This window comes from Amphiura filiformis, chromosome 2, assembly GCF_039555335.1.
Source record: "Amphiura filiformis chromosome 2, Afil_fr2py, whole genome shotgun sequence".
Lineage (NCBI taxonomy): Eukaryota > Metazoa > Echinodermata > Ophiuroidea > Amphilepidida > Amphiuridae > Amphiura > Amphiura filiformis.
Genome location: NC_092629.1, coordinates 12,729,633 through 12,801,721, shown reverse-complemented (window position 1 = coordinate 12,801,721; position 72,089 = coordinate 12,729,633). Strand labels below are relative to the sequence as shown.

The following is a 72,089-nucleotide window of genomic DNA, read 5'->3' as shown; positions in this document are numbered from 1 at the left end:
ACTACAACATGATGGGACTGTTTTTTACGTTTTGGCCCCACTGCGACCTTCGATCCCTCTTGTAGTAGGAACCACAAGGGGCATAAAAAATGGAACCAATCAAATTGTATCCTTTCAGGTTTAAGGATACCAAAAACATTAGCCAATCCACTAATGTAGCAAAAGAAAATCCCAAACCCATAGCGCCCTGTACTAACACATCATCAGTCATCAAGCTTTCTCCAACTGTTGCGATCTTGGGCAAGCGAAACCATTTTGTTTGGCTGCAGCATCCCTTCAGTATCTCCCAGGAGGTGCTGTACATACTGTAAGTACAGTGTCCGCAGCCGTCCCGGTTTCCTCTTCTCATGTAATTGGAATATAAAGGCATATTCTTTCTGCAGCTCGTCATCTCAAGACGCACTAACACACTGAATAGCTTCGTATCCATTTATGGTAATTTATAGGCCTATTAGTCACAGCAGTAATTGTGGTTTTGCATCTTCTAACAGGCCCATGTTAATTTCGGACGTAGTTCGTATAATGTTGCCACTCTCTTTAAGAGGAGTTTCTACTACCAAAAAACCCTTCAATATCCCGACACCAAATGGGAAATGGCCCGTTTTCAAATGAACTACCCAACTAGCAGTGACCTTTAATTTGTGCAGCCTGCTACCCAATCTTGTACCCATGCCCAATGACCCCTATTTTACAGTCTTCTACCCAATAGGTTTTGTACCAAGATTAAGTCGATTTGACACCAGGTTGGTCGCACTCATTTGCACTTACTTTATTGAGTTGTTACAACTCAGAAAATGAAACTAGGTTAGTATAATTTTCTAGAGGTGTGCTATAGTATACAAAATTTTGCACTGATTACAAAAATAAATATTTGAATACTGCTAATTGTGCAGAAAATGTTCCAATTACGTGAATTAAGTAACAAAGTACCAAATTGGAATAACTCAAAACAATAAGTACCAGTAACTTAATATGAACGAGTTACATCAACTTACATGTTGAGTTACAATAACTCAACTAATTGGTTCTTTGAACCTTGTTTATTTTTCTAAGTTCCTGAACTTAAATTCAGAAGTTGGCATTACTTAAAGAGTTGACGCAACGACTTGAGATCAACTTTTTTAAGTAATGCCAACAAAAGTTGATTAGTTGACGGAACTTTTTGGGCTTTTTCAGCATTTTTTAAGTTCGGATAACTAAAATGAATTTTGTTTTGGCAACTTTTACACTATTTTTGAGTTGTCCAAACTTACTCCTTTGAATTGCGCTAACAAGGCGAACAAGTCTTGTTTTTATTCTTGTAAAGATTTTAAATTATATTTTGTACGCTCAAAACCCGAATTTTCCAGATAGGTCAAAGGGCAAAGTGTCCTAAAACTCCAAAAACTGTCCCACAATTCATTGCAAATGTTCAATGTTGATTTGGCTTATTTTCTTTACTTCACCCCTTGCTTAGTTCGCGAGATGCAAGCATCACACATATCATAGCTGGGATAGATCATGTATGATGTATCACATCACTGAATATATATTTAAATAAGGCAGACAATATGGAAAAACAAAAGTACACCCACAAAAAAGTTATAAAAATGTGTTCGACAGATCAGGACACGGTCAAATGTCATCCTTATAATCGGCGGACCTTATAACATTGTAGTTTAATATCAATATATTTTATTTCGAGAAATGTCTTGTGACATCTCGCCAGAAGTACCACAAATTATTATTTAAGCCCTATACTATGTCTATACTTTATTTAACACGCACAATATAGACCAGACAGGTTAATAATACCACCCTTAACATTGGGTCTACTTTTCGGTGTTGTGGTAAAAGCCTAACAATTCCCGCCGATAGGAGCCGATCAAACTATACTACTGTAACTTTGTTACACACCTGCGCCAATATAAATAATCTCACTGAATTAAAATTATTTAATGACTTTCTTGCCACTCAAATACACATTTATAGTCCAAATTGGGTGGTTCATGGATATAAATGGGGATTACTCAGGAATTGGTTTAGTGTTCACTAATTTTTGTGAACTTTACATGAAAAAAAAGGCTAATTTACCATTACGAAAATGTTAATAGTTTAGATTTGTTTCATTCATCAAGAAAAAGTGATTGTCTTGACCTGTGTAAAACGATGTCAAGTTTTATGGGACGCACTGTACTGACATCAATTTTGTTTTAAATGTTTAACGTTTAACGCTACTGGGATTAGTAGCATTTAACAAATAATCTCTACATCTACATCTTCCAGGATACTCAGTCAAGTTGCCAAAAGCAATATCTGACTGAAAACAATACTGACGCCGGTCATCAGACACGGATCAAAACTGAAAAATAATAAAATTACACTTAAAAGCTACTTAAACTTACAAAAGAACTGCACTACTTAATCAATACTTTTGTTTTAAGACCAGTTGTAAATGATTCCAGTTTGTTACAATTGGTAATGATGAGGGTAATGAATTCCAGTCAGTTTCGTGCGCGGGAAAGCTGAACTTATAAACATTTGTTTTTGGGAGCCAGGACACGGAATTTAATAGGATGATATTGGCGAGTATGTAATGCCCTTGGTGTTTGTATATAATCCGGTATGGGGACGGCAAAGTTTTGAGTTTGAATTTTGAACATGGTGATTAAACGTGTTGTTTCCCTTCGTTGTTGAAGTAAAAAAAGACACATGTACGAAGCTTCACTAGTGTCATATTTGACTTTTATCTTTATTGTTTGTAAAATGTGACACTTGTGTACCCTTTCATTTGGAACATATTTTCTCTGTTATTATACTTCAAAAGAAAAAAAACACCACCCAAATGTTATACATTTTACAGTATTTGATAGACTTTGCGATTGTACTCACTGATTCCGTTTCTGACCCAGATCCTGGACCAGTTGCAGTTGCAGATGTACACAGAGAAAACAAAAAAAAAAAAAAGTTATGTAAGGAGAATTGTGTAGAATAATAAATAATGTAAAATCAAATATGGAACATTCTTGTTCTTTTTGTTATCTAATACCGCTAGTTTATTTACCAAAGTTAGTTATTTTAGTTTTACACAATGTTTTAATTTTGAATGTAACGAACTGAGCTTTGAGATACTCGCTTTGCTTAAAACGCACATAACCCAGCAAACACACAACGTTTTACAGAAAAAGTTTAAATGTCGGGTTATATAAAGGGTATGAAAACGTTTTAATAACACTCATGAAACATGTTTAAAAACAGAATGTTATTTAACTGTTGACAAAATATTTTGCAAAATATTTGCGAAAAATATTATTACAATAACGTTTTAAAAACATATTCACGATCGTAAACACGAAATTAAAACGTTATTAAAACGTTTTAAATAAACATTTAAAGAACATTGTTGTGTTTGCTGGGAATAAATATGTAAATATTATTATTGAGATTAGTCATGCACATGCACTCCCCATACACTATGGATCATATGATGATGAAGTTTCAAATAATCGAAAATTTTAACAAAATGAGAGATTACGGTGGTCATGATAGAGGCTTTGCATGTTCTGTAATTGACATAATTTGTACTGGGACTACCAAACTTGGTTAAGGAATCAAAACATGAAAACAATCTGCTCGTGGAATGAGTAAATATTTCAAAATATTGTGTTTTAGCTTTATGAAGATTCTGACAGATAGCAAACAATTTCGAAGTATTTATACTTACCCGCTATCCTACACGTTGGTACATCGTTATCATACGTTCCGTCATTACACGTCAGAAAACTCTGTCCTTCAAGATATAGCCCGCATAGCAACTATAGGTAAGCGCTTCACCGTGGTTGTATATACCAGAGCGAGCACCCATTGACGGAGGACCAGGATCTATACAATTAGCTATGTGAAATTGAAAATGAAAAACAGAATGCTATTCATATGTATACAAATTTCGCAAGTATTCCAAAGTCTAAAATATTTTGTAAAATAAATAAACAAATAAATAAACCCTGACAAATCACAGAAATTAAAACATGATACAATTACAACTCAATAAGGATTAATACATTGGCTTTGGTTAGTACTATAATGTAGTATGTTTGATTGATCACATCACAAATATTGTTACAGATAAATTGGAAACTATAAACAAACATTGTAGAAAATTTTGCTACAAATGTTCAATTTCCAAAAAGTAAGGTAGTGTGATTCGTGTCAGTTATTTGACATAAACAGAATGGCTAAATGGAATGGTACAAAATAGACTAACCTCATGCATGTAACTCCATCTCCAGTGTAACCAGCGACACATGCATATGTGAAGGAGCCATCGGTATTGGTACAAGCAGCATTGGTGTGACAGTTATTAGTAGTACCCAGAATGCATTCATCAATGTCTGTGTGCAAAATAATGAAAGAAGATATTGAATTGAAGAACTAAACATTTCAGAAAGAAAACTACATAGAAAATAATGTATTACGTTTAACCCCTTCCAACCCTGCATTGCTGATTTTAGGGGTACAATACAGGTAAATTGTTATTTTTGTTTTTTCTGGTATGGTTAAGGTTAAAATGATTATTTTCTTATAATTTGAACATGAAACATGCAACAATTGAAACTCAAGTCAGGCTTGAATACATATGGCTTTACTCGGCACCACAATGTATCATTTTAGATTGATCGCATCACAAAAAATTGTTTTGAAAGCTTAAAACGATGATAGTAGCAAATGTCAATAGGAATTCACCATTTCTAAAAGGCAGTATGATTTGCATATAGGTGACTATTATTTGACATAAATATAATGGCGATGTGGTACGAAAGAGACCAATCTGTGCATGTTTGTCCATCTCCAGCCTTACATGCACATGTGAAGGAACCAACGGTATTGGTACAGACAGCATCTGTGTGACAGTCATCAGTATCCAAATCACATCCATCAAAATGGCGATATGATACAATTCGTCGGTCGCAACACATAGTGGCGTATAGCCAATTTTCAAATTTTCCGTTTCACATAGTGGCCTATAGGTTTAGAGCTAGCTAATATCCTATAATAGTTATTCCTTGTTAACTATTAAAGATACAGTTTTAATAGTTTGAACCTTAAACTTTAATTTTAAATGGAATCAGGCCACTGGAGGAGATAACAGCGAAGGAATATCGACTCCGTTACTAGTAGCATATCCTTCAAAAACGTTTTTGCTCGGAGACGTATTTTGTCCTTCACGTACGCCACTATGAGTTTGCGACCGACGAATTATACTAACATGTGCATGTTTTCCATCTCAATTGTAACCAGCCCTTACATTCACATGTGAAGGAACCAAAAGTATTGGCACAATCAGCATTTGCGTGACAGTTATTATCAATATCCCAATTACATTCATTAACATCTGTACAGAATTGTATGAAATAATATAATTATGTATAATATCAGTGTTAGTGGTTCTTGCGCTTCACCGCGCCTGCGGGTACAAGACCAAAGGGAGTAGCAAAAGCCTCAGGGCCCCATGGACAATGAGCAGTGCGTGGCCCTTAACATCCAGTTTATTAGCTATTTTCACTTTCCCTGATTTTGTTCGGGACTCCTGAACCCTCGAGCCCCTGGACTTCCTCCACCCTCTACATCCGTTTGCTGTGTAATCTTGCCATAACCATCCATTTGTCGCGCCGTTTATCATAATTTGCTTTACTGGTGCTCCAGCGTTTATCAATTTTATATAATTATGCTCTTTTCCTCTGTATATAATTATTTTCCTGCTTACTCTATAATTTTGCATTATCGTCTTTATGTTTTTAATTCTTGTTGTTCTTTTTTACAGCGCTTCGAGATACTTATTTCGCTTAAAACGCATATTCTATATGAACAGTTTATCCCTTACATACCCAGTGTCTTGAATAGCTAATATAGCCCACCAAGTGCAGTCCACCATTCAATGTGGCGAATGGACTAGAGTTTGTCGATTGATTTTGCTGGAGTAATTTCCTGTTAACCAGGTTGAAGTACTGCAAAGGTCGAATCATGTTTGCTGTGCACCATAACTGCACTATGATTTGCAAAAGTTCTACTATCTCGTCTGAACAAACACAGAAGCAGTCTTGTAAAGCTACCTGGTATTCTCCTGATGGGAAAACTTACAACATGATTGACCACATCTTGATCAACAAGCGCATCTAGTCAAGTATAAACTTAGCTCAAACAAAATCATTTGCAGGAGGAGACATTGGCAATGATCAAGTTGTTGATGACATCACTGATAGTAAAACTCTCAAGAGAATCAAGAAAAGGAAATCACGCAAAATCTTGGGAAATCTCAAGGATCCTGACATTAAGGCCGAATTTCAGCCACGATAGGATGAAAATCTGAGTGAGCAGTTCTTAGACACGGCAGATGAGGTCCTTGGAGGAGCAAGAGACAAGAAGCAGGCTTGGATGTCAGACAAAGAGCTCGAGATCAGTGACAGACGCAGAAATTCAAAGAAATGCGCTTCAACAGTGAATCAGAGCAGGCAGACTGTGGACAGATCAATAGAGAAATCAAAAGGGCAACAAAGATGGCCAAGGAAAAGTGCATACAAGACCAGTACTCCACAATTGACAAAAACATGGAATGCAACAATACCGCACAGTATTTAAGACCATCAAAGATCTCACAAGAAGAAGGCGACTAGAACAACAGTTATAGAGGACAAAGATGGCAATCTACTCACTGAGAGAACTGCTATTTCCAACAGATGGAAGGAGTATTGTGAAAAACTGTACAACTACCAGCTGACTTCTGACAATGAACTGTTAGAGAAGCTAAAAGTATTACCTCATTAAATGAGGTCATCCACCATCTTTAACATCTTTCTTGAATACATCATGATGAAAGCCTTAGATGGTTTTGAATGGTCAGTCAGCATTGGTCGAAGAACCGTTACAAATCTTCAATAGATCTGGTTGCAGGTCAGGCTGAAGAACTGACTACCCTGAAGAGTGCAAAGTCCTGACATACAGATCAGCGCAGAGAAGATGATGATGGATGAGAATGGGATACAATCATTAGATGTATCAATTAATGGTGAGAAACTAGAATCTTTAACTCAATTCAAATACCTTGAAGCTACCATTACAGAATATGCAATAAAGATTAGCATTGCTATTGCCACACCATTACATGCAAAGCCGAAGCCCATATGGTGGGACAAAAACATTTCCATGAAAACCAGGATGGGGTTACTTCGTGCATTCGTCACATCAGTTTTCCTATATGGGTGCGAAACCTGGACGCTAAATGCATGGGGAAAACGGATCAATGCTTTTGAGGTAAATTGCATGCACACTTGAATTTCACACTTTAACCAAGCAGATAAGGGAACTGATGTTAAGCTACATAACAGAATATTATCATCAGTTAACCATAGCTAGATTGGTTTGGGCATGGGAGTAGATGGAAGGGCAAGATGTAAAGACGTGGTTAAATAACATCAAAGACTGGACTGGCCTAGACTTTCATAAGCTCATAAGAGTGAAAGTGAAAAATTGAATACATTGGCTTTGCTTCCTAACATAATATAATTATGATAACAATACGAAAATTTGATAGAGAAAATATATTATTTTGAAAACTTTATACAATAAATTGGAATTTGGCCAGTCATCAAGTACTTCCTCCATCAATGCATCAGTTCCCGTTCCCCAAGGGTCAATATTGGGCCCACTTTTGTTCTCTGTCTTCATTGATGACCTGAGTGATGAGTGTGAAAACCAGCTATACCTCTACACAGATTACATCTAGAGATAACTCTGAAGCTGTTTCTGCTAGCCTAAACAGAGAACTGGAGAAAATGAGGATCTGGGCAGACAGATGGAAAGTTTCATTCGAGCCATCAAAATGTAAGGCAATGACAATATCAAGAAAGAGGAATCCAACCAAGCTTAATCTTCTTATTGGTATCACCAAACTGGCTGAGAAGGAGGAGCTGGAGATCCTAGGAGTCACAGTTGACAGCAAGCTGAACTGGACAGAGCACATCTCCAACGTCTCATTCAGAGCAGAACAGAGGCTGGGCGCTCTGAAGAGAGTTTCAAACAAACTTGATGTTAGAGGCAGAGCAACCGTTTACAACCGTTTCGCAGTGTGATGGAATATGCCTCACTGTCTTGGATGAGTGCCAGCGCCACCACTCAGAGAAAGGCCCTTCGAATCATAGGTGTGATCGAAGAGGAAGCGATTACAGAGCTGAACATCACATCTCACCATCAAATACGTCAAGTTGCTGTAGCAACAGTCCTCTACAAAATGCACACCAGCTTGTGCCCACCAGATCTGAAGGCACTGCTACCAGAGCCATATGTAGTCAGAAGAGCTCCAGCTTGTCCATGCCTTGCCATGCTCTCACATTACCAGTTTTTAGAACCATATTTACTGGCAGGACCTTCATCCACACTGCAGTTCACGTTTGGAATAGGCGCACCAGCAGAGTGCATAAGCATCTCATTTCATGTGTCTGATGCTAAGTTACTTTACCCCTTGTTGTTGTTGTTCCTAAGCTGCTGTGAACCACTGATTAGCCTATGTGGTTATCTTTTATAGTGCCTAGGTGCCTATATCGTCGGCAGAGTGCTACACTATCGTAAGTGCAGTTTGGAGAGTTTTACAGGAGGAGCATTTTTGTGTTTAGCGTAGCCGTTTGTTTCAAGTAGCCATAAAATGACATGGGAATGTAAAGCAATTTAATTTTAATAATATAAACTATATTAATGGTGTTAAAGTTAATAAATCGATGAATTATTTACTGATTTAGATGTCGTAAGTGCCACATACGATAGTGTTACACTCAAATTGAAATGAGTGTAGAGTGCAACACTATCGTATGTGCCACATACTGATAGTGTTGCAATCATTGCTAAATTAGGATATGCGTAATATAGGCTCAAATATCCAATATTTTGTCATTTTATGTTTCTTAACAAGTGTTAATTTATTTGGGCACATATAATGTTTACAATAGCAAGACACCTTTTGCCGTAATGTTATCTCTCAAGATTTATTACTGAATCTAAAACTAAAAACACCGGATTTATCGTCTCTATTACCAGTCATGGGAGCTATGAACTTAACCAGCATGATGACAACGCATACAGCCGCCAGCATCACAGCCAGGGATGTGTTAAAGACTGTTTTGCACTTACGATGGTGTAGCATTCCGTGATTTTTAGGCCCAATAAAGTAGCGTATGTGGCACATACGATGGTATTGCAGCAAATGAAAAACAAAATTAGCGTGCAAGACTATCGTAAGTGGCACATACGATAGTCTTGCATGCATTAATTACAATTGCATTGCACTTACGATATTTTATTTTGTTAATTAAAAAATAATTAAGCAATTTTGAAACTTAAAACCTGGTTTAAAATGTGCGTTTCTATATGGTCTTCCATAATTCGTCAAACTTACGATAGTGTAGCACTCTGGCGACGATATAAGTTCTTGGCTTGTGTTACTCCACATGGGCTATTGTTCACTCTAGCATTGTATATATGTATATAAAAACAAACAAACAAACAAACAAACAACAACAACAACAACAACAACAGCAACAACAACAACGAAATTGCTTTAAAACAATCAATCATGGCAGCAATGTTCTGATTTCCATTGATTTGCGTATAGGTGACATTTATTTGATATAATAGAATGGCGATATGATACAAAATAGACGCACCAAGCAAAAATTTGGATCTATTACCACGTAACCAGCATTACATTTACATAAGAAATGACTACGGATATTGATACAAGCAGCATTTGTGTCACAGTTATCAGTACCTAAAAAGTACATTCATCAATATCTGTACAAAAATGTATGAAATAAAGTAACATTTGTCTTAAATCACATATATTTAATTTCAGATCCGTGCCGAGTAGGTTAGATATGAGGGTCATTCAAAAGACCTTTTCCGTAATTGCTCACCTTTCGCCGTAGATGGGGTCAACATCTATGTCGCGTGACAACAAATATCGAAAGCGAGGGCAAATTTCCCCGTAGATGGGGTAAACACACAGAGGTCCGTATACACAAGAGCCGAACCACATGTTCACGTAACCGCCTCAACTCATTTGTATAATTTTGGAGGTGGGCTAATCGTATTCTGATTCGTCGAACATCTAATTTGCATAGTTTTGGAGATTACCTAATTAATTATTAATGACCCGGACGATGTTTACATCATGACGTCATAGAGCTTGTTACTCGTCCGATTCGAAACACGAAAAGCATTTGCACCTTTCTTTCCATTAATGTTATATCATAAAATACCATATAGCTGAGGTGTTAGTTTTTTTTATATAAGGTAAATATTTCTGGCGGTGACCCCATGTTGACAATGGCTAGATATGCTACATTTATTCAGGAAAGGTCCGACGATTTGTCCGCCATTTTTTTCCTTCAGATGTTGAGGTAATTTAGTAGACTTGCTTAAATTGGAAAGTGAACTTCGACGTTCGTGATGGGAAAAATCTTGCCGTACCTTTTGATTCATTTACATGCATGTTTCAGCCGAGACGGTTACGTTTGCGGCCACGCAGCGGTATAGAGATAAGCTCATCTTGTTTTACCAGAGATAAAACAGATTGGGATATGACAGCTCGATGATAAAAGTAATAAAGTATGGGAGCCGCTATTACCCTTCCATCGCGTAGGCCTGGAACACAACCGCGACTTCTACCGGCTGCATCGCGCCTCACGGTTGTTTGATGGGATCATTTATTAATTTTTCAAACAAAATATCATACACAGCCAAATTTTAGGCTTAAACAGCTAAAAGTGATATCATGCTATTGTATACAGATGATTTTGAGTCATTCTCAACTTGAATTTTCACTCTTTTACAATATTATTCACTTTTATAGCATTTTAAAAGCTTTTTCGGATATAAAATGTGTCTATTAATAACAAAATAGGTGGCGCTATTTAGTTACTGGAAATTACTCTTTCAAGCTTTTAATACAAATAATTCCTTTTATTGTTTGATCAAATATATTTATAAAATGTCCTTGTTGCTTGTTTCACCTATTCCAGGTGTTTTAATGGCAGTATTAATCACCTACCGCTTGCAAATAAAAAATATGATTTAGGATAAATAGCGCCATCTATAGTTTGCATTTAGTTAATAATGGAGCCAATTCTATATACATCAAACAACCGTGGCCTATGCTCCGCGCTCAAGTAATACATTTTCCTTAAAATCCCGGCTTGCTGCATCCACGGTTAGACTTTTCAAGCCTGCTACAGTGCATTTTTTTCAAATGTTGAACAGCTATTTTTAATATTTTGATGACATTTTTTTATTGATTAAATCCAACCGACCAACAATCCCGCTATTCTGGTCAAGATATACAAGAAAATACTGTTTCAAACACGACATTTTTAACCGTAAGTTACACGCCTACACGGAAGACTTGACTGGATGGACGAAGTTGCATTTTGAGGGCCCTATATCTTTTTAAGTAAAGGACTTACACGTTTGCTGATGCCAGATTTGAATTCTACCCAAAAAGGTACCACAGGATGCATATTTTTCAAAGTTTTATGGGTTCACTTTATACATTTATGGCCTTCCAAATACCGTCTTTCGCGTTGTGACGCGTTATTTACGCTGACCCCTAAATTTCAAATTGATGCCACTGGAAAACAAAATGGAGTATGATGCTCAAATCTTCAGGATTTTACTTTCTCACCAATATCTAACACCATACAGAAAAAGCACAAAATTGAAGATGTACTGCGGTGCACATCCCTAGAGTTGGCATGGATTGGCTCGAGCTTTATTTTGATAACAATAGTGGGTTTCCTTTTAAAGTTTCTCTTTAAAGTAAATTTATTATGTAAAAGATAAATTAAGAGGTATACGGTAAAAAAAAATTAAAATGTTTCTTGTAGTTTGGCCTTGCTTGGTACATTTTGATTCATCACATCAAAAATATTGTCGTTGAAACGGAATTGGTTTGAAACCTTAGAACAATCATTGTAGAAACTTTCGATAGGAATGCACCATTTCCTAAAGTTAGTTTGATTCGCGTATAGGTGACAATATTATTTGAAATAAATAGAATGGTGGTAAGTTACAAAATATACTAACATGTGCATGCTATTCCATCTCCACTGTAACCGACATTACACGCACATGTGAAGGAACCAACGGTATTGGTACAAGCAGCATTTGTGTCACAGTTATCAGTACCTAAAGTACATTCATCAATATCTATACAAAAATGTATGAAATAAAATATTTTGATAGGATTTAAATATGGTAACATTTGTCTTAAATCACAAATATTTAATGTCAGATTCATGCCGAGTAGGTGAACCATGGTACACTAAAAACTCAAGAAAGCTTGAATACTTTGGCTTTGTCTGGTAACATGTTGTATTATTTTAATTGACCACATTACAAATAATGTAAGAGAATCGAAATTGTTTTGAAAAGTTTAAACAAACATTGTAGAAAATCGCTTTCGGAATGCACTATTTCTAAAAGGTAGTGTAATCCGCGTAGGTGATAATTATTTGAAATAAATAGAATGGCGATATGATACAAAATAGACTAACCTGTGCATGTTTCTCCGTCTGCCATGTAACCAGCCTTACATGCACATGTGTAGGAACCATCAGTATTGGTACAATCAGCATTTGTGTCACAGGTATCAGTATCCAAAGCACATTCATCAACATCTGTACAATAATGTATGAAATACGACTTTTTTAATGGAATTGAAAGGACCGTGAAAGATAACCATTATTTTGTACAGGAGAATCAATTTTAAAACAGTTGATGAACTATGTATTTCAGAAATAACGAAAACAATTTACTCCATTTAATCATTATTAACGTTACATTGCTTAAAATTTAGGGGTAAAATACAGGAAATATTGTGTTTATTGTATTAGAAAGCGAGTTTTATGTTATTAGCTTTATTGTGATAACAATAATGGGTTTCTTTCGAGGTTCCTATTTAAAGTAAATTTATTAGGTAAAAACTAAATTCATCACATCACAAAAATTGTCATTGAAACGGAATTGGTTTAAAACCTTAGAACAATCATTCTAGAAACTTTCGATAGGAATGCATCATTTCCTAAAGTTAGTTTGATTCGTGTACATGTAACAATATTATTTGAAATAAATAGAACATGGTGATAAGTTAGAAATTACACTAACCTGTGCATGATATTCCATCTCCACTGTAACCGGCATTACACGCACATGTGTAGGAACCAACGGTATTGGTACACGCCGCATTTGTGTCACAGTTATCAGTACCTAAAGTACATTCATCAATGTCTGTACAAAAATGTATGAAATAAAATATTTTTGATTGGGATTTAAATATGGTAACATTTGAATTAAATGACAAATATTTAATGTCAGATTCGTGCCGAGTAGGTTAGATATGAAGTTCCTATTTAAAGTAAATTTATTAGGTAAATCTAAATTCATCACATCACAAAATTGTCATTGAAACGAAATTGGTTTGAAACCTTATAACAATCATTGTAGAAACTTTCGATAGGAATGCATCATTTCCTAAAGTTAGTTTGATTCGCGTATAGGTGACAACATTATTTGAAATAAATAGAATGGTGATAAGTTACAAAATATACTAACCTGTGCATGATATTCCATCTCCACTGTAACCGGCATTACATGTACATGTGAAGTAGCCAACGGTATTGGTACAAGCAGCATTTGTGTCACAGTTATCAGTACCTAAAGTACATTCATCAATGTCATACAAAATGTATGAAATAAAAATATTTTGATTGGGATTTAAATATGGTAACATTTGTCTTAAATGACAAATATTTAATGTCAGATGCCGAGTGGGAACCATGGTACACTTAAATATACTTTGGCTTTGTCTGGTAACATGTTGTATTATTTTAATTGACCACATTACAAATATGTAAGAGAATAATGTCAGAAAATTCGTGCCGTAAGTAGGTTAGATATGGCGATATGATGAGGTTCCCTATTTAAAGTAAATTTATTAGGTACAAAAACTAAATTCATAACATCACAAAATTGTCATTGAAACGAAATTGGTTTGAAATCTTAGAACAATCATTCAGTTCGAAACAATTTCATAAGGATTATGTTGATTCATTTGCTAAAAAAGAAATATTAGTTTGATTGTATGGTATTAGAAAGCGAGTTTTATGTTATTAGCTTTATTGTGATAACAATATTATTTGATATAAATAGAATGGTGATAAGCTACAAAATATACTAAACCTGGGCATGATATTCCATCTCCACTGTAGGTGACAATATTATTTAAAATAAATAAAATGGTGATAAATTACAAAATATACTAAACCTGTGCATGATATTCCATCTCCACTGTAACCGACATTACACGCACATGTGTAGGAACCAACGGTATTGGTACACGCCGCATTTGTGTCACAGTTATCAGTACCTAAAGTACATTCATCAATGTCTGTACAAAAATGTATGAAATAAAATATATTTGAGTTGGATTTAAATATGGTAACATTTGAATTAAATGACAAATATTAATTGTCAGATTCGTGCCGAGTAGGTTAGATATGAAGTTCCTATTTAAAGTAAATTTATTAGGTAAATCTAAATTCATCACATCACAAAAATTGTCATTGAAACGAAATTGGTTTGAAACCTTAGAACAATCATTGTAGAAACTTTCGATAGGAATGCATCATTTCCTAAAGTTAGTTTGATTCGCGTATAGGTGACAACATTATTTGAAATAAATAGAATGGTGATAAGTTACAAAATATACTAACCTGTGCATGATATTCCATCTCCACTGTAACCGGCATTACATGTACATGTGAAGTAGCCAACGGTATTGGTACAAGCAGCATTTGTGTCACAGTTATCAGTACCTAAAGTACATTCATCAATGTCTGTACAAAATGTATGAAATAAAATATTTTTGATTGGGATTTAAATATGGTAACATTTGAATTAAATGACAAATATTCAATGTCAGATTCGTGCCGAGTAGGTTAGATATGAGGTTCCTATTTAAAGTAAATTTATTAGGTAAAAACTAAATTTATCACATCACAAAAATTGTCATTGAAACGAAATTGGTTTGAAATCTTAGAACAATCATTGTAGAAACTTTCGATAGGAATGCATCATTTGCTAAAGTTAGTTTGATTCGCGTATAGGCAACAATATTATTTGATATAAATAGAATGGTGATAAGCTACAAAATATACTAAACCTGTGCATGATATTCCATCTCCACTGTAGGTGACAATATTATTTAAAATAAATAAAATGGTGATAAATTACAAAATATACTAAACCTGTGCATGATATTCCATCTCCACTGTAACCGGCATTACACGCACATGTGAAATAACCAACGGTATTGGTACAAGCAGCATTTGTGTCACAGTTATCAGTACCTAAAGTACATTCATCAATATCTGTACAAAAAAGGAATGAAATAAAAATTTTGAATAAGGATTTAAATATGGTAACATTTGTCTTAAATCACAAATTATTAATGTCAGATTCGTGCCGAGTAGGTTAGATATGAGGGTTATTCAATAAGTCTACCTCCGCTCTGGTGATAACTAATGTCTCCTACAAAATAAGGACAAATGTATAATAATACCTTTTTAATTTGTTTAGGTGACCTCGGAACCAAAATAAGATTTGAAAAAAATCTGTAAAAAACGGTAAAAAATCGGAAAACATTTACATGAAAATATGTGTGTATCCTTCGTACGAGATTCGTACGAGATTAATTTGATATGCAAGTGTTATAATTATGCTAACCGATTATAATTGAAGCAACATCATGATGTTTAGCCCTCTGTATGAAATGAAAGTTCAAATAAAGACATCCGACCATTTTTTATCACATGCTATTTTCAAACTCGTTTTCATATTCGTTACCAAGTGAAATTCCATAACTCTCTTAAAATGCTTCCAATTAGCTCTTTATCCTAAATTCTGAATACGAGGTCCACGGGAAAAGGTCACAGATATTAGTAATGTAAACCTGCTCGCAAATCAATGGAATGTAGATTACATGCACGCTAAGCAATATATTATAGATAACGGTGCCTCGGAGAGGGGAGATGGTGAAAGATATTTATAGGCATATGTTCAAATATTCCTTACAACTTCTAAGTTCTCATTTTGATATACTTTCTGTGGTATTAAAGTCCCAGTTAAGGTATTTTTTTCAGGCGCAGAATAGGAATTATAAATAGCCACTTTGTTCTATTTTAGATTGTAATATGAACTCAAAAAAATCTAAAATCCATTGAGAATAAATCAAGCTTCTGTTAATTTGCAAGTTCAAAATAGTGCGAATAATAGAGCAGGTAATAACGGTGACTCGAAGAGGGCATTTATAGGCATATGTTCAAATACTCCTTTCACAACTTCTAAGTATGTGCGGGCTGGTATTTTACCAGAGTGAGGGAATGAGCGCCCTCTGCCTCCCTAGCTCAGTTGCTGAACATGCCAGCATTAGGGCGGAGGAAACCATCAGGTTCAACGGCCAGTATGTTCAAATGTCTTGGCCATTTGTTTTTGCTACTGTAACGATATAGACAGTACAGCCAGCGACACAATCATGATGAGATATTGCTGCGTTCTTTCTCCTTCTAGTTACTCATGTTATGGTGTTCATGGCATTTGTTAGGTTAGGTTTAATACCAGGTCTTTTAAGAGCACTTGTGAGTTATGTTCCGGCCGGACTTTATCCTTAAACTGCTGGAGAACAGTGCTGTAAGATCGGGTGCTGTTTTTCTGGTAGGGCTAGTTTAGTTCCAAGGTCCCTTGCCATGAAAATCAAAACTCCATCTTCATCTTCTTGAGTATTCTAAGGGGTCAAGGACGGTAGTGATTCTCTTCATATTGGAGTAGCCTATCCCAATGGCTCTAAATCTTCATCATGGGCAAAAGAGCGGAAGAGGAAGATTTACTTCTCAACGGTCATTAGGCTGGTGTTGAACATGTCATTATTGGTCAACATTCCAACACTGGCCAACATGTTCCAGACCAGGGGCGAACTACTGCATATTAGTAGATCTCGGCTGCTGTGTGTCCAGATATAAGCTGAAACAGGGCTGATCACCCGTAAAGCTGCTGGGACTGGACCAAAATAATTCCCAGCAAAATATATGATTACAAAAACTACAAGCAAACGTTCGAAAATACCGAGGGTAGATGAGCGGCAGTCTACTGTTGACTTCATGACGGACCAGCGGGAACTCGGCACACCATCACGAACTGTTGGCCCTGATTATTGTCGCCTGTCTACCTTCAAACCTCTTGTAATATCTACTTATAATGTCCGCACAGTAAATCAACAAGGGAAAATGCATCAGCTATTCATGGGCTGTGCTGATGTTGTATATGCACCCACTGAGTGCGCAACATCTTCTGACAAGGAGGAATTCTATTCATCTCTATCTGACCACCTGGATGGTATGAAAAGGCACAAGATCCATCTCATCCTCGGCGATTTTAATGCCAGAATAGGAACAGATAGTCATCTTTCCCATCCTTGGGTCATTGGTCCACATTGCTACCATGATTCAACCAATGACAAAGGTGAGCGTCTGGTCAACACCTGCCAGGAGTACAATCTCAGACCGGCCCAGGAACCGTCTCTGGACTTGGACCCATCCAGCTGGATCAACCCATGCACAGTTAGATCACATACGAATAAACAGCAAGTGGGTAAATTCTCTCCGCAACTGTCGAGCATACAACTCAGTAGAAGTGGACTCCGATCATCGTATTGTGAGCATCCGTCTAGCTGCCAGTCTGCGAACTAACAAAGGAAAACCATGCAAGAGACCAAAATTCAACTGGAAGAAGTTGCAAGATCCTGATACAAAGGAGGAATTTCAGCTGGAGCTATCAAACAGATTCCAGGTCTTGTGCATGGATGACACCACACCCATCTCTGATAGGTATGAGACCTTCGAAACAGCGGTTCGTGAAGTTGCTGAGAAAGTTATTGGAAAGCAAGAGGCATGCGGACTACCAAGTTGGGTATCAGATGCAACCATCAGACTTAAACTTGAAAGGATAAGGCCAATAAGCGGTACTCCATTTCAAAGTCTCGTCAATCTAGAGAAAGATGGAGGAACTTGAACATCAGCCTTAACAACTCTTATAAATCTGATGAGCTTGCTACCCTCAATAAGCAGATGGAAGACCTGAAGCTGGCCGACGAGATGGGGAATTATACCACCACCTGGAAAATTATACACTCACTTTCTGGGAAGAACTCAAGGAAAGGGGTGAAAGTCAAAAAGAGAGATGGATCAGCTCCAACCAGTGACCATGAACTGCTTGAGGAATGGAAAGAATATTTTAGCTCACTCCTTAACAACGACAGTGGCACAGCAGCTTCAGAACTTCCTGCACCAGCTGTTGAAGATCTTCCTATTATCACTGAGCCCCCAACCCGTGAAGAAGTAGTCGAAGCAATAGCAGCCATGAAGACCAACAAGGCAGCAGGATTTGACTGTGCTATAAATGACTGCAGAAGCACTTCAGGGAGGTGAGGATAGTATGGTTGATATGATTCTCGAATTCTGTATGGAAGTATTCTCAACGCTGACACCGCCACGTTAATGGGTTACGAATGTAATCATTCCTCTACCAAAGAAAGGTGACCTCTCTCGCATGACAAACTACCGTGGTATTTCGTTTATGTGTTTATGTCCATTGACGCAAAAGTGTACAACAAGATCCTTCTGAACAGGATCCGACCTCACATTGATCATTTACTGAGAAGCAACCAGGCTGGCTTTAGATCGGGTCGCAGCTGTGCTCAGCAGATACACATTTTGAGGAGGATCATGGAAGGCTTCAAGGAGTACCAACTTCCCTTAACAGTCACTTTTGTGGACTTCAAAAAAGCCTTTGACTCCATCAACAGGTACGTCATGTTTTCAGTGCTGCGGCATTATGGAATACCAAAGGTTGTGGTCAATGCCATCCAGGTGTTCTACAAAGACTCCAATAGTGCCGTTATGGTAGATGACATAATCTCAGAGCCTTTCCAAGTAACAACTGGAGTGCTTCAGGGTGATGTGATGGCACCATTCCTGTTCATTATCCTGGTAGACTACCTTCTGATGAAATCAACTTCTGGAATTGACGCTGGAATTGTTACCTACCCACGTCGGTCGAGCAGATATCCTGCCAAGATGCTGAATGACCTGGATTTTGCTGATGATTTGATATTGCCCTGCTGGAATCTTCCATAGCCCAGGCCCAGTCACAGCTTACTAGGACTGCAACTGCAGCAACAGATCTAGGCCTTGTCATCAGCACACCAAAGACAGAATATATGACTGCAAACTGTAACGCCCAACCAGCACTTGAAGTCTATGGTAGTACCATCAACCAAGTATTTGGGTTCCAAGATGGGCTCTAGTGTTGGAGACCTAAAAAGATGAAAGGCACTAGCCTGGGCAGCTTTCTGGAAACTGGAACGCCTTTGGAGAGACCATCCCTGCCAATCGAAACAAAAATCAAGCTGTTTCAGACAACGTGTGTTACTGTCTTTCTGTACGGGTGCGAGTCATGGGTAATTACCAAGGACATGGAAAATAAGATCAATGCATTTGCAACATCTTGCTACAGAATCATGTTAAACATCAAACGTGTGGATCGGATTCCAAATGAAACCATCTACAACCTGACCAACACCACCCCACTGGTTGCCAGAGTCAAGATTCATCAACTCAAATTTCTCGGCCATATACTGCGTCTTGAAGATGACGAGGCTGTGAAAGAATATGCGCTTTATATTCCGCCACATGGGAAGAGGAAACTGAGACGGCCACGCACACTGTACTTCCAACACCTCCTGGGAGATACTGAAGTGAAGGGATGCTGCAGCCAAACAAAATTGTTTCGCTTGCCCAAGATCGCATTAGTTGGAGAAAGCTTGTAGATGATGATGAAGTATGTCATTTTGATAATTGAATACCTGAGTGGAAGAAGGGCCGAACTCCAATTTTTTACAAAAATGAGCTAGACCCAGCATTTTTATTGCCAGTAGACTGTTCTTCCTTGTGTGTGAAAGATGAACCAAAATCCGCTTTCTAAATAGTCTTCCACGTACACTCGTGATTTTCATGGAAGAAAGGCCAAATGGAGTTGGGCCCTTCTCCCACAAATATTGGGTTAAAAAGGAATTTTGTGCATCCATGAAATCTGCTTTTCACTGCAATAAACTTTCTTGCTAACATATTACATGCTTCTACATGTGCAATTATAACACATCTGCTTACGGAACTGGTACTTGCAGTATATTAGTGGAATAAGGGCCCAACTCCAGCTCGTATTAAGACCCGTACCGTTGCCATGGAAACATCATATATGATTTCGAATGTATATATGATAATGTATGTTCATGTATTAAAGGTACCGTTGTCATGGAAACATCATATATGATTTTGAATGTATATATGATAATGTATGTTCATGTATTAAAGGTCCCCTGAAGATGAAAACATTCTGTCTATAAAACTTTTCCAAATATTAAGTTTTTTCTTAATATCTCAAAAACAGTTTTGATGGAGTTGGGCCCTTCTTCCACTCAGGTATTCAATTATCATTTCTGTGGTGTTAAAGTCCTAGTTGGTGTATTTTTTTTTTTTTTTTTTGGGAATTATAAACAGCCACTTTGATCTATTTCTATTTTATAATATGAGCCCAAATAAATCTAAAATCCATTCAGAATAATTGACCTTCTGATAATTTACAAGTTCAAAATATTGCAAATAATAGTACAGGTAATAAAACGGGTAACCGATCATGATGACAACTCGAATCAGGACATCATTACAAAATATTCAAGATGTGAGTCAAAGGTCACGGATTATCTAAACCTGCACGGTAAGCAATATAATGTACATATCTTTCTGTTGAAATGAATATAGAACGTGTCTCAAAATCTCATTTTTATTCTGTGTTTTCAAAACTCAAGGATGATATTGAATTACCTGATATCCTTATGGTTCAACACCAGTTACTTGGTAGTATTCAGATTGAGGAGTCTGATGTTTTGGAAATACTATGCAGTCTTGACACATCAAAACCTACTGGGCCTGATGGTATATCACCAAGGTTATTAACAGAATGTGCCGCTCTCAAATTGCTCATCCTCTGTGTCACATATTTAATTGTTCTCTTTCGTCTGGGAAACTACCAAGCATATGTTTAAAAGCTAATGTTGTGCCTTGGAGGAATGGGCTTATCCAGAGGCGTTCCAGTTTCCAGAAAGCTGCCCAGGCTAGCGCTTTTCTGTTTTTAGGTCTCCAGCACTAGAGCCCATCTTTGAACCCAAGTACTTGAAGTCTGTGACATGGTTGATGTTAATGGTACTACCAGAGACTTCAAGTGCTGGTCGGGCGTTACAGTTTGCAGTCATATATTCTGTCTTAGGTGCGCTGATGACATCTGCAGCTTCAGTTGCAGTCCTAGTAAGCTGCGACTGGGCCCGGACTGTGGAAGATTCCAACAGGGCAATAGCATCAGCAAAATCCATGTCATTCAGCATCCTAGCAGGATACCAGCTTGACCGACTTGGGTAGGTAACAATTCCAGAACTTGATTTCTTCAGAAGGTAATCTACCAGAATAATGAACAGGAACGGTGCTAACATATCATCCTGAAGCACTGCAGTTGTTACTTGGAAAGACTCTGAGATACTTACCATAACCATCTACCATCTACCATAACAGCACTATTGGAATCCTTGTAGAGCACCTGGATGGCATTTACTACAACCTTTGGTATTCCATAATACCTCAGCACTGAGAACATGACGGACCTGTTGATAGAGTCGAAGGCTTTTTTGAAATCCACAAAAGTGACTCTCAAGGGAAGTTGGTACTCCTTGACACCTTCCATGATCCTCCTCAAAATGTGTATTTGATGAGCACAGCTGCGACCTGATCTAAAGCCAGCCTGAATGCTTCTCATTAAAGAATCAATGTGACGTCGGATCATGTTCAAAAGGATCTTGTTGTACACTTTTACGGCAATATATATAAACAAAATACTACGGAAGTTTGTCATGAGAGAGAGAGAGAGAGAGAGGTCGCCTTTCTTTGGTAGAGTAATGATTACATTTGTGACCCATTGGTGTGGCGTGGTCAGCGTTGAGAATAATTCCATGCAGAAAAAAACCCGAAATTGTTTTTAAAAAATCAATCATGGCAGAAATGTTTTGATTTCCAAAAGTTTGATAGGTGACAATAATTTGAAATAAATAGAATGGTGATATGATACAAAATAGACTAACCTATGCATGTGTCTCCATCTGCCATGTAACCAGCCTTACATTCACATGTGAAGGAACCATCAGTATTGGTACAGTCAGCATTTGTGTCACATGTATTAGGATCCAAAGCGCATTCATCAATATCTGTAAAAAAATGTATGAAACAACTGAAACAGTTGAAGAACTATATATTTTAGAAATAACAAAACTAATGTACTCCATCATTATCGACACTACATTTTAATTCAGCTAAATTTAGGGGTAAAATACAGGAAAATATTGTGTTTATTGTTTTAGAAAACGAGCTTGTATGTTACACACCGACATCGCCCGGTTAATAATTACATTAGTTCAGAGACACTGAAATGAATACACGGGATCGATACACGTAAATGTGATATGCACGATTGATATTGAGACGATAAATCTTTGGGTACCGGGGTAGAAAATGATATTATCGTCGTTAGCTAGCGTCTTGAGAAATTAGCGTGCGTCTTGAGCTGAAAAAGTGACCAAATTTCAGATTTTAAATAGCGCAGCGTAGATCCTCGTGGAGGTAGTCTCGGGCCAGACTGTATGTGGCTATCACGAACATACAGGATCGACGAGTGTCAGACCGACTGACACAAACTGGCTGTGTGGGAGACTATCGTAGAAGCAGTCTAAAAGCAGATGATAATGGCGTATGTATGCTCGCTGACCGTACAGAGGTCAGTCACAGGCTAATGTCATTAGCCTTAGTCGGATGTCCTTCAGTTAAAAACTATTAAAAAGGTGGGAACACAATGGCCATGCGTGGCTGTTGATTCAACCTACCATGGCATTTTCTGCCCTGAAGATATCGGGGCGATGACACTGCGTGTTACTGAGCCAATCCATGTCAACTCCAGGGATGTGCACCGCAGCACCTCTTCATTTTTCTTTTTCTGTGTGCTGCTGGATTTGAGCTTTTGGAGTTCTGACCCCCCCGAAGTTGGTCCTGGATGGACGAAGTTGCATTTTGAGGGCCCTATATCTTTTTAAGTAAAGGACTTACAAGTTTGCTGATGCCAGATTTGAATTCTACACAAAGAGGTACCACAGGATACATATTTTTCAAAGTTTTCTGGGTTCACTTTATACATTTATGGCCTTCCACATACCGTCTTTCGCATTGTGACGCGTTATTTACGCTGACCCCCCTATATTTCAAATTGCTGCCACTGGAAAACAAAATGAAGTATGAAGCTCAAATTTTCAGAATTTTACTTTCTCACCAATATCTAGCACCATACAGAAAAATAAAAAAAATAAAGAGGTACTGCGGTGCACATCCCTGGATTTGGCATGGATTGGCTCGAGCTTTATTTTGATAACAATAGTGGGTTTACTTTTAAGGTTTCTCTTTAAGTAAATTAATGAGGTATACGGTAAAAAGAAATTTAAAATGTTTCTTGTAATTTGGCCTTGCTTGGTACATTTTGATTCATCACATCACAAATATTGTCATTGAAACGGAATTGGTTTGAAAGTTTAGAACAATCATTGTATAAACTTTCGATAGGAATGCATCATTTCCTAAAGTTTATTTGATTCGCGTATAGGTGACAATATTATTTGAAATAAATAGAATGGTGATAAGTTACAAAATATACTAAACCTGTGCATGATATTCCATCTCCACTGTAACCGGCATTACACGCACATGTGAAATAACCAACGGTATTGGTACAAGCAGCATTTGTGTCACAGTTATCAGTACCTAAAGTACATTCATCAACATCTGTACAAAAAAGGAATGAAATAAAGTATTTTGAATCAGGATTTAAATATGGTAACATTTGTCTTAAATCACAAATTATTAATGTCAGATTCGTGCCGAGTAGGTTAGATATGAGGGTCATTCAATAAGTCTACCTCCGCTCTGCTGATAACTAATGTCTCCTACAAAATAAGGACAAATATATAATAATACCTTTTTAATTTGTTTAGGTGACCTCGGAACCAAAATAAAATTTGAAAAAAATCGGTAAAAAACGGTAAAAAATCGTAAAACATTTACATGAAAATATGTGTGTCTCCTTCGTACGAGATTAATTTGATATGCAAGTGTTATGATTATGCTAACCGATTATAATTGAAGCAACATCATGATGTTTAGCCCTCTGTATGAAATGAAAGTTCAAATAAAGACATCCGACCATTTTTGTCACATGCTATTTTCAAATTCGTTACCAAGTGACATTTCCATAACTCCCTTAAAATGCTTCCAGTTAGCTCTTTTATTCTAAATTCTGAATACGAGGTCCCCGGGAAAAGGTCACAGATAATGTATACCTGCTCGCAAATCAATGGAGTGTAGATTACATTCACGCTAAGCAACAGATTATAGATAACGGTGCCTCGGAGAGGGGAGATGGTGAAAGATATTTATAGGCATATGTTCAAATATTCCTTTCACAACTTCTAAGTTCTCATTTTGATATAATTTCTGTGGTATTAAAGTCCTAGTTGAGGTATTTTTTCAGGCGCAGAATAGGAATTATAAATAGCCACTTTGTTCTATTTTTAGATTGTAATATGAGTTCAAATAAATCTAAAATCCATTGAAAATAAATCAAGCTTCTGTTAATTTACAAGATCAAAATAGTGTGCATAATCGAGCAGGTAATAACGATGACTCGAAGAGGGCATTTATAGGCATATGTTCAAATACTCCTTTCACAACTTTTTCTGTGTGCCGCTTGATTTGAGCTTTTGGAGCTCTGACACCCGAAGTTGGTCCTGGATGGACGAAGTTGCATTTTGAGGGCCCTATATCTTTTTAAGTAAAGGACTTACAAGTTTGCTGATGCCAGCTTTGAATTCTACACAAAGAGGTACCACAGGATACATATTTTTCAAAGTTTTCTGGGTTCACTTTATACATTTATGGCCTTCCAAATACCGTCTTTTGCGTTGTGACGCGTTATTTACGCTGACCCCCCTAAATTTCAAATTGCTGCCACTGGAAAACAAAATGAAGTATGAAGCTCAAATTTTCAGGATTTTACTTTCTCACCAATATCTAGCACCATACAGAAAAAGAAAAAAAATTGAAGAGGTACTGCGGTGCACATCCCTGGATTTGGCATGGATTGGCTCGAGCTTTATTTTGATAACAATAGTGGGTTTACTTTTAAGGTTTCTCTTTAAAGTAAATTTATTATGTAAAACTAAATTATGAGGTATACGGTAAAAAGAAATTTAAAATGTTTCTTGTAATTTGGCCTTGCTTGGTACATTTTGATTCATCACATCACAAATATTGTCATTGAAACGGAATTGGTTTGAAACCTTAGAACAATCATTGTATAAACTTTCGATAGGAATGCATAATTTCCTAAAGTTAATTTGATTCGCGTATAGGTGACAATATTATTTGAAATAAATAGAATGGTGATAAGTTACAAAATATACTAAACCTGTGCATGATATTCCATCTCCACTGTAACCGGCATTACACGCACATGTGAAATAACCAACGGTATTGGTACAAGCAGCATTTGTGTCACAGTTATCAGTACCTAAAGCACATTCATCAATATCTGTACAAAAAAGGAATGAAATAAAGTATTTTGAATCAGGATTTAAATATGGTAACATTTGTCTTAAATCACAAATTATTAATGTCAGATTCGTGCCGAGTAGGTTAGATATGAGGTCATTCAATAAGTCTACCTCCGCTCTGCTGATAACTAATGTCTCCTACAAAATAAGGACAAATGTATAATAATACCTTTTTAATTTGTTTAGGTGACCTCGGAACCTAAATAAGATTTGAAAAAAAAATCGGTAAAAAACGGTAAAAAATCGTAAAACATTTACATGAAAATATGTGTGTATCCTTCGTACGAGATTAATTTGATATGCAAGTGTTATGATTATGCTAACCGATTATAATTGAAGCAACATCATGATGTTCAGCCCTCTGTATGAAATGAAAGTTCAAATAAAGACATCCGACCATTTTTGTCACATGCTATTTTCAAATTCGTTTTCAAATTCGTTACCAAGTGACATTTCCATAACTCCCTTAAAATGCTTCCAGTTAGCTCTTTTATCCTAAATTCTGAATACGAGGTCCCCGGGAAAAGGTCACAGATAAAGTAAACCTGCTCGCAAATCGATGGAATGTAGATTACATGCACGCTAAGCAATATATTATAGATAACGGTGCCTCGGAAAGGGCAGATGGTGAAAGATATTTATAGGCATATGCTCAAATATTCCTTTCACAACTTCTAAGTTCTCATTTTGATATAATTTCTGTGGTATTAAAGTCCTAGTTGAGGTATTTTTTCAGGCGCAGAATAGGAATTATAAATAGCCACTTTGTTCTATTTTTAGATTGTAATAATGAGCTCAAATAAACCAAAAATCCATTGAAAATAAATCAAGTTTCTGTTAATTTTCAAGTTCAAAATAGTGCGAATAATAGAGCAGGTAATAACGGTGACTCGAAGAGGGCATTTATAGGCATATGTTCAAATACTCCTTTCACAACTTCTAAGTATGTCAGTTTGATAATTGAATACCTGAGTGGAAGAAGGGCTCAACTCCAATTTTTTTTACAAAAATGAGTAAATATTCAAGATGTGAGTCAAAGGTCATGGATTATCTAAACCTGCACGGTAAGCAATTAATGTACATATCTTTCTGTTGAAATGAACATAGAACGTGTCTCAGAAGGTGGTCAACGTCTTCCATTTCTATTTCAATTACCTGATATCCCTATGTTTCAACACCAATTACTTGGTAGTATTCAGATTGAGGAGTCTGATGTTTTGGATATACTATGCAGTCTTGACACATCAAAACCTACTGGACCTGATGGCATATCACCAAGGTTATTGAAAGAATGTGCCTCTCAAATTGCTCATCCTCTGTGTCACATATTTAATTGTTCTCTTTCGTCTGGGAAACTACCAAGAATATGGTTATAAGCTAATGTTGTGCCTGTTTATAAGAAGAGTAACAAACAACTTATCGGACTGCTTAAGCTCCATAATGGATGAGTCCGGGCAAGTAGACATGTTGTACTTGGATTTTGCTAAGGCATTTGACAGCGTTTCTCACAAATTGCACATTCAGAAGTTACAGTCGTTTGGGTTCCATTCGCATCTTCTTCGCATACTTGACTGATAGGGAGCAAAGAGTAGTCATTGATAGTTCCAACTCAGACTGGCTCCCAGTTTTATCCGGTGTCCCTCAGGGGTCCATCTTGGGACCCATGCTTTTTTGTGCTACATCAATGACATGCCTAACTACCCGAAACAGCACAACTGCGTTATTTGCTGATGATTCCAAATGCTTTAGATCAATCCATAGTACACATGACTGCTTTCTCCTTCAGGATGACATCAATTCTCTTTATAAATGGGGCAAAACATGGGACATGCATTACCATCCATCCAAATGCCACATAATTTCAGTCAACAGAAAAAGAAATATGGTGAAATTTGACTATCGTATGAATAACAATATTTTATCCAGAACTGATTCTATCAAGGATCTTGGTATTGATATTTCATCTAGTCTTGTATGGAATGAACATGTCACACGTGTTGTCAACAAGTGCAATAAAAAGTTGGGAATGGTAAAACGTGCAGTAGGATTTAACGCTCCCGAAATGGTCTCAAGGACACTTTTTACTGCACTGGTCAGGAGTGATGTGGAGTATGCCAGCTCTCTCTGGAGTGGTACATCAAAACGTAATCTGCGATAAATTGAAGGCATCCAGAGTAGAGCAACAAACTATACTCTACATTACCCTGATTTAGCCTATCGTGAGAAGTTAACTAAACTAAACCAAACCTACTTCCTTTGTCTTTTAAATGTGAAATCCTTGATCTCACATTATTTTTTTTAGATGCAAAACGGAAATATATGACCTTAATCTTAACCAATTTGTTGTTTTTAACTCCACCCTCAAGGACCGTCCCATCACCAGATCATCATCTGCTGACCCCTATTGTTGATTCCGATGCAAAACCGAATCTTACACGGCTCGTTTTTCAACCGTATCGTTCCCCTGTGGAATCAACTTCCTTTAACAATTAGATCCACTGTCAACATGTCCTCTTTTAAGAGCCAGCTCTCTGAGTGGTATAAGAAAAAAATAGAGGAGAGTTTTGATCCTAACAACACATGATCTTTGGTTACATGTTGCCAGTGTTCTGATTGTAGGCTTGTTTTTTTGGAGGGGAAGGGTGTCCTCATTGTTTCGATCTTTGGTGGGACTGTCCTGGAGGTGCTCTGCATCTGTTAGTCCTTGCCTTTCACTGGTGCAAAATGTTATCTGCATCCTTTTTGTATGTACTTTTGAATGTTCATGTGCAATATATTTTGATGTTATGTAATAATTATTGTATATACCAGTGATAAAATGTAATAAATAAACAAAATAAAATAAAGGAAGTGCCCGGTACTCAAGGTCATTTGCATCCGAATCCAGCTGAAGACTAAAGGTTTCAGTCGCAACGTCGGTTCGTCCGTCAAAAATATGTATGTCTGGTTGACCAGATTTAAATTAAATGTTATTATTATATTTTTTTGCCTTTTTTATTTAATTGATATAATTTCCATAAAAATTAATACCTGCAGTGCATGTTACACCGTCTCCGCTATAACCGTTATTGCATGCACATATGAATGAAGCGGCAGTATCCGTACATGAAGCATCAGCGTGGCAGTTGTCTGAGCCGGCGCTACACTCGTCAACTTCTGTGTAAACATTTATACAGAAACATAAGAAAATTGTATTTGTTAAAATGTACTCCGTAGATTTCAATGCTGCTCAAGAAATGACAAAGTGCTAAGACATTTTGTGGTACAGGCTTTTACGACGGGAATTCATAACAATTAGTGGATTTAGCTAGTTTGCTGTCGGACAAGTTGAGAACTGTCAAGGTTTCGTCAGGAGTAGCTCTGACTTCTTCAGAACAAAGTACCTAAGAATGAGACATGTAGACCGCCCCTTGTCTACTGAGCCGTTCACTAAAAAATGCCCCTTTAAATTTAGCAGATAGGCGAGATCTGCTTGTTTTTCTGTTGACAAGGGGCAGTCTTCAGTGAACGGCTCTTTTCAGAGCCACCAAACCTTTAAATTTAGCAGATAGGCGAGATCTGCTTGTTCTCTGTTGACAAGGTGCAGTCTTCAATGAGACAAGAGGCGGTCTACATGTCTCAGTCTTAAGTACTTTGGCATGAAGAAGTCAGAGCTACTCCTAACGAAAGCTTGACAGTTCTAAACTTGTCCGACGGCGAACCCGCTAAAAACCCACTAATTGTGCTAAGATATGTTAGGACATCTAATTTATATCGTCATGAATCTATCACACCTACGTATTCCTTTTATTTATTTATTTATTTATTTATTTATTTATTTATTTATTTATTTATTTATTTATTTATTTATTTATTTATTCAAATACCATAATTTTAATTAATACCCGCAGTGCATGTTACTCCGTCTCCGCTATAACCGTCATTGCATGCTCAAGGTCATTTGCATCCCAATCCAGCTGAAGACTAAATGTTTCAGTCGCAACGTCGGTTCGTCCGTCAAATATATGTATGTCTGGTTGACCAGATTTAAACTAAATGTTATTGTTATATCTTTTTTGCCTTTTTTATTTAATTGATATTATTTCCATAAAAATTAATACCTGCAGTGCATGTTACACCGTCTCCGCTATAATCGTTATTGCATGCACACATGAATGAATCGGCAGTATCCGTACATGTAGCATCAGCGTGGCAGTTGTCTAAGCCGGCGCTACACTCGTCATTTTCTGTGTAAACAATTATACAGAAACATGATAAGATTGTATTTGTTAAAAGTGTACTCCGTAGATATCAATGCTGCTCAAGAACTGACAAAGTGTTAAGACATTTTGTGGTATAGGCTTTTACGACGGGAATTCGTAACAATTATTGGATTTTTAGCGGGTTCGCTGTCGGACAAGTTTAGAACTGTCAAGGTTTCGTCAGGAGTAACTCTGACTTCTTCAGGACAAGGTACATACTGAAGAATGAGACATGTAGACCACCCCTTGTCTACTGAGCTGTTCATTAAAGACTGCACTGCCCCTTTAAATTTAGCAGATAGGCGAGGTCTGCTTATTTTTCTGTTGACAAGGGGCAGTCTTCAGTGAACGGCTCTTTTAAGAGCCACTAAACGTTTAAATTTAGCAGATAGGCGAGATCAACTTTTTCTCTGTTGACAAGGTGCAGTCTTCAATGAACGGCTCTTTTCAGAGCCATCAGAAGACAAGAGGCGGTCTACATGTCTCATTCTTAGGTACTTTGTCATGAAGAAGTCAAAACTACTCCTGACGATTGCTGATGATTCCAAATGCTTTAGAACAATCCATAGTACACATGACTGCCTTCTCCTTCAGGATGACATCAAATCTCTTTATAAATGGGGCAAAACATGGGACATGCATTACCATACATCCAAATGCCAAATAATTTCAGTCACCAGAAAAGAAATATTGTGAAATTTGACAGGTAGACCACCCCTTGTCTACTGAGCCGTTCACTAAAAAATGCCCCTTTGAATTTAGCAGATAGGCGAGGTCTACTTGTTTTTCTATTGACAAGGGGCAGTCTTCAGTGAACGGCTCTTTTCAGAGCCATCAAAACTTTAAATTTAGCAGATAGGCGAGATCTGCTTGTTCTCTGTTGACAAGGTGCAGTCTTCAATGAACGGCTCTTTTCAGAGCCATTAGTAGACAAGAGGCGGTCTACATGTCTCATTCTTAGGTACTTTGTCATGAAGAAGTCAGAGCTACTCCTAACGAAAGCTTGACAGTTCTAAACTTGTCCGACGGCGAACCCGCTAAAAACCCACTAATTGTGCTAAGACAATGTTAGGACATCTAATTTATATCGTCATGAATTTATCACACCTACGTATTCGTTTTATTTATTTATTTATTTATTTATTTATTTATTTATTTATTTATTTGTTTGTTTATTTATTCAAATACCATAATTTTAATTAATACCTGCAGTGCATGTTACTCCGTCTCCGCTATAACCGTCATTGCATGCTCAAGGTCATTTGCATCCCAATCCAGCTGAAGACTAAATGTTTCAGTCGCAACGTCCGTTCGTCCGTCAACTATATGTATGTCTGGTTGACCAGACTTAAACTAAATGTTATTATTATATTTTTTTTGCCTTTTTTATTTAATTGATATAATTTCCATAAAAATTAATACCTGCAGTGCATGTTACACCGTCTCCGCTATAACCGTTATTGCATGCACACATGAATGAATCGGCAGTATCCGTACATGTAGCATCAGCGTGGCAGTTGTCTAAGCCGGCGCTACACTCGTCAACTTCTGTGTAAACAATTATACAGAAACATGATAAGATTGTATCTGTTAATAATGAACTCCGTAGATATCAATGCTGCTCAAGAACAGACAAAGTGCTAAGACATTTTGTGGTACAGGCTTTTACAACGGGAATTCGTAACAATTATTGGATTTTTAGCGGGTTCGCTGTCGGACAAGTTTAGAACTGTCAAGGTTTCGTCAGGAGTAGCTCTGACTTCTTCAGGACAATGTACCTAAGAATGAGACATGTAGACCACCCCTTGTCTACTGAGCTGTTCACTAAAGACTGCACTGCCCCTTTAAATTTAGCAGATAGGCGAGGTCTGCTTATTTTTTAATGTTGACAAGGGGCAGTCTTCAGTGAACGGCTCTTTTAAGAGCCACCAAACGTTTAAATTGAGCAGATAGGCGAGATCAGCTTTTTCTCTGTTGACAAGGTGCAGTCTTCAATGAACGGCTCTTTTCAGAGCCATCAGAAGACAAGAGGCGGTCTACATGTCTCATTCTTAGGTACTTTGTCATGAAGAAGTCAAAACTACTCCTGACGATTGCTGATGATTCCAAATGCTTTAGATCAATGCATAGTACACATGACTGCTTTCTCCTTCAGGATGACATCAAATCTCTTTATAAATGGGGCAAAACATGGGACATGCATTACCATCCATCCAGATGCCAAATAATTTCAGTCACCAGAAAAGAAATATGGTGAAATTTGACATGTAGACCACCCCTTGTCTACTGAGCCGTTCACTAAAAAATGTCCCTTTAAATTTAGAAGATAGGCGAGGTCTGCTTGTTTTTCTGTTGACAAGGGGCAGTCGTCAGTGAACGGCTCTTTTCAGAGCCATTTGTAGACAAGAGGCGGTCTACATGTCTCATTCTTAGGTACTTTGTCATGAAGAAGTCAGAGCTACTCTAACGAAAGCTTGGCAGTTCTAAACTTGTCCGACGGCGAACTCGCTAAAAACCCACTAATTGTGCTAAGACATGTTAGGACATCTAATTTATATCGTCATGAATTTATCACACCCACGTATTCTTTTTATTTATTTATTTATTTATTTATTTATTTATTTATTTATTTATTTATTTATTTATTTATTTATGTGTTTGTTTATTTATTCAAATACGATAATTTTAAATAATACCTGCAGTGCATGTTACTCCGTCTCCGCTATAACCGTCATTGCATGCTCAAGGTCATTTGCATCCCAATCCAGCTGAAGACTAAATGTTTCAGTCGCAACGTCGGTTCGTCCGTCAAATATATATATGTCTGGTTGAGCAGATTTAAACTAAATGTTATTATTATATTTTTTTTTTGCCTTTTTTATTTAATTGATATAATTTCCATAAAAATTAATACCTGCAGTGCATGTTACACCGTCTCCGCTATAACCGTTATTGCATGCACACATGAATGAATCGGCAGTATCCGTACATGTAGCATCAGCGTGGCAGTTGTCTGAGCCGGCGCTACACTCGTCAACTTCTGTGTAAACATTTATAAAGAAACATGATAAGATTGTATTTTTTTTAAATGTACTCCGTAGATATCAATGCTGCTCAAGAACTGACAAAGTGCTAAAATTAACAACAATATAATTATTATCTACCTGTATTTGATGGAACGCTCATAGCATTTGATGTCAGTCCTACCCAAAACTTGTTATTTGTTGGCGGATTTCCCTTTTTGTCTACAACACTGGCGCTAAAACAATCAAACAAACAAACAAACAAACAAACAGATGAACATGAGTATCAGTGTGACTCTTTCTGTAACATTTTTCGCCTGTATCACGCAATGAACTATTTTCTTAAAGACCCAGTATACTTAAATATTCACGTATTAATACTATGAATAATTACCATATTTACCTTGTTTTTATTGTTAAAGGTGAACCTCATTGAAAATAAAGTTATATATCAATGGAAAGCTTATGATGTCAGGAAGCAGAAAATAATATTTTTTATTTGCCTAACGTACCAGGCTAGACATAATTTCCATGCAAAGATTGGATATTGGCACCCCCCTAAATTACAAAACGAAATCGTTCACATTGGGCGCTTTCGTTGATGACGTCAGCTCGGGGATACACAGTTACTTCCGGGTTTGATTGTAAACACAATGTCCATGCATTACTGTGGCATGCATCGGGGCAATGCACGAATTCAGTCATTGTCAACTTACTTTACATGAAAAATATCTTCAATAAAATAAAAATAACATGAAGGAAACATCATGATCAAATCAAGAATGAAGTTCCTGAATAAAGTGTGTGGATTTAAAAATGAGAAAAGTGCTGGCCGGGATGATTTGGGATAGGCCAAGCCTTCCACGATATGCATAGGGAATATTACAGTAAAGCACGAAGAGCGAATATTCGCCGAAGAACCGGAATGAAAACAGATTGCAAAAAATAACTGCTAGTGCTACCAGTTCAGATCGTCACACCAAGTTGAGATGAACTTATCACAATGAGAAAATGAAGGAATAGAATAAGGTACATGTACAGGATATTTTTACTTATTTCTTAGCTTTACAACCGGTCATGTATGATAGGCGAACTCGTAGATACATACGGGATGAACTCAGTAACTGAGTCTCAGTTGCCGAGTGTTCGGTATCCGCGACTGTACTGTACTTGCAGACAAAAATGACCGATTTGATATTCCCATTCTGATATTTCCAAGTTATTGCTACATCATCAGCAAAATTTATTCCTGTAAATGTTCCAAATATAAGGAACGATTGATCAAATCTGCTAGCTTCTGCTTAAACACACAGCGCAAGTGCTACCGAAGAGGACGAAGCGAGTCGCTGTGTTTGTGCATTTACACCTTGATCAGTGCCCAATTTGATCAGCAGCAATTTACGCATCGTGTTTGGTAATCCATAAAAAATGAATGTTTCACTTTTTCAGTACCGTACACTGATTGTACTATCATTAAATAATCGTGACACAAGTGACAATATTTTAATTTTATTCAGATTTCAGAATTCCATCAAATACGGGATCAAATAACGGTCTACTAAGCCTAAATTGTATTTATTTTATAATAAAGTATCTGTCTCTTTCAATCGTGATTGTGTGGAAAGAATGTATTACCGCAATGCGCTAAATATGAAAACCTTTATATGGGCTGGATTTTATGAAATCGGCGGTTTTTATTAATTTTTGATTACTGCAAGACGATATTTAAAAATGAATCAAGAATAGGGAATGTCACAAACAAGTATTTAATTTGTTATTCGATCATGTTTATTCAGTCCAAGACATAAACGGTAGCAGCAAGCATTTGCGCATGGAATTGATCCCAGCGCGAAATTCAAACTCAATTACCCAATTATACCCAGCCAGTTATGACTGATTTTGTAAAAAATTTACGGAAAATTTATGTGTTGACAATAATTCTATTATTTCTAATATATATAGAAGGAACCAGCAACTTGAAGATTCCTCTAATTTCAAGCTTTATCATGTTTATTGTGAAAATCAGACTTGCCGGGCAGCTTGCAAAGTACAGGAAGCAAGTCTTGTTTACGTGTTTCCGAGTAGGATTACGTGACTGCGAACCCTGAGCTTACGTCACGAGCATTCCCAAGGTCATAGACGATTGATTTGGGTGCTTTTTGGGCGCCTTAAAAAAGACCAAAAATTCATTCATTTTTTTAATTTTTCAGCTTTATTAGCCATCAAAGAAATCGGAAAAAATAATTTTTAGTATCCTGACATCATAAGCTTTCCATTGATTTATAACTTTATTTTCAATGAGGTTCACCTTTAAGTTGCTGTTACTTCTTCTTCGTCGTCTTTGTCTTCTTCTGTTTAGGCTTCTTTTCCTTCTGTGTTCTTAAGCTTTTTCTTTCCTTTTTTTCTGTCTTCTCCTCTTTCTCATCCTTCTTCGTCCTCTCCTCTCCTCTCCTCTCTCTCTCTCTTTCTTCTTCTTCTTCTTCTTCTTCTTCTTCTTCTTCTTCTTCTTCTTCTTCTTCTTCTTCTTCTTCTTCTTCTTCTTCTTCTTCTTCTTCTTCTTCTTCTTCTTCTTCTTCTTCTTCTTCTTCTTCTTTTCCACATTTTAACTTACACAAACACAAGTTCTCCTTCGTTACTTTCTGGCGCGGTCCATGTGACAGCTACTGATTGTTTTAAAGTATTGTCGCAATGGCCCCATGTGTCCTAAGAGAAAAATTTGTATTAATATTAGATTAATAATGCTAAAATAAAATCAGACTGAGTTGAACTTTTTTTTATTGTTTTAGTGTTATGTTAATTTCTTAATTCTAAAAACATAAAAAAAACTTAAATACGAACATGCATAACTAGTTTGTAAAAAGACTTTGCTATTCAAATTCGAAAATCAGGTTTCTGGTTTTGAAAAATTGGGGAAATTAACTTTTTTTGATCAATATGCTTTCTCAGTTGATAATGTGGCTTCTCAAAATTGTATAGCAATTCTCTTAGGCACCACATCCAATTTGGTCCTATTCGGTGCCCGGTTAGGTACCGATGACTCTGAACATCACTCCCTGGAGATGTAATAAGTTGTATCAAGCATAATAATTAACAATTGTATAGTGTTATTGTTTTTTATTTAAATGAAAAATGAATGCACACTGAAAACAGAATTTATTCTCAAAATTGACTCAAAATGTCCAGATTTGAAATCAAAACAAAAAAATTACCTAAAAATTGCAATTTATTTTGATCATATAAAAAATGAAAAAAAGTTTATATTTTTAAAGGACAGACATGTAATCAGCCTAAAACAGGCTTGTCGCAGTCTAAAAAGTTCATTGCTTATTGTAAAATATGTAGACTTGGCACAAATCTTTGCAATTACTCTAAAGAATTTAATGGTGTGCGTAGCGTATTAAAAGCAAGTAAAGGGGGGGTGAAATGGGCAAGCTTCCACACCGGAAATGCAAAAATTGTGCAACTCGTTATAGTGCAGAATTTAAACTCATTGAATTGAAGCACAATCTGCATTTTGGTGATTTTGTTTTGCTTTCAATTAAAATACATGATTATAATTATTTGCGATCAGACTGACATAATATTTTTCAGTTGGAAAATTAAAATTTATTTTGATACGGTTGTGGAGGTCGCGCCTGCCGAATTCAGCTCCATGACAAAGTGCATGAACATGGACGTGATATCAGATAGGATAACCATTATAAAAGCCTGTTTAATTCCATGTTCATGATGGATTTACAGACATTTGGAAGTCTGCTATAGGCATGTGAGTATATTAAACTAGGACCGTGTAGGGGTATGACAGGGCTGAACACAACTATTTGGTAAGCTTATAGGTTTCTGACCCCCCTATAAATGCTATTTAGATGAATAATAGCTTGCCATAGCAATGTGAAATCGAGTAAGTGCATAATGAGCATATCTGCTAAATACGCACAATTTAAGGGTTCAACATGCCGCGCGTAATGTTGTGACTCGAAAAAGGTGCTGCTTCATCTGTAGAAAACACGCACAATTTTACGGCTCAACATGCCGCGTAATGTTGCGACTCGTTCAAAGGTGCTGCGTCATTCTGTAGAAAATACGCGCAATTTTACGGTTCATCACGCCGCGTAATGTTACGACTCTTTTAAAGGTGCTGCATCATTCTGTAGAAAATACGCTCAATTTTACGGTCTAACATGCCGCGTAATGTTACGACTCGGAAAACATTGACGTACCAGTCATTGGCAAAAGGCCTGTGGATTTACAACAAAAAACACACACAGTGACAATTATTTAAAAATGAGTGCAAATTTGCCACAAAATGAAAACCACCAAAATTGTTCTAAGTTTAAAATTTTACATTTCAAAGTCATTGACTTTCCTATTATATCAGTATTAGCTTTGTTATGTAATAGCCAACATGAACTCTAGCCACTTCACACCTTTTCGTGCAGTGTCAACACACAGATACATGACATTGTTTACATAGCCCTATATAATATAGCCAGGCAATATGCAGCCATGCATACATGTACTTGTGAGATGCATGGAACAACGTTTTATACAGGGGGTGGGGGTGTAATCCTAACTCTAGAGCATTGAGCCCTAAATCTAAACTCTAACCTAAATCATAACCCTACACTCTAACTCTATGACATAACCCTAAATCTAAACCCTAACCCTAAATCATAATTTCAAACCCTAACCTTATGTCTTATAGCCAGAACTCTAGACCTAGTAGCCTAAATCATCAAAATCTGTTGCAATTTGCAGATGTATTTTTTTTCCATTTCCCCCATTTTTTACTTTAAGAAAAAAAGTGGATTTTTTAAAGTCCATGTTGAGAAAAATCCCTGTTTGAACAAACTTTCAGGGTACGATAAAAAGTGCTATCGGTACCTCTTCGGGCAACGATAGCGCTATAGGACCATAAAAGATGTTGTACCTTATAAAACTCCTTTAACTCAACAAACAAGGATCTAACTTTTTCCTTTTTGTATTCCATCTCAACAAATCTCGTTTCACAATTTGATAAACGTGATTTCTCGAATCAAATAGCTGCAAGCTGAGTTTGGATTCAATTGTTTGTTTGTTTTTGTTTTTCGATCCAGAAACCATTATTACGTAACGTAGCTTTTTAAATTTAAACTGGTTATATCAAACTTAGTTTCTCGCCGGAAAAAAAAACAGGTTTCAAATACATAATTTGCCATATAATGCAGTGTAACTTACATTAGTTTCTGTACAAGTTAATAATTTCGTCCCGTCAGGGGCATCTGAGAAAACCCCGACTGGCTCACTGTTGACGTTGCGTGCTTGCATGATAAAGCCTTTGAAAGTCACGTCACTTGTTGCACCCTGTAGAGTAACTGAAATATATTGAGAATGAAACCCACATAATTATAATGTTATAAAACCTCTTTAAGGTTTCAGATTTCACACCACTAAATCGAATTATATGGTTATGCGCCCTTAATTTCAATTCTCAGAAAAACCCATAGACGGCTAAAGTAAGCATTAAAATGATCAGAAATTTGCATACTTTTGTCCAAATTTGGATTGGTCATGATTACTAGTAATATTGAATACAGTGCAAGTGTACCACAGATGGGAGAGATTGAATAATTTGTAATGATTTTAAATAGCGCAGGCTTTTCATTTCTTAAGGCAAATTTAGCACATAACTCTATGGGACTCTGATTTGATGGCACATGGTGTGAGATTGCATGCTCTTGGCCACATTTTAATACAGTGAGGGCAGTATGACCTAGATGGGGAATCGGTTACACCGGATGACCTTGTTCAGTCCAGACTGTTATAATTAAAGACAGAGATAAAAAGAATTGATCGCGTCTGACATCATCTGTCAATCAAATTCGAGCACGGTTTGTTTAAAAGTGCCGTGATGATATGAGTTGTTGAACACGGCGGTAAAACCGGGCGCCTTATTGTTAATTTTGCATTTTCAAACATGCAAACCATCTCAAAAGTTAGGTCTTTATTTTGGCGAAGGTACCATGTCAACAATGCCTAGAAAAGCTGCTTTTTGCCTTGTAAAAGTACAGCATTTGCTGCTATTCCTTTTCTCCGATCAGCACCAGATATATCGGTCTTCCTTTTACGCGCTATTAACCTGTGTAAACCAATCAAAGATCGTAATTGACAGTGACATCAGACGCGATAAATCCTTTTTATCTCTGTCTTTAATTATAGTGTTTATAGATAGAAAGCGACCAGCCTTTTTCATCATGCATCATGCTGTGTATGGTCAGGCCAGCGGTACTCTATACAAATTATACCTATATACCGATTCGGAGGACAAAAACTGTTCAACAGTCGCGATCCCCTGCTTTGTACGCAGCGGTTAGGTCACGGTTTGTTTATGTGACAAACAATGCAGGTCAGTCAGGGTCGGAGGTCAGTGAAATGTGCCACCCTCTTTAGGTAATCAAGGTCTGGTAATCACCTTTTTGTACCGCCGATATGCAGCTGTCAATCACCATGCCCGGTCACCATGCAATGAGTCAGAATTACTGGGTCATGATGCAGTCATGTCTACAGTAGAATTCATCTCGACCTTTGCAGGACTTAAACCCCATTAAAAGCTATTAAACCAAGATAACACTCATTGAAACAGCTCAACTGATTAAATCGGATCTTCTTCTGGTTGTGCACATGTGTCTGTTTTACATGTGCGATATCGCAATAAAGCTGGTATTATAGCTTCAGTTGGGTAACCGATTATAAAGGAAACGGAAGGAAACAATGGTATGTGGACCTTTGTTCACGAAATGAGACAATGGCCTGCTTTTTGTTAACCAGCATTCTTGAAAATGAGCAACATAATGATTGTTGACTTAACACGGTTTGGAAATAATTTCTTCATATTTTTGGTGTTATCTGTCGTTTACATATCCTTCCTAAAACACAAAAGTGCGACCCTCTCCAAACACCTAAATTAGCTAAAATTTAGGACATGTTACAAAACTATATTTTCTAGAATTTCATAGAATAGTTTAAATGTAGCTTGTACCGTTTTTTGTGGCATCCTTCAGAACGGAGCGGTCCGTTACCAATATAGCTCAATATTTTCGGTCAAATCTCCATTCAATTAACACGGGGAGTTGGCTAGCTATGAGCTAGCTATGCTTTGCCCTCACTCATATTCTACGAAAGTGCGACCCCTTCTGAACATGTAACCTAGCTGTAATTTTAAGTCATGTTAGAGAAATATATTTGCTAGAAGTTTGGAGAATAGTTTAAATATTGGCCGGTTATTTTTCACACAGTGGCAAATGCAATATACTTCTAACGTACGCTATTTGTAGAGGTCACGTGTCAATGGTGAGAGCATTGTGTATTGTGTATAGGAAAACGGACAGTAACTGCAGTATGTTTAATCGGTAATAAAATTTCAATAAAAATATCCCTTAAAAAGTTTGGCCTCTCTTAATAAAGTACTCTCAGGTATGGTTGAATGTGTTATTCTGCGTTTTTATAGCTAAACATTGGTGAAATATGAACAATTGTCTAAGGGGTCTGTAACGCCATGAGCGTCATGAATGCGTTGTGTATGTTCATATTGTATTCGAGATAAAACAAATGACTGGTTTCCTCGAGAGTGATATAGAGACGTCAGTGCGTGTCCCAGTGCGCGTAAATCGCCAGTGACTCAAATGCAATACATCTGTATAAGTATTTCCAACAAATGTACCCAAAGATTATTTTATGCTAGTATATATTATCTGTCGTTACTTTTAATACATTTTAACCATTCACACTAGTGCCTAATGTATGTAGAACTACAATGGGATATTCCAGTTGAAATCCATGCAATCCATACATTCTTTATGTTCTTAATATTCCGCACAGGGTGTGTTAACTTCAAATGGTGTCCCAGCAAACACAAAACATTTTCGAGATCATTCGTAAAAGGTTAGAAAAAGTTGACAGAAAACGTTTAAATGTCGCGTTATATAAAGGGTATAAAACGTTTTCATAACATTCCATTTTTTTATAACTTGCTGCAAATATTGTAACATAATGTTATTTAAGTGTTGACAAAATATTTGGCAAGCAAAGTTTGCAAAACAGTATTTAACAATAACATTTTGAAAACATTTTAAAAATTTGTTTGTAGCGTGTTTTCATACAAAATGTTTCAAAACGTTTCCGTGACTTATGTAACCTGACATTTAATGTTAATAAAATGTTGTACCAAAACCAAAAATCCAAAATATTACCTGTTAAAACGTTTTAAAAACATTTTGTGTTTGCTGGGGTTACATGAATGGGTGACTCTATTTGAAATCTACACCCCTGCCTGTGTGGGAAATTAAGGATTCGTCTTCCATCTGGGTGTATGAATTTCATCTTGGAAAGTCTAATGTAAACGGTCAAAATCGTGTCTTCCAATTAGACATGTCTTCAACGATACAAAATCATATGTCTTGTCTTGAAATACAATCTAAGACACGTTTTATGAACCCAGGTTTAAGACAATTCCCAGGTAAGGGGCTGTGCAATAATCATGAGCCCTGGTGGGAGGGTAAAATGGGGGGGAGGGGGGGGGAGGGGCAAGAATTTTTGGCGAGCCAAAAGGGGGGGGGGGCAAGCAATTTTTGGCAAGCCGAGAGGGGGCAAGCGATGAAAAAAAAGTACTGAAAGGCTTAAATATGCAATTTTCCTGCTCGCCGCGCTCACAACATATATCTAGACCATTTAAGATTTGCAAATTGAATCCAAAAATTTGGCATGTGCAAGGGGGGGGCAAAGATTTTTGACAGGCCGAGAGGGGAGGGGCAAGCGCTTTTGGCAGGCCGAGAGGGCGGGCAAACGATATTTAGCGAGCCGTTTGGAAATTTTACCCCCCTCCCGGGGCTGATAATTATTCCACAGCCGCTAAAGAGGTACACAAAGTCCAAGTATATTAGTTATTAGGTTAAGCGGAGATATGATACGGGAAATTAATGTGCGCGAAGTGTCATATTGGGTGATGCCGAAGGCTGGAGCAGTATTACACTGAGTGCACGATAATTGCATCATACCACTAAATCATAATATATTGATATGATGAAATTTTTAAACATTCCATATGTTGAAAAGAGGGGAAAACATTACAAAAATGGAACACTGTTCCGCTCATACCGCGGAAGGTAAGCATGTTGCCTACGAGGATCGACGATAAGTTGGGGTGCGTTAGCGAACTCAAAATAGCACAAATGAGAGTGCGAGCGTAAGCGCAGACAAGTTGAGTGCACTGTGTACGCTCAGGTGAGCGATGTCGCCAAGTCCGAACCCTGTACCGGCGGCGCGGCGTCAGCTGCATAGTATGAATGGCCAAGTGGACCAAAAAACGTGTAAGATTATACGTGTAACCTTATACGTGTAAGATAGCATCTTACACGTGTAAGATTGCATCTTATGTGTGTAAGATCGCATCTTATACGTCTTAGAATCTAGCGGGATGCTTAAATTTGCCTATTAGGGATGGATGGTATTCCGATTTGACTAGTACGACGTGTGTCGAATAATCTCAACCTCGATATCGATCTGCACCGTGGTAGTTTTCGCAAACGTGATTATTTTACCATCACCTCTTGAAATTTAATTTAAGTGGATGTTACAAATTACAAAACGTCTTTACATATTATTGGTTGAAGTTTGCTACGCATGAGATGATTGGTTGTTTGTGATTTCTTACTCTGTGATTCGTCAATTTAAAAATCCCGCTTCATTCTTACACGTATAAGATGCAATCTTACACGTATAAGATGCAATCTTACACGTGTAAGATGCAATCTTACACGTGTAACCTTACACGTTTATCTTACGCGTAATTCCAAGTACGCTTAGAGGGCACAGGCATTGAACATACGTATCAATGTGGATTTTACGTACCCGGTATGCGCGGATCACCTTTATCCGCGTATCTTGCCATATACCCGCATCGCAAGTGGTTAAGATATTAGTAAATGAACGTACCAGTAATTGGTTGTCCTGGTTGATATTCAGTTGGAGCGGTAATGGTATATGGTGATGGATTAACCTGTGGTTCCACCTGATGTTGTGGTAATAAGTCATTGCACAGTGTTGCTGCCGTGTTTACGCCTACGGAGGACCTGTGTTATATCCAAATGTACGTCTCCAATGTATAATACTGAGAACCATGAGTACGTAATAGCCTTTCGAACCCATGTTAAGCCCTATGAAAGATAAAAACATAATGATATAAAGGATTACTAAAAGCAAACGAATCATGAAAAAACATGTTATCAAATTCGATGCTAGAAAATGTCATGGAAATTCAGTTAAGTTAGACAGTGAAATAAAAAAATATCCGCATGCACGTATTTGGGGGCGCAAGCACTCCGGGGTAAAAGCAAGGGGTGGCAAAAGGGGCGACGGAAGATGAAGGTCGGCAAGAACAATTATTAATGGAAAATGGCGGAAAATTATGGAAAACTAATGTAACTATACTCTTTTTTTCGCTTGTATGACCACCGCTCAAAGCGGTGGGGATAATTCTGCAATATTAAAACAAAATGTTGAGAATTTTTATTTGATCCTCCCTCCCCATCCACTTTTGAGATTCATGAGCGCCATCATGGCTGGGAAAAATTGGGTCAACCATTTCGGGTTGTTGCTGCAGGAGCGTCAAAATTTACTTTTTTATAGCCCCGGGGTAGGAGCGGCCACGATGCGCCACTGGTCCGCGTATATCCGGCCACTTACATGTAAAACAATTTCTTATGGACACTAAAATAAACAACATAAAATTACTTTAAAAAGTGGTCGATAGATGGAGAATTCGATTGCCCATACGGCATGATGCGACGTTATTCCCCAAGCTATATGTATTTGAAATGACCAAAGATATTTTCAAAACTGACACATTTGATTTTTTCCTCGCTCGAGGCGATTTCCACTGCCTCTTGCTACGGGCTTATAATCTGCGTGCTTCTAGAAAAGTAAATGAAAACTTGAAAAGCTCTCCTTTTTCATTCAAATTGCTATTTAAGTCATGACAAATTAAGAGAAAAAAAACAAGACAAAGTTGTGGTCTCAGCCCACAAACACAGCCGAGGTGTGACCCCTTAATGACCTTTGACCCCAAAATCTATGAACCCTCCATAGACATTGGCTAATGTCAATGCATATGTGCACGTAGCATCACTGTGCTATAGATATCTTATTTGTGGCAGAAGAGGTATTTTGAGGGTTTTTCGTCTCGGACCGGAAGTGACCTCTTAATGACCTTTGACCCAAAAATAAAAAATATCACGTGTACATTGGGTAACATCAATTCATGTGTGAATATACCGTTACTGTGCTACGTTTTTCTTGTCTGATAAAAATTGTTGAAGGTATTTCGTTTTATACCGGTCGACAGAAGAAAGAAAGAAAGAAAGAAAGAAAGAAGATCCTGTAAGAAAAAAAAACAGCCATGACTCGGCTGTGCAAAGATGAAAACGGCAGTGTTGGTATATGTGAAGCTTCATTCAGTTCCATTAAGCTACAAGTGGACTGCTTGGTGTCAGAAGTAGGTTAGTGTAATAGCTGCCCTGTGAACATTTGGTACTTTACACAAAGTATATTTTAGTACTAATCTGCACATGGTTGCTACACATGGCAGCTTTTGCACTTGCCCACTTCTGGCATTGAGCAGTCGAAGTCTCCTTGCGGACAGACTCCTCTTACATTGTATTGACTATTTTGTGGCCTTTTACCTTTTATCGCATAGGGGGTAATGGGTCTAATGTTTCATACTTTCTGGCGCTTGCCGCTGAGTGGCGTGACGCTTCATTATGCCACTTGTACTTTGCTGCGAGCAGAGTGGTACACCGCTGAGCGGCAGCGGCATGACTAAAAAGCCAATGTTGCCGCTCATACTTAGAGCGGCGAGTACTCAGATTCAACTCCTGGCGAGTGATCCATTGGTTTGCCGCTGGTCACTGATAGTGTTTCCGGTGCGAGCGTGCAGTGAAGCAAAATGGTCGTCAGAGCGGCAATGCGGTATGCGTCAGGAAAGTGTTAAACTAGCATTATACTATCCGGGTATGCTAGTACACCAATACGTAAAATATTTCTGCACACAGAAGTATGATATTGATTTCAAATGACGTTGAAGTTCAAGTAAGATATAATAATTAAATATATTGGCATCATTAATTAATGTTATTGGATATTTAATATCAATTATTCGAGCATTGACATTTTCTTTACTAATCCTAAATGATTTTTGTTTAAACTTACCTCCCAAAATATGGTATTCTGAAAGGGGGAAATTAATTTGTTAATTACCTTCGGCCTACGGTGAAATGGGAGAACCATTGGTTTTTGTGTTCACCATTTTGCCATTTTAGTATAGACTAAAGCAGGTCAAAAATACAATAGCATTTTAAGTTTTCAATTCAAAATGAAATTCACTGGTGCAGTGTAAAGGGACCCAATCTAAAAATGCCAAAATGTGGTATTTCCTCCAAAGAAAGTGAAATTGCCGAATTGTGCCATTATGGCTCCGCAAGAGCCGAACAACTACGGTAAAGCAAAGAAAATTGAATTTACTACCAGCGCACATGTCGCCAATACGTACCACTCCTTCGGTCATGTTGTGGTACGACCCTTTGTTGTGTATATCACCGTCCCGCACGCCGTGACGTACTGTGTGTTATGAACATCGTGTATGCGTTCGACTAATAATTCCATCGTAATAATAAAGCGCTGAATCAGCCTTTAATTCAAAATCACGAATTTTGACAAAACTACAGCATTTAGAGTCTTGATTTTTGCAGGGTATATTGGTTTAATAAAGTACAATTTAATCGTGTAAAAAAGGGAATTTTAAAAATTCAGTGAGGGCGTCTTCCTCAGCAAATGTTATAATATGGCTTTAAGTCATGTAAGATAAGTACTACGTACCATACCAGTATGTTGTTGCATTATTTCTGGATACTAAAACTAATTATAAAATTTGGAAATTAAAAACATAAAAATTTTAATCAATCAGGGATGGTCAGTCACAGCTTTTGGGTTTTGGGAGGGATGTCCAAATCCGCAAAAAAAAAATTATATTAATCGCTCCACTCGGATATTGGATATTGGTGCTTCAAAGTTTATAACAATTAAGCAGTTCCAGTTCACTTAAGGGGGAATAATACCCTGATGTTCATCAGTACCCCTCCTTTTTTTCTTTTTGCAAATTTATAAAGTACATAAATATGTTCATCACCTCATGGCATGAACTTATAAAATATATCTACATACAAAGTGTTTTTAAACCATTTTAGTAAGTCATTTTAGCCCTATATATTTTTGTTTAACTGTATCCTAGTAACTGAGATGTGTGTTTCATAACAAACCATAATTTGAATAGAATACATTAAATCCTTTGTTATACTGTCTATAGAAATGTACTCACTGATTATAACACTGAATAAATTAAATACGCCTAATCTCTTCCACATAGACAATTTAATACTACACCATGTATGTATCTTCTATAATGTGTTGTTAGGAAAAGAGATTAAAAAGGGCTATAAGGTCATCAAAGGTCAGGTTATAGGTCAATTGGTTCAGGTCAAATTCAGGCATCAATTTTGAATACATGTGATAGTCTGTGATATAATACATGTCATAATGAGGCATCAATTTTGATATTTTGCCTGTTACTGGATATATAATGGAAATGTGTGAGGTGGATATACTAAAGTACCTTGGGATGTAAATGGTGAGTACAATTTAGATTGCCTAGTTGAGATGGATTGGGCAAATTAATATAAAATAGTTACCAAAATCACAAAATTGAAGCTTACGAAAAACCACTTATTATGTTGGTATAGGTGACAAAAATACAATCTTTTTCAACATTGCTGCAGTGTGGTTGTGGTAACCTGTTACCTATGGCTTAATTAAGTTTCAGTGAAATAGTGTCGCAAGTTCAAAATACAAAATATAGCTCAATATTGAAAATAGAAGCATTTTAACCGGTTCGTTTTTTGATAGTTGTGGAGCACGAAGTTCATGAAGTCATAAAAGAAATCAGGGACCACTTATTCCCATTTTACATATCAACATTATTTTCCTAATGTATTAGCAACACATATCCAAAATTTTAACGAAATCCGTTGATAGTAAGCTTTCCAAAATGAAGTGAATTTAAAACATCAGTGATGTACCACTTTTTGGCTAGTTATACCATTAGAAGTATGTACGCGTCATTGATACTGATGCCACCAATTGAACGAGAAGATTTGCCCCTTCATTTTGCATACCACTTTGTCGAATTTCTTTTTCTCATTTCTTCACAAAATGCAAAAAAATGCAAAAAAAAATGCAATGGGTGTAGTACCCCCTTAAAATCTATACACCCCCATATGGAATCTCCCACATAGATGGTGTAGATTCCAAAAGTCGCCCATTTAGGTAACCCCATTTGCACGCCGTGACGTACTGTGTGTTATGAACATCGTGTATGCGTTCGACTAATAATTCCATCGTAATAATAAAGCGCTGAATCAGCCTTTAATTCAAAATCACGGATTTTGACAAAACTACAGCATTTAGAGTCTTGATTTTTGCAGGGTATATTGGTTTAATAAAGAACAATTTAATCGTGTAAAAAAAGGAATTTTAAAAATTCAGTGAGGGCGTCTTCCTCAGCAAATGTTATAATATGGCTTTAAGTCATGTAAGATAAGTACTACGTACCATACCAGTATGTTGTTGCATTATTTCTGGATACTAAAACTAATTATAAAATTTGGAAATTAAAAACATAAAAATTTTAATCAATCAGGGATGGTCAGTCACAGCTTTTGGGTTTTGGGAGGGATCTCCAAATCCGCAAAAAAAATAAAAATATTAATCGCTCCACTCGGATATTGGATATTGGTGCTTCAAAGTTTATAACAATTAAGCAGTTCCAGTTCACTTAAGGGGGAATAATACCCTGATTTTCATCAGTACCCCTCCTTTTTTTCTTGCAAATTTATAAAGTACATAAATATGTTCATCACCTCATGTCATGAACTTATAAAATATATCTACATACAAAGTGTTTTTAAACCATTTTAGTAAGTCATTTTAGCCCTATATATTTTTGTTTAACTGTATCCTAGTAACTGAGATGTGTGTTTCATAACAAACCATAATTTATTCTATTGAACATGTCCAAGTAGAATACATGAATAGAATACATTAAATCCTTTGTTATACTGTCTATAGAAATGTACTCACTGATTATAACACTGAATAAATTAAATACGCCTAATCTCTTCCACATAGACAATTTAATACTACACCATGTATGTATCTTCTATAATGTGTTGTTAGGAAAAGAGATTAAAAAGGCTATAAGGTCATCAAAGGTCAGGTTATAGGTCAATTGGTTCAGGTCAAATTCAGGCATCAATTTTGAATACATGTGATAGTCTGTGATATAATACATGTCATAATGAGGCATCAATTTTGATATTTTGCCTGTTACTGGATATATAATGGAAATGTGTGAGGTGGATATACTAAACTACCTTGGGATGTAAATGGTGAGTACAATTTAGATTGCCTAGTTGAGATGGATTGGGCAAATTAATATAAAATAGTTACCAAAATCACAAAAATGAAACTTACGGAAAACTACCTAATATGGTGGTATAGGTGACAAAAAATACAATCTTTTTCAACATTGCTGCAGTGTGGTTGTGGTAACCTGTTACCTATGGCTTAATTAAGTTTCAGTGAAATAGTGTCGCAAGTTCAAAATACAAAATATAGCTCAACATTGAAAATAGAAGCATTTTAACCGGTTCGTTTTTTGATAGTTGTGGAGCACGAAGTTCATGAAGTCATAAAAGAAATCAGGGACCACTTATTCCCATTTTACATATCAACATTATTTCCTAATGTATTAGCAACACATATCCAAAATTTTAACGAAATCCGTTGATAGTAAGCTTTCCAAAATGAAGTGAATTTAAAACATCAGTGATGTACCACTTTTTGGCTAGTTATACCATTAGAAGTATGTACGCGTCATTGATACTGATGCCACCAATTGAACGAGAAGATTTGCCCCTTCATTTTGCATACCACTTTGTCGAATTTCTTTTTCTCATTTCTTCACAAAATGCAAAAAAATGCAAAAAAAATGCAATGGGTGTAGTACCCCCTTAACATCTATACACCCCCATATGGAATCTCCCACATAGATGGTGTAGATTCCAAAAGTCGCCCATTTAGGTAACCCCATTTGAAATTCACAATCCCTGTGTGGAAGATTAAGTACATGTTTTATGGATTTTAAATGGAATTAGCAATGATCATGATACATGTAATTGGAAGTGGTGTTTCTATTAAGTACTTACCTTCAAATTTTATGCCTATTTTTGCATTTTTCTCAAAAATTATAGCGCATTAGTGACAAGTAAGATATGTATATTATAGGGGAAAAGATTACAACTACTGCACTGGAAATTTTATTTCAGCACAGACAACAGATGTGGAGTTACTGTCAAAAATGAGGGAAAACCAATATTTGATCAATAAATCAATAACTACTTGCCTTGAGTTGCTGAATTTTCAGTACAGTAGTTGTAGTCTTTGCCCCTATAATATACATATCTTACTTGTTACCAATGCGCTATAATTTTTGAGAAAAATGCAAAAATAGGCACAAAATTGGCCATGGGTGTAGTACCCCCTTAACTTGCCGTGAAAGCTCTTGACAGTAGGTTGACTGTAAAGGGCTTGCAAATGTCTCAGGTTTGCAAAATGTAAAGCTGTTGAGATTTACAATTGGCTCTTGTGTCGAATGTTTCTACTTTTTTGGTTATTTTTATTAACTGTATACTACCCGTAATTCTAAAATTAAATCCTATTCTGATATATAAATTAAACGAATCCTTAAAATATTGCTATTTTCTGACATAAGAAACCTACTACTGAAGCATATTTGCTTTTACTCCGTCCTTTCTATTGATACTATATAGGTCCAATTGGTTAATTTCTTATACAGCGTAAAATCAATATAAAATATTAAATGGATACTCGTATATGGCACGAAACGCAATAAATACCATGGCTTTATTGTACTAACTTCATTTTGCTCAATTTACATTTCCACTTCAGAGAATTTGCGCAATATATCACATCGATATTATCCTTTTAGCGAGACGAAAATGGCACAATAAAATTAACAAATCGCTTGTGATAATATGTCATCGAAAATATTGGCCTAGTTTCCGTGACAACGTTGCAACAATAAGTAAACACATAGCAACTGGTGCGATATGTTTGTCTGATGCAGTCACATTCACAATAAACATGATCTAACATATATACTGACCGCCATCTTGGATTTGGCACCCTTAGCTCATTTTAAAAAGACACATAATTTGTACTTTGCTATGATCGTGACTTTGAATGGAAGAAGTGAAAAAAAATATGACAGCCATAAAATATAGATATCATTATACTTATACATATTATACTTTGTGATCAAAATATCGATAGGCATATTAATTAAAACTATGTTAATTGTGACAGTCCCAGTTCCGCATTAATGATGTGGGTAAGTGGGACACAGGGTAGCGTATTATCATTACATTTGCGATTTGCAGTCAAAACGTCAGTAATAAGTTAGCACATTATTATATTATACACAACGTATTATGAATTTGTCTTTTGCTTAACAATTGAAATCATAACACACCTGTCCTCTTACCACACAACAGATGAGGTAAGTGGAACACCAGACTATATATTTGACCCACTGGTATAATAAGTTTGCATCATTTGATCATTATTGTTGGCTATCAGGCTTATATGCTTTCTTTATATGAAATATAAATATTGTCAAAATTTACTTACTAATGATTTTGTGCAAGCAATAATTTCAATACTTTGCAATGTATACCATAACTTAGTATAAATTAGTACGAGGCACTTGTTTGGCAGATGTTCCGCTTACCACACTGTCCAACTGTTTATACTCCAATTTATGCAGATGTTTATATTAATCATTCTATTTCATCATTTTTTTTATTAGTATGCTTCGACTATATTTATAAATACTTATTTATAAATACGCACGTGACCACCTCCGCGATGCCATAACAGCATGTAGACAGGAATTCTGGAAGTTGTCTTCGACCCAGCGGGTGGTCTTCCTGTACATGTGAATGCAAAGGCAGTATACAACCCCAAATTGTCTATTTTGTTCAACTTTGTGATATTATTGTAAATGCTTCCGTCGATAAATATTTTTTTCGTCAGCAAATACTTTCAAAATGTTGTTTTTGATAACATATTACAAATTCGGAATTTCCCCCATGTGTTATAATTTTGCAATTCAATTAATACTTAAAGAGGAAGTTCGCCAGAGCAGTTCTTCAGTAAACCAAACCTGCATGCTTATAAAATTAATCAGTGACAAGGCTATCTCTGAATTTGACAGATGCTAATTGAATTTTAATGTTATTTCATCAATTAGCACCTATCAAATTCAGAGATAACCTTGTCACTGATTAATTTCATAACCAGGCAGGTTTGGTTCACCCCAGAAGAACGGCTCTGCGGGGCTTCCTCTTTAAATTTGATAATATTTATCTAAAGCGTTCCTATCTATGTCAATGGCATGAGGATTTGGTCACACTTGCTAGTCTTGGTATGTCGTGCCCGTGGTCACGTGCGTATTTATAAATAGTCGAAGATAGCTGTTTATTAGAGGGTCATTCAAAATTGTCTACCTCCATCATCACATCTGTGTTATCTTACGTGCCAGGAAATTGAAATTACCCACGATTCTGCTCTTAAATCTAGGCTACAAAAGTTATTGGATGAAAATGTGATTTTTCCCGCCATGCGGGTATAATACTGAATTGACACTCAATTTAGGTGTAATTTATCTTGGGTCGAATCTCTATCATGGAAAGTTTGCTATATCTTTATAAATATAATGATCAGCTATGTTCGATTGTTCTAGATTTGGGTTTTAGGGTTTAATATTTGAAAGAACTAATGTGTAATTGCAATATTTTGAAACAACAAACCAAAACTGGGTGCTATGACGTACGAGATTGGGCTACAAGTGTGCATTTTACCAAGTTAGCAATATGGAATATGCATGAGTTTCTTGTGATAACCTTCAAAATGTGGTTATTTTCAGAAAAAGGGATGAGGTTGTTCAAGAGTTTAGGTAGATATGAAATGTGCTGAATAAGTTTTTTGTTTATGGATGAAATTTGCTGTAATCAACGAAATCTGGCGAATGGCTCATTTTCAATCCAGATTGACACCCAGCATATTCAAATTGGTTAAATGTTGACCAAAATAGGATATTTTCTTTTGAATTAATACTTGTCCAATTGTTTTCCACCTATCCCATTATGTTTCAATGAAATTCCTAGTAGGCAAAGTTCTCTAAATATATAGTCAGTATCCATCCATGGTATCTGAGTTTTTCCTATTATACTCAAAAACGGATTTTATAATAAGAATTAAAGATGTTTACGTGCATATAGGCTCCTTCACAGCCGGTTTCTGTCGTGTATGTTTGCGACTAAGCCACATGCAGACTGGGTTGCCAGGGACTACCAGGACAAAGTATCCGTTTTTGACTATAACAATGTAAATATGACCAGAAGGTCTGGATCTGACCTCTTATCAGTATACTGATAACATGGCTATAATTGGAAATCTGAAATAAACACTTATTTTGTAAACAGATAATGCTCTGTGGTTATTTATGGATGGAAACTTAGGAAATTGCTATTAATGAAATAATTAATATATTAAACATACATTTTGTTTTTTCAACGATGGAAATCCGTTCACAAATAAGGTTTTTAGGAACCATTTGACATTAAACATTTTGAACAATCATTGCTCTATGAAAAAGGATACAATTGCACTCCTGCTGATCCAGGCTACTGATAAGCTGCAACAAGTGTGACCACTTATTCAACAATAATAATGAGCATTAATCTGAGTGACAGGTGCCACTACTACCATCAATAATTGATGTTGGGAGTGACACTAGTCGTCAGGGGGAGGGTAAATACCAGTAATTGGGGTAGATTGTAACTACCAGTAAACTATACATTGTGAATAAATATATCTTAAATAAAATACCATGCTTTTAATGGATTTTAACTGTAATTTACTAAATATTGGTAAATGGTAAAACACAGAAAAGGTAAATGGACAGATAACAATCTGGGGGTTATGGACATGATGAGTTAGTAAGCGGAAAATGTTGAATGTCAGTTCAAGGTTAATCCAAGGTGAATTGAGTATAGATTGTCAGATTGTGGAAACCATCAAGGTCATATCAAGGTTAAAGTTACTGATAATAGATAGTTGGATTGTCATGAAACTTGGTTGATATGAAATCCCTTAAGCAGCAAACATTCTTAAAGGTTGTCTGAATATAGACTGTTGTATTGTTGTAAAACTCAGAGGATGTGATTTCAATTAAAGCCATTTGTTCAGGTATTAATTAAAATATGTAGACCTATTTAGCACACATTTTTCAATTCCGCTTTCAGCATGAAAAGTTTGAGTATTTCCTAGTATGTCATTGGTGGTATTTACCAATAAATGCCAATATTTCGCACCCGGTTAGTTGTACCAAACATTCAAATTTACTAGCATTCAAAGTGCTTGCAATGTAAAATTATGAAACATGATCTGCATCCATGGCGTTGTCTTTTTAAAGACATTTCTTGTTGGTTGTTAAGATATGTTGGTTAAAGCAAATACAGATTTGGTACATCAGAAGCGCCGCGGTTAAATACTGTTTAAAAAACGGTTAAAAACTGAAGACAACATCACATTTTAATCAAGCAACTTTTATTTTGTAGCAAAGATTTTAGAGCATAGCTATGGGTAATTCTAATATCTTGGCACGTAAATAAGATAACAGAGATGTGATATTGGCGGTAGAATGTTTTGAACGACCCTCGTATTATTACCATTTTTATCGGCTTTTAATGTTTCAATACAGTAATGCTTTGCTTGAAATTAATACTTTTCAATCAATACAATGTTTATTGATTATACATGTTTGTTCAGGCTGTGGTATCACGTTTTAAGTTAGACACGTTTTTAATGGATAAGAATTTTACTATGACGTCGAAGTCAAGGGCATAGTCTATTAAACTAACAAGATAATAATGATTTGTTGTTTTCAACTCTTCATGTTCAACCCCTAAATCAATACTAGGTTTGTTTGTACTCATTTTAATGCATTTTTCATGCTGATTCCAAATATGTTCATGAAACTTCTTACCAAAAAAATAAAGAGTGCTAACCCTAAACCTAAACACTAACCATAACCCTAAACCCTACCCATCAATTCTAATCTTGAACAGATACAACTATGGTTATAGGAACCAGTTTGGTCAATGATATCCGTCAATGACAAACGTCGGTCCGGCCGACCCTATTTGAAAGTTCTGTCCGCCCGTAGAACAGAACGTGTGGTTTTTTTCATCGCCTTCTATATTTCAGGGATTAACTTGGTTGGTGAAGCCGAAAATAATGCAAACCCATAAGACATCAACATGTTATAACCATAAATACATTACGAGACATTACGAGATACGACTGTCACTACACTCTAAAAATGTAGTCCTTACAAACTAATATAGATTTCTCTCCAAAATAAACAGATTTCTCTTCAAAATAAACAGATTCTCTATAAAATAAATCGGATTTTCTCATCAACATGACAAAAAACCCATCAAATTTGATAAGATTATCTTCTCCGAGGGGAATATAATGGATCATCTTTTAAAATAATGAGTTGGAGATCTTTTCAATTTAAATATATTTAAATGTTAAAATAAAACGGAAACTGTTTCATGTAAGATTGTGATGTGATCAAGCAAAATGAGTAAGCTTAGTAAGTTTCGTCATGTTTTGTTGATTACTTCTTAAAAGAAATCCGAGTTGGATGTCGGGAATATTGATTTTAAGATATAACCAATAACAGTTTTCAACTTTCCAAATTTTGTATTTTTTTTGTTTTGGGCAATACAGTCATATCTCTGGAACCTTAATGCTAATTATGATGTGGTTTCTAGCAAAAGAAAGCCTTATAAATTAAGATGTATCTCTCTGAGAATGGTTTATGTATAAATGAAATTGAAAACTTAATTTTAATTTTGATCGCCACCAGAATTATTTAGCTCGATCGCATTAATGTCATCCACATACATGCCTTAACCATACACACCCCACCCACCACACCCCTACACCACCTCAACACACCACTTAAACACAGTGTGCACACTTATGCATACAACTGAATAAATATGAAAGAAAAATTACTTACGTGCATTAGTTCCAAAATGTCAAAATTAAAATGAAGAACGTGCGCGATTTCCAAATAATTAACGTGGTCGAGACTATGGGAATCAATATTATATTAATCGATACCCCATATTTAATATAAGACCCAATTTTCTCTGATATAACTGAAAATAAGAATACGTGTTCAATAACGTAGGGTTTTAACAGACGGCGAGTGGCATGATGGTCGAAGAGAGCCGGCAAAACCACTCAGTCTTATGGCATTTTCCATACACTCGGTAGTTTTGTGGGGTTCATTATCGAACCCCCAACGGTTTTAGCTTGTATTGATATTATTTATTAACATAGGCCTACTTGTTTGTAATATTTTAAGCGTTTTAAAATTTCAAAAATAATCCCATTCAATTATACGGTTGACAAGGGAAATGTACTGAATTTAGAGAATTCGTGGCGTTCACCACCTGGGTTTTAATGAGTGACAGTACTGGAGCTCATGCAGCTGCAAAATTAATTGTACTTTGAAGAGCAGCAAGAAGGCTAAAACATTTGACATTTTTTCAACAGGGGTTCATTCATTTTGTTTATGCCCGAGGGGGCCGCTTGCCCGTTCATACATACCGGAACATTTTAATTCTGTGAGTTTTATTTCACCAAAATAACACAAATTACAAGGAACATTATTTAAAAAACATGATTTTACTTCATTCTCCCTTTCCCGTGATCGCACATCAGAGCCACCGGCCTGGCTCTCGACCAATCACGCCCGCTATTACATACTGAGTACGGTATGTATAAAATCTAGATCATTAACGATAATTCATGGTAACCATAGGAACACGCAAACAGTTATGACGAAACATTATGTGGATATATCAATGAGTAATGGTGGTGATCATACATCTGCTCTATTATTAGTCCAGGAGCAACGGGTTTTGAAAAATGGTCGAGTTCAACACCCATGTCTAGCAATGTTTAATACCATGAGGTGTTAGTATAGACCCTCTAGATCACTGCTAGGGGGTAGTGGACTCCAAATAAAGGGTGCGTTTTTCGCTAGAGGTCACGAAAGGTCACACAGGGGTAAAAAAAATGAAAATGCTTCGATCTTGTTGAAAGATATATCAAATTACTCGTCTGATGAAAAGGATTAAACAAATGTATAGTTTGTGCTATCTACGACCTATCGTTATTGAGTTATCATACAAAAGCCTCATTTTTAGGATAAATGACACGTTTTTGGTTGTACATGGATCAAAATTTCAACTTACTCCGATTTAGGCAAAAATGGTAGCAAATTGTTTGGGTAGCTGAATAGAATCAGAAAAAGAATAGTTTTGCCTATCTACTGTGTTCACTTACTGAGATATAGAGTGCAAACAAGGTCAAATGCCTTTAGGTGGCCATAGGGCACAGTTGATCTCACATAAAAAGTTAACAGTTTAGAAAGTAAGTTCCGTACCGTTTCTTAAAGCTTTGTGAAGATTGTTTACCTAATACTACAAATAAGTAGGCCTATACATAAAAGTACAAATAATGTGGATCAGCCTATTAGTATTATGCATGGCTCATTGAGCTACAATGGGCCTGAATGGATAGTAGCTATATGTGACATTTGTGGCAGCACCCAATGATCCTAGTGATCAACTATGGTCAACATGGCTGAAAGCATATGGCTACGATGGTCGATTTAAGGTACTTGGTTACCTAGCGGAAATGACCCCTTAATGACCTTTGACCCCAATTCTGTGTACAACGTTTAGACACTGGCTATAGACGATGCATGTGTTCAAGTGACGTCACGCTGGTATGTAATATGGGGAAGGAGAAGCGTTTTTAGTGAAAAACATGTTTTTGGCCATAATGACCTTGATATGAGCTTTGCGCCAAACATTTTTTTATGTGACATATGTGGCACCCCACACCAACGGTCCTAGTGGCCAATTGGCGTGATTTAAATCAATTGATTTAAATCACGATTTAAATCAAATGATTTTTTTTAAATCACTGATTTAAATCAACTTTTTCAGTTTTTACTGTTTTTGATAGATTTAAGTTAATTTCTATCTTGAATTGCCTGTTTAACCTTTTGGATACAATTAAATACCTCTATGATGTCATTTTATCTATTGCTAAAAAATCAAGGTGCAGGTTTTCCCCCCATGATTTTGCCAATTTTTTTCTTTGAAATTTTCACATCTGAAAACATGTTTTGATTTTTTTGTAAATACCTGATAGGATTGTGCATATGTCTAGCATTCCAATGGTCTCTTTAGACTTTATCATGGGGTATAGCAGTTCTTGGGATAAAAAAAAATAAAAAAAATCGATGTAAATCAAAAAAATCCGATTTAAATCAAATAAATCGATTTTTTTTATTTAAAACAAAAAATCACAAAAATCACCAACCCTGATCTGAACGTTGACAATCTGCTCTTTCCAATGATATTTTCATTGCTAGCGCATTATTTAGGCATACTCCATATAGATTCATGCCCACCCGTAACATGATGTCAAGAAGGTGCTAGAACCAAGTTCCTATTATTCTTCACGAGCCTGTGATCGGCGAAGTGTAAAAAGGTCATATTCACTCAAGACAAATTCAGAGGAGCTTCACTAATCGCCCGTCGTACACATCAATTTTGAAAATTACTTCTCTGCAGTGCTATTGTTATACGTGGTCGACAGACTTACATGTACTATGCTTACGAAAACACATAAAGAATGTTGACCGAGCCAAATGCTATTTGATTGCCACTAGTTTGCAAATGTTGTTAAAATTTAGTAACTAAATTCATGTTATTAAAACAAAAGATCAAACCAAAGTATAACTAATGCACACAGTGGGTTACCTCTTTCTTTTCAGGACCTATTCTCTATTATACACAAACCCATGTATGTAGTCTCCCACGATGTACCTCTTCATGGTTTTGGAAACAAACTGCTTTGTATTCGCTGTCATAGTGCACGTTAGTAACCATTGGTTACTGCTCCAAGCCTGGGCTCATACACCTGTTCCGAATTTTGATATACCATAGGCTTTGTGTTGTGATCATTTCGATCAATGGTTCGTAACAAAGAAAGCGTGATCAAGTTAACCTAGCAACGGTCATATGATAACGTGCACTACGACAGCGAATTAATATTAACTGCTTTGTATGTATGTAGTAAATAATAAACGCCCCACCAGAAGAAAGTCCTATCTTGTTTGAGTTGTCATAAAATTTCTTTTAACCACAATGAATTAACCAAAATATGATTAAACACACTATTAATAATTAAAGTGGCTAAACCCGCCAAAAAGTAAATTTCATTTAAGATAGTGTAAACTTGAAAAGAGTTTTCTTGAAATCGTTAATGACGAAAACTTGACATGGAAACACTATAGATACTCTATCAACTACTATCTACTCTATTAACCTTAAAACCCGTTTTTGAATAATTTTGGACACATTTCTAGACTTTGCAGGCGCCTGCTCGGCCAATAAAGTGGGTTTTTTTTGCAATAATAATTCATTAGGATGACTTTTTGTGATCTTTGCTTATCATCATGATTGAAATAGAACACATTTTATGAAACGCATTTCTTATTTTGCGCAAAGAATGTAAAAAGAACCCGTTCATAACGACGACCCTTAAGGTTTTAAAAGTTTTCAAAATCCACATTTGTCACTCATTAAGTAATCTTGAGAAAATTTGTAGCTCAACACCGAAGATTTCATGTCTCTGCGACTTTCCTTTAAAGAGAAATGATGTTTTAATAACATCATTTCTCATAATTAATCAAATTTCCAGCCGCATATTTCATTAACTTGATAAATTTGATTAATTATGGGTTTATTACTCAGAAAATCAAAATTTCAAATGAGGAACATGTAATAATGACTTAGGCAATTACCGTAGCAAGCTGACGTAATATCATTACATGCAAAGATTCATAATAACATTTTATGTTGTCACAATTAACAATATGCAATAAATGATCATAAGTATCAGAAGCATCGGTTGTTGATCTAAAGATCAAACTAATTGAGTTCTATGGGACATTGGTGAATTGTATTGTTTTGATTACCCAATGTGTTTAGATACAAAAGAGGAACTGCTCTCTAGTATATCCTAGATGTCAAGCATGTTAAATGGAGAGACAAAACAGTGGTAACTGACACGCTATCCAGGGCAGCTTAAATTGTAAATACATGTATAAACATTGTGTGAAACAAGACTTCCTATTAAAAGGGAAAACTGTGTACTTTTAAGTAGATCACATGTATGGAACATGTTCAAAGCTGAGTTTTCATGGCATTTAAATCTTGCTTTTAATTGTGCTATATAAAATTTGAGTTTTGTTATCAAACAAAAATTGCTTTTAAAAAGAAAAGCAGTGACATGGTCATGAACCAATGTCAACATTTTATATATTTTGTGATAGTGTTATACAGTCAAAGTTTTTTTTGACAAAAGTTCAGGTATAAGAACCATAGTGATTTAACTAAGAATCAGTTATGTAGTAAAACACTTATAAAGGAAGTGTGAAGTTGTCATTACATGTAAACTTCTCTTTTAAGGGGGAGGTGTGATGTCCCCTGGTATATCATAGGATTGATTGAGGCATTGAGCATCAAGCATCAGACACCCCCAGCCAGCTAATTGGGAGACAGGCTTTATTGCCTACAGGTTGGAGATAGTGGAGATCAAAATGGCTGCCTGCATGAGCAAAACGGATGGCACACATGTGCTGAGATTGTTTCCGTTTTTACATCTAACATTTGCAGAATAAATGCAAGAGTTTTCAATTGAAAGACTTATCAGTTATTGAGGAACCCACTGGAGGTGAAGTTGGTATGGAACCATCCCCCAAACTGTTAAGCTTAAAGGCATATATTGGAATGTCATCTTTCCCTGGGTAAGATCTGACACCAGGCCAGCCCATGGCCAGAGGGTAACATGAGTAGGTTTGTTTCACCTTGAAGGCAAGGATAGTCTTGCTAATATGGGCTAACTTTCCCCTAGGCCATCGAATATGCCATGAATTAGTAGGACTACAACTGGTATCTACTGGCAGCATATATTGGAATGTCATCTTTCCCTGGGTAAGATCTGACACCAGGCCAGCCCATGGCCAGAGGGTAACATGAGTAGGTTTGTTTCACCGTGAAGGCAAGGATAGTCTTGCTAATATGGGCTAACTTTCCCCTAGGCCATCGAATATGCCATGAATTAGTAGGACTACAACTGGTATCTACTGGCAGCTTATACTCCTATTTCCACATCTGTTAATTTTATATGGGCCTTTAAGCAGTGAGTAAAAACGGTAGACTTCAAGCAAGTTAAAGCTAGCTCAAGTTATTACTGTCATGACGTGACTTTGGAGTATTGTGCACAAAAACGCGAGCTGCATACATGCATTATCTGTTCAACTAGTTACAGCCTGGTCTTCATGGAAACACCAGATAGAGATCAAGACATATGGATAATAAATGACTCTAGAAGCTTCTAGAACATCTCATGCCACAATGATGGCACTGTCAATGATAACATATTAATAATATTATTCTATGCTATACATGATATGATTGTGCATGTGTATTAGAACTTGTGAAGCAGGCCGGTTTACAGTTAACATGGTTAAAGGGGGGTAACCCTATTGGTTTAGGATATGGATTCTCTTCAAACTTACATACAATGTCAAATATTGTCCCCTTTATCCATCTATGTGAGAAAACGGGAAAAAATTCAGCATAAATGTGAATAATTAGCATATTAGCAAGCCAATACACTGGTACTTCGCTTAATTATTTCTTCATTTTTAGCTATATCATGCACATTTTCACATATTTATGATTTTTCTTTGTTTTATTTTTTAGCTATTTTTTTTAATGGGGGGGGGGAGGTGCTCTCATAATTTTTTTCATATTCCTCGTATCATGCTTGACAATATAGGTCATTTATTTTGCCTCTTATGTATTTCTTTATTCTTGTTTTATATCATTATAGCGCCATCTATAGTTTGACATTAGGGGGCCTATTTGATGTATTTTTGCGGACGAATTAGTACTGGGGTGAAGTCTTCCGAATCTATTCCGATTTCATTCTATGACTACCCAAAACTCCCGTGTCGTGTAAAATGCGACCAACTGGTAGCCTGTAACAAGGTGTTTTTTCAAGATTTCTTCGAAATACATCGATTTGAAGCGTCAAATTGCAGGATGGTAATGAGAAAAATACGATTCATTTTATGATATCAAAAACTCATCAACAATGAGAAAAATCGGTGGGGGGGGGATGCTGCTGTTGATCGGGTTACGGACCTTTAAAGCCCCACCTGATGATGTAATTAGCCCCAAAATAAATGTTACTAGTGTTTTATTGTTTTGAAATAGTAATTGCAGTGTACTGTGTTTACTTTGTGTGAACCTGGTAGTAAAGGGTATTCTGTCCCTAGGCCATCAGTAAGGTTGGTGCATACGTTGGTCATAACACCACCCTCTGAAAAAGTTAGGCTTGGCTATAAAAGCAAGGTGAACTCTTGAACTGATTGGTGAACATTTTGTAATATTTTCGGATTGGCAGACACCCGCTAAACTGATCAAGTAGATCAGGATTTATCTTTTGATTACATTTTGTTATTTCAAATCTCGTTATTATTTAATATTATTATTTTTATTATTTGTACTTCTTATTTATGTCGTGTATAAATGTTGCATCTCTGAATGTCCGTGGGTTGAGAAATGTAAAAAACGTAAAGCAATCTTTATGTATATGAAGAAGAAAAAATAGACATTATATTCCTTCAGGAAACACATTGCTGTAAAAATTTAGAAAAACAGTGGAAACGAGAATGGTCAAGTAATACTGTTTTTAGTCATGGAACAAACGATAGTAAAGGTGTAGCTATTTTAGTAAATCCAACAATTACATGTACGGTTGACCAAGTGATAAGTGACTCGGAAGGAAGATTCATTTTAGCAAAAGTTAGTATCGAAAAAAAACCTTTTACCTGTTAAATGTGTACGCTCCCAATAATGACAAAGATCAAGTTATCTTTTATGATCAGTTAAGCAATATTATAGAAAAACATGTAATTAAAGAATACTTGATTATAGGAGGCGATGTGAATTTAGCTATGGATATCACTTTGGATAGAAAATCTAAAAATAATACTATTAAGGATGAGCATAAGAATGGCCGAATTTCCCTCAAACGTCTTCTTTTTAAAAACAATTTAATAGACATTTTTCGTACAAGAAACCCTACCAAAATAGCTTACACATGGTCAACACGTAATCGCAATTCTGCATCAAGGATTGATTATTGGTTTATACCTCAGTCGCTTAAGGCTAGCTTCAGACTCCATATTGTACGTACAATATTGTATGTACAATACTTTTCGTGACGTCAAAAATTATTGCACGTGCAATAAATATACGTGCCACGACTAGTTGAATCAGATTAAATAACGCGCTATAACCCTGACGGTTCATTGCCTCATTTCAAATATATAGTTTTAGTTTTGGTTTTGGTTTTGGTCACGTGGTTTCCTATTGTCCTGCCTAACCACTTGAATCATAAGATATCGAACTCATTGTTTCTACCTTTTGTTTAAAACCGAACATTTGTGTCAGTCAGTTTCGGTTTTGGTTTCAGTTTAAATGTTTAAATTTCACAGTGCAATATTCACGAGCAGAGAAGTTGAACAAAGCAGTCTACATTTGAAAGCATTGATTTAGTTTGAAAGCATTGACTTGAGACTACGAATTAGCCTAAGCTGATTTCACTGTGAAAATATATAGACCATCGAAATATTTCCACAGACATTACAATAGGCACTTGACAGATTATGACTTCAGTGTTATAAACACTATTATACACAACTCTATTTATGTGCATGTCGCATGACGGAAGATCAATATCATAGAAAGCTGACTTAAACTAAGGGTCGGTTCATAGTGCATATTCGAAGGCGAATATTCGGCTTCGAATACTTTTTGTGACGTCAAAATATATACGGCAACGAATACATGCCGAGTTGAATCGGATTAAATATCGCGCAACTGATAGCGAGATACTATTGATTTATATGAAAGGCTCGAGGTCACCTGAATATCGTTCGACGAACGATGATTTCAAAAATCCCCAATGAAAATCAAGGGATCTGGAATGAGCGTTTTGAGCGTTTCCACAGTATTTTTGTGGGACATGAGAGCACATCAAACATATCGAATTACATTATGAATACGAAGAATGTCTTTCTGATATCAAATAATTTTCATTTTTTGAAATTCACGATATAATACAAACTTTATGACAAATTATTAAAATTTGATATTTTTCACATATTGATATAACAGTCCTCGAAGTAAATATTATAAATCTAATGATATTTTCTTAAAGTGTATGTAGCTGGGAGGAAAAGCCGACGATCAATTGAAAATTTTGCCCTTTCATATTGAAGATATGGATTTTTCCCCAAAAGACCTAATTTTTTTGGTGTTTTGGGAAAAAATCCATATCTTCAATACGAAAGGTCAAAATTGTCAATTGATTGTCGGCTTTTCATCCCACCTACATACACTATAAGTAAAATGCGGATCTATTTTCTCAATAATTATAAAAATGCGACATTTTTGGTGACTCAAATTTATGTATAGGCTTTCCACTTTTATTTAAGCTATAATTCGCCACTCTTTCTGATTAATAAGTCCAGCCCAGCCCAAAATACCTCAAATAGTTTCTGTATTTTACCGGAACTCATTAGGGTTACACAAATGGCGCATTCATTTAGTGGTGTGCCCCCTTATTAGTGCGGTACAAGCGTACCCATTTTTATATGATATGAAAGTAAAGGAAAATGCCTGGCAGGCAATAGCATTCCAATGCTGTAGTGATGGTAAGTAATGTTTTATGCTTACAAACATAACTGCCTAAAGAATGTTTCCATATTTTAAATCGACTGATGCAGAAAAAAGTCCAAATTCAGATTTATGCCTCCACCCCGGTTTTACATAAATAATGTTTGGCCCCAGTTCTAGGTCCCCATATCATGGTTATATGCATCTGCCCATGGCAGACGATGTGTGAGGGTCTGGGGTGGTAAATCATTGGTTATTGATATAAAAATGCGTTTGCCATGGAGGTTCAACCATTTTTGTCATCTTTTCCGCACTAGCGGAATTCTTGACGTTTTTGGCCCCAATAAACGATGTTATTTTGGGCGGAATAAAGATGTAATGCGTTGTTATCAGTCAAATTCATAATTATAATTAATAATTAAGAGGGCAAAATAAGTAATATGTAGGAATGGATATATAGCGCTTTGCAATGAATATCTTCATAAACTATGCAGAACAACCAAAACCACGAGCGTTGGTATCCTATCATTGCGTGTTCTTTTAAAATAAATTCTTGTTTATTTCTATAATTTGTGAATCAGGCATTAAAACACACTTTAGGCCCTAGCAATGTAGGCCTACACAAGTTCGGAACGAGACTTTTTATCTTTTGACGCGTATTTCGGTCAAATGCCAAAATTGATTGCTCAATGAATCATGAAATGAGAGCAGTACTACTTTGATGATACCGATCTCAAGTGGATATCAGCCAATGAAAAAGTATTCACCGGAAATATATTTGTGGGAGTTGAATTTTGTTGAACTCGACAGATATATATTTGGTGGGTCACCGTGGGTGGTCTCATATATAACACTTGTGAGGGCTGTCATATTAGTCGTCGCTTCAATCATATCTTATGATATTTATATATATTTATTTATTTATTTATTTATTTATTTATTTATTTATTTATTTATTTATTTATTTATTTATTTATTTATTTATTTATTTATTTATTTATTTATGAATTTATGAATTTATTGACTTATTTATTTATTTTTTATTTATTTACTTATTTATCTATTGACTCATTCATTTCTTGATTTGTTTTGCAGTTGAAACCTACAAGAAGGTATGGGTCAACCTCCGCGCCTGTTACAGGCAGGTCGTAAATGCCCCCCAAAGCAAATCTTTTTGACTCCTATTCAGGTCAGGGGCGTAACCAGACCTGACCTTCCGGGGGGCTAGATTGAAAAATTTCCCAATTTCTGATCAAAAGAGGTGGAGTCGGTGGGGTCCAGGGGTCCAGGGGTCCAGGCGGGGATCAAGGGGGCTGAGCGCCATGAAGCTCCTGTTTTTTGGCATTATTAGAAAATATCAGTGTTTCAGAGAACAAATTTCACAAGGAAAGTAGTAGGCCTATAGATCTTCTCTCTTTCTTTCCCTTTTCTCTTCTCTCCCTTGAGTCCCTTCCCTTTTCTCTTCTCCTTCCCCTTTTCTTCCCTCTTTTTCTTTTCTTCTTTCCCTTTCTCTTCCCTCTTTCTTTCCCTTTTTTCTCGTCTCCCTTCCCCTTTTTTCTTCCCTCTCTTTCTCCCTTTCCCCCTTTTCCCCTTCCCAATTTTTTACTCTCCTTCCAGGTTTTTTGTGTCCGGGGGCAGCTTGCACCCCGGCCCCCACTGGTTACGCCACTGCTCCTATTTAGACCATTAAATCATGACAATAGTTCAATGGAGAATAAGATTTTATTAACTTCGTTAAAGAAATTCTCTAAATTTTGCTTACCTTGGTCAACGGGCAATACTTGTTAACAGTCGGGCAACGCTGTAAATTGTAGAAATATATCTTTCTCCGGTTCATAGTTTTATATTCGAAGCCGCATATATTTTGACGCCCAAAACGTATTCGAAGCCGAATATTCGGCTTCGAATATTCACTTTGAACCAGCCTTACCTTTTATTCAATTTATTTATTGGAGAATAGAGAGAGAGAGATAGAAGAGATTGCCAGAGAAAGAGGGTATGTGTGTGTGAGGGGGAGGGGGTAAGGGTAAGGGAGAAAGAGAAACAGAGGGGAGAGAGCATTGGAAGTGGGAAGGGAAGGAGGGGAGAGGGGGGCTCAAGAGTGGAGTGGAATAATAGGGAAGAGTCGATATCGAGTGTGTGGAGGGGTAGACTATGCCATAGTCGATTTTTGATAAATAAAAATGTTATTAATCATGATGAACGCATTCAGTTGAACTCGAAATTATACTGATATTTAGTACATCAAAATACTAGTATAAAATGGTTATGAAAATTTTAGGCTATATAATTATATTTGTGACAGTAAAAGTAAAGTATAGGCCCTACGTAGGCTTATATTATTGAATGCAACATATCATAATGGCATAATTATAATGACACTTCAATACTGAACAATTCTAATTTTAGAATCTGCCAGTTTATTATCCGAAAAACCGACTATGGACTTTCACTTTTAAGCAGAACTTTACGCCGGGACTCACATACTGTCAATCATACTTGTTTATCAATAAAATCTAACCACAAGACTAAGCATGGTGGTACAATACGCGCTGGATGCATACGTTCATCCACCAGCACAAAAGCGCCGCATGGGCGCATTCCCTAGATAGTTGTGTACCATGTATAGTGATAAATGGTACCAGTACGCGTCGGGAGGATTTAAACAATAACGAGATCTGGGCGACCAATCACAAGCCAGATTCATTTTTAAAGATGCATTACATCATGCCCAATTTTAGTTAGGCCAGAAATTGGCCTAACTCTCAAGGCAAAGTCAGTAGTCCACTTGGGAAGCTAACAAACAGAGGGCGTACGGTGACTGAAAAGATCAGTTGTGAAAATCTATCAATTGTGCACTCATTAATTAAATCACGGCAAGTGGACTACGGAGAAGTCTAGTGGAGGGGGGACGGAGGAGGTTATATATAGGTGGCGGAGGGAAGATAGGTAAGAGGTATGGGTTGTGCTTTCCGGGGAATAATCTAATTCATAATCAAATCATCTACATCATCATGCATCGTTTATATTTCAGACAAATAAACAAAACACCCCCACCCCCACCCCTCAATATATGCACATGATGTCTATGCATAACTTATCAAACGAATCTCGGAACTGGGGTGTAATTTTATGGTCTCATGGAAGTGTGCCACATACGGCAGAGAGCATCAAAAGTCGTCCGCGTTGATAGATATCGATAATGAAAATGTTAGCACAATAGGCTATTATATACGTATGGTTATAGGCCATTATACTTTTGATTATATATACCCTCTTGTGTCCTCCCAGCACAATAGTGTTATGATTGCATACCAGTTCATCTCCACATTTTAATCCCTTGATTTTTGGTTTCTGAACAATAGAGAAACCAAAACTATATATTTGAAATGAGGGATTGTTTGCTAAATCCAAGCGAGGACACCAGAAAATCTATGCAAGATAAATTTCTACTGCTGCTGATGAAAAATCCTAGAGTGCGTTTGGAGGTTTTTTCTGCACTTTACCAGTAGGCCTAATAAATTCATAAAAAAATAAAAATCAAATAAAGATTTAGGGTGAATGTTTTTAATCACTGCTCATCTTATCCACTTTCCCAGGAAACTAAATACCGATACTCCTTAGTTTTTCCCTGACTTTCCAGACATAATTATGAGTAAACATCAAATTTAATGTTTACAAAACAATAAAATATATATACATTCGTTTGCATTTTGTACATAAATATTAATATTAATAATGTACAAACATTAAAAAAGGGGGCCTAAGAGTATGTCTATTTTTAATCATATACTAATTCCGCCATGCCCAAACATATTTTACATAATATGAAATCGTGTAATGGCACCCAAATTCCAATCAAAAATAAAAACAAATTTGTTATCAAATACACTAGGCCTATGTTGTATTACAGGAATTTAATAGATGGTGCATTTTAATAAATAAATTAAAACAAATTAAATGAGAAAATGAAAGCAAGGACATTTTGGTGTTCAAAGTTCCGGTTCAAAGTATTGTTTTAGAATGCGAAGGAGTCCTAAAATGTTATCCTGGCCCAGGACACTGATTATTGTAAATTCGACCCATAGTTATTTTATCTACTTTTGCCACCATTCAACCTGTTCAATGTGATTTGTGCCTATTTTTAATAGAATTCCGAAATCTGACGTATCAACGTTGTATCGGTCCACAAACTATGATCCGAGACTATTTCATATGACACCGTTGTATGGATTTCAAAAGATCGGTCCTATAATAGATATCGATTAGAGAATTACAGCATGAGGCTTTGAGGATGCCGTAATCCTCTTGACAATCAACCAATCAGAGAGACATATTTCAGAAATATGTTCGTATCGTTGAAACTCTTTCAACTCTGAAATATATATTTCAAGTAATCTCGTTTCACATTAACACGTTTATGGATGTATTGGGATGATCATAAGTAGGTCTATAACATACACCATCATAACATGCCTCAACGATATCAACATGTAAAAAGCTGTTGCAAATTCATAACACAACGTGTTATTATGTATAATGTTATATGCCAAAACTTTAAAAAACAATAAAAATATCGGTATCAATCAAATCAAAACCAGAATAAATACATAGGCCTACAAATAATACTTAAGAAACTGAATAAATCAATATATGACTAAATGTCGGTATAAATGAATCGCTAAATCAATTAATCAATCAGTAATCAATCAATCAATCAACCAATCAATCAACCAATAAATAAATAAATAAATAAATAAATAAATAAATAAATAAATAAATAAATAAATAAATAAATAAATAAATAAATAAATAAATAAATAAATAAATAAATAGGCCTAAATAAATAAATCTATAAATAAATAAATAAAAACTGAATGTGCCATTTATATTATTATTACAATTTTAATATTATTAATATTATTAGTATTAATAGGCCTTTTAATATTAATTGATCATGCCGGAGAAAGCCAGGCAGTGGCAGGAACATCAAGGTTGTCCGAATTTGCCCATATTTGGTGTAGTAGGGGTGTTTGATGAAACATTCTCACTGAAACTTTTTCAGGATTCTGACCCCCCTTGTTAAGGGTTTATAGCCCTTATTTGTTTTGGTACAATCTACCCCTTAAAATGGATGAATTTTTCCTGAATTTAAGCCAATTTTGTATTCTCATTTTTTCACAAGTGGTTGAAGTTATTTAAGTAAATTAAGTATTTGTAGGAAACATCTACCCCGGGCATTACAGAGAACAATTGACATTCAACCAACCCCTATCATTTGGCTCTGGGGTGTCTAAACATACCCCTCAAAATGTCTTAAAAATTGAATTTTTATTTGATGAATTCAAATGCAAATATAAAAAATATACATCAAAATTTTGAATTTTTGTTGGTGTCATTAGAGTGACCCAACATGTGGCTGTGGGAAACAAATTAGAATATCTTGGGGCGGTGTTGCTTTTTTTAGAAAATACAGTGTTTCTATATGGTATTTAAGCAATATTACAAAGCTGAAAATATTGTAATATTAACGAAATACGTGATTATTTCAACTACATACTTTATTTAGAGCTGGTTATTAAGTTGAGTAAGGTTAGTAATTAGAATATCTTGGGGCGGTGTTGCTTTTTTTTAGAAAATACAGTGTTTCTATATGGTATTTAAGCAATATTACAAAGCTGAAAGTATTGTAATATTAACGAAATACGTGATTATTTCAACTAGATACTTTATTTATAGAGCTGGTTATTAAGTTGAGTAAGGTTTTAAACTTTAATAACATGGATAACAAAAGCAAAATGCAAATGTTACTAAAATGTAAGTGTTTCTAGATTTTTTTTCGATCTAAAATGAGAAAAACCTAAAATACTGATCAAACACTCAGGAATTTTAAAGAACAGTTTGATTTTAAACAAACCGTTTATGAACAGATTCAAACAAAAGTACGAAATAAACAATTAGTTGGTAACATAAGTAAGAAATAAACAATTATTTGGTAAGCAGCACTCCCTTAAGATTTAAATCATGATCATACAACATTACTTAGCATCAACATATAAATATGAGTTATTATAGACCTAGCAATTCAGTTATTTATTAGTGCATAATCATGATGACACTTTGCATGTTACCGTTCTTTTCGACGCCTAATTGTACTACATGGTGTCGCAGAATGTTTTATACCGTGTTTGAACAAAATATCAAAAATATGTAGTCAACACTGTATCTATAATTTTAATATGTGCAATACAATGACACATAATGTCTCCTACTTATTCTGTAACTTCTATTAGAAACGTCCAATTTCTAAAATCTAAAATTCCTAAGAAAGCTAAATATATGTTAATTTTAGAATTTAAAAAAAAAAACCGATAGTAATGCCCTTCATACCTAAATAAATACAACTTTCCTGGTATAAATAATTTTGGGACACCCTGTAGTTGAGGACAGGCAAGTGTCAAAGTGATATTCTAGCTTACACATAAGAAGTTGTATGGAACTGAAAGTGCAATGTTTACAGGGTGTCCCCAAAAAAGAGGCCCCTCATTGCGCCCTCTTTTTCTCCTATTTCTGAAAAGTTGATTAAATACTCGTATATTTCGGTATGTAAAAAACCTATAATCGTTAGCTTTAATAAACCAAAACAATTATTTCAATCGGCTCACAACTTTTGAAGATATGCTCTTTTGAATAAAAGTACCTGTTTTTCACTCTGTCCACGGATAGCAAACAGAGTGGTTGGGATGGCTCATGCTGTGGAGTGGCCTGCACGATTACCAGACCTTTTTATCATAAAAAAGAGAAATGACCTATGTTGTAAAGAAAAAAAAACCCAACAAAGTAAGAAACATAATAAAACAAACAAGATTCTTGGATTTTACTCTCAATCGTCCATTTTATTGAAAAGTATACCATTTTATAACTCAAACATTTCAAACACAATCTAAGTATTCAAGCCAGAATAGATACTTTGATTCAATCATATACATCAAACAAGTATTTATGATGTCTTGCTGTAATGTTATTTCCAGTTCAAAGATGCATTCAAAGGTCACTTTATGACTGTGCAAGTTATCTAGGTTATTTTATTCTCAGGAACAAATAACATAACATGTCTGATATCATGATGTTCCAAGAAGTTTGCTTTTTAATAAACAAAATATGGATTGGTAATGGTACCAATCGTTTTGATACAGCCTGTATATCTCGCATGTAAATGTAGGCCTATGAATTACATTCCAGACAGAAGAAAAAAAAATACATTTCTAAAATTTGATTTGTTGTCAGTGTTTGAGCCCCATACCCTTACAGATGTCCAGAAAAAGAAATTATAAGATTTGACCCCAGATAACCTTTGACCTGACCCCTGCAAAGTGTTCCAAAATATTTCCCTGGTCATTAAGTTTGTTGTCACAGAGTTTGAGTCCTGTACCCTTACAAATGTACAGAAAATGCATTTCTAAAAATTGATCTCTGCATGACCTTTGACCTGACCCCTGTAAAATGTTCCCCTGGTCATGAGATTTGTTGTCACCGAGTTTGAGCGGATGTCGAGATAATGCAATTGAAAGACTTTACCCCCTTAATGACCAATTCTTTGTACAACTTTTAGACATTGGCTAAAGCCGATGCAGGTATGCAAGTCACGTCATTGTGTTATGTAATTTGTGGAAGAAGAAGCATTTTTAGTGAAAATCACATTTGGCCATAATGACCTTTGGATGACCTTTGACCCCAAGTTGGTCATGTAACATTTGTGCCCCCACCCATTGGTCCTTGTGACCAAATATGGTTA

The 72,089-nt window shown here is 36.1% G+C and overlaps 1 protein-coding gene across 1 annotated transcript; it reads right to left on the bottom strand.

The window, feature by feature from the left end:
* Positions 1-14,117: 14,117 nt before the first annotated feature.
* LOC140138290 (uncharacterized) lies at positions 14,118-55,542 on the bottom strand. The gene is made up of 16 exons (XM_072160205.1): positions 55,471-55,542; positions 43,119-43,339; positions 38,367-38,503; positions 35,761-35,852; positions 33,291-33,385; positions 33,041-33,166; positions 31,549-31,674; positions 29,986-30,111; positions 28,916-29,041; positions 25,741-25,863; positions 23,937-24,059; positions 22,319-22,441; positions 15,327-15,449; positions 14,793-14,915; positions 14,345-14,467; positions 14,118-14,134 (listed from the first exon to the last, which is right to left on the bottom strand). The coding sequence occupies exons 3-16, from the start codon at positions 38,454-38,456 to the stop codon at positions 14,118-14,120; spliced, it is 1,536 nt and encodes a 511-aa protein (XP_072016306.1). The 5' UTR covers positions 38,457-38,503; positions 43,119-43,339; positions 55,471-55,542.
* Between the last annotated feature and the right edge of the window lie 16,547 nt (positions 55,543-72,089).

Bases quoted from the DNA above. Each gene is read 5' to 3' on its own strand.
- LOC140138290 (XM_072160205.1), bottom strand. From the start codon at position 38,456: ATGCAAGCACGCAACGTCAACAGTGAGCCAGTCGGGGTTTTCTCAGAT. The intron at 35,853-38,366 runs GTAAGTTACACT...TTTTTCTCTTAG, and splicing joins TAACTTGTACAGAAACTAAT to GACACATGGGGCCATTGCGA. The intron at 14,916-15,326 runs GTTTAGTATATT...CATTTTGTACAG, and splicing joins AGATGGAATATCATGCACAG to ACATTGATGAATGTACTTTA.